Source organism: Eptesicus fuscus, chromosome 12 (genome assembly GCF_027574615.1).
Source record: "Eptesicus fuscus isolate TK198812 chromosome 12, DD_ASM_mEF_20220401, whole genome shotgun sequence".
Taxonomy (NCBI): domain Eukaryota; kingdom Metazoa; phylum Chordata; class Mammalia; order Chiroptera; family Vespertilionidae; genus Eptesicus; species Eptesicus fuscus.
Window position 1 is genome coordinate 37,838,552 of NC_072484.1, and position 71,213 is coordinate 37,909,764.

At 50.6% G+C, this 71,213-nt stretch overlaps 1 protein-coding gene across 1 annotated transcript; it reads right to left on the reverse strand.

Annotated features, from left to right (window-relative positions):
* Positions 1 to 15,683: 15,683 nt before the first annotated feature.
* Positions 15,684 to 38,371, reverse strand: KIAA1755 (KIAA1755 ortholog). The gene is made up of 14 exons (XM_028157948.2): positions 38,291 to 38,371; positions 36,987 to 37,184; positions 34,568 to 35,918; positions 33,661 to 33,849; positions 32,121 to 32,244; positions 29,678 to 29,771; positions 28,510 to 28,596; positions 27,126 to 27,242; positions 25,405 to 25,503; positions 24,093 to 24,241; positions 21,865 to 22,003; positions 21,611 to 21,733; positions 20,914 to 21,129; positions 15,684 to 16,385 (listed from the first exon to the last, which is right to left on the reverse strand). The coding sequence occupies exons 1-14, from the start codon at positions 38,369 to 38,371 to the stop codon at positions 15,684 to 15,686; spliced, it is 3,669 nt and encodes a 1,222-aa protein (XP_028013749.2).
* Between the last annotated feature and the right edge of the window lie 32,842 nt (positions 38,372 to 71,213).

Consider the following 71,213-nt stretch of genomic DNA (forward strand, 5'->3'; position numbering starts at 1 on the left):
ACATTTAATTGGCCTCTTGAAACTTCAAAAAGAAAATTTAGATAAATAGACCCTCCTATGATGTCATTTAGGTGTCAGTCCAATTCTTTGAAGCATTTAAAATAATGGCTGTCCTTATTTTACAAGGGCGAAGGTCATTTGGAATTTGACTTGTCAAGGACAAATATAAACTATAAATGCCTCAGGGCAAACGTTGGATCTAGTTGTTCTTTTACAAACCTGTGAGCTCTTTCTCATGGCTACAAGGTCTCTGTGTCTGTCTGTATGTGTGTCTATATATATGTATGCCATAAATCTACCTCCTGATGGTTTTGTTAAAATCAATTTAAAGGTAAATTCCTGCTTGTAAGAATTGGGTATTCTAAAATTCTCAGCAATTTAGCAACCAACCTAAATGTTTTTTCAAGTTCATGTGCTCTAAGATTAATCGTTAGTAATAAAAGCTAGCTTAAGTTTGTTGGTTCAAGTAAAACAGACATGTCTTTATTTTGTCTGGGTTTACAAAAATAAGTTTATGTGAACAATTGACTTTTATGTTTCTAAAGGTTATAAAATATCCGCGCTAAAGTATGCTATTTGACTTCTTAGCTTTCATTAGACTTTAAGGTTTTAAGGGTTAAAATCTTAATATATGTAGGAATAACTTTGTAGTGCTCCAGAAGGACCTCTGGAACGCCTCAAAAGATTCGAAATTTCATGGGGAGCATTGTAAAATAAGTGATGCAAACTTGTAGGGTATATTGTGTGGATAAACAATGGTTGTAAATTAAATGAAGAGTTGGGGCTACAGGAACCCAAGACAGCCACTTGGATCTTCCCTGCTCGCTGCCTCCCTATTTTTCCGTTTTTGCATTCTTTCATGCATCACAGTGCATTTAAGCTGGACTTAGATGAAGAACCATATGAACCAACATTATTTTTGTTGTTAATTCTCACCTGAGGATATTTTTCCATTGATTTTTAGAGAGAATGGAAGGGAGGGAGAGAGACAGAGAGAAAAACATCAATGTGAGAGACACTTCAATTGGTTGCCTCTTGCACATGCCCTGACAGGGGCCAGGGATGGAGCCTGCAACTGAGGTAAGTGTTCTTGACCAGAATTGAACTTAGGACCCTTCAGTCCGCGAGTGGGCACTCTATCCACCGAGCCATACCAGCTAGGGCTGAACCAACATTATTGAAAGGAGACTTCCAACACTATTGCCAAGGTTTGACAGAGTCACTTCAAGAAAATGCCAAGTTAGAAACCACTTTCTTTCACAGTCAGCTTTCAAGAGACGAAGACATTAAAGATCATTTGACTGTCACCTGTAGATTTTGTTATTAGAAAGGACATCAAATAAAAGACACTCTCATTGGAAAGGACCTAATCAGGCACCTATCCAGGAATGGACATCTACCCCAGTTGACAGGACATCAAAGATCGTTGGAGGACGAGAAGCCACCGACACCAGGGGTAGACAGTTACCCTTAGACATCGACAAGGCTTGTATACCTACTATTTGATATTGAACTCAGAATCTGTTTTGTTTGATTATCTTTAACTGCCTGATAATGATATTAGTCATCATAACAGTTATACTTGTCCTTGGGTCTTTCTACATAGTCCAACTATTTATGACTACTGAACATGTATAATATAACTATTAATACTCTTTCCATCGCTTGTGTAAATATATTAGATGCCAAATTCAGAAAAAAATGAGACAGAAGACAACACAAGTTGGATCATGATAGCTCACAGAATAGAAATGATCCAGAGTTCTGTGTGTGTGTGTGTGTGTGTGTGTGTGTGTGTTTTCTATGAAGGCCATAATACCCAACTTACCTCTCCTTCCTGTTTTGGGAAAAAATTCAACCTGAACTCACATTCCATAGTTATAATATTGTCCCATGCCCAATGGTCAACAAGACAACGTTGATGCCGAGATTTCCTAGCAATTAGCCTTTCTAGTGCTGTGAGACCACACTATCCAATAGAAAGGTTGGTCATTGGATCCTTTGGATTGATTTATGACCAAAGGTGGGAACTGTGGGTGAAAAAAATGTTCTGTGGAAAGTAATTCACAGGGTAATCTGTTCATAAGTTTCTAACGGGGAAGGTCATAGCGGATAGCCATGCTCCATTCCTATAACTTCTTCAGTGAAAGGATTTAAGCAGCTCTGTCCATTGTTCTTATGTTTTTAGGTTAACATGCTTTTGAAATACCAGAAGTAGTTATCAAGCATCTTCTCAGATCACAATGACATAAAATTAGAAATCAACTACAATAAAAACAGTGAAAAAAATCAAACACTTGGAGAAATACCAGAAGTAATAATCCTCAAAGTCGGTATTAACTCTCAAGACAGCACATAATCTTGTTAACTCTCCCATAAGGTAATCCCTGCCTTGCTTCTCCCACCTCCTTCCATTCCCTTCTTAATTTCAAATGCACAAAAGAAGCTGAAAACCTCTTATTCTCCAGTGCATTTGAGATCTTGCTCTCTGACATATGTCATAAATTTGGCTCAAATAAACTTATAAAAAATTAAAATTATACTACAGAGCAATAATAGTCAAAACAGCATGGTATTGGCAAGAGAAAAAAAAAAAGACATACAGACCAATGGAACAGAATTGAGAGACCAGAAATAAATGTATATGGGCAAATAAGTTTTGACAATGGAACCAAAAACACACAACAAAGAAGAGAAAACCTCTTCAATAAATGGTGCTGGGAAAATTGGAGCACCACATACAAAAGAATGAAACTAGACTACAGTTTGTCCTCATGTACAAAAATTAATTCAAAATAGATCAATGACTTAAATATAAGATCTGAAACAATAAATTATATAGAAGAAAATATAGATAATAAGCTAATGGACCTTGGTCTTCGAGAAGATTATATGAATTTGACCCCAAAGGCAAACAAAGTAAAGGCAACAATAAATGAATGAGACTATATCAAGTTAAAAAGCTTCTGTACAGCAAAAGAAACCACCAAAAACAAAAAGACAACAATCGAATAGGAGATGATATCTGCAAACAACAGCTCCGACAAGGGGTTAATATCCAAAATATATAAAGAACTCATACAACTCAAGACCAAACAAAATTTTATCAAATTAAAAAATGGGCGGAAGACTTGAGTAGGCACTTCTCCCAAGAAGACATACAAATGGCTAGCAGACATATGAAAAGATGCTCAGCTTCACTAGCTATTAGGGAAATGCACATCAAAACTACAATGCGAATACCACTTCACACCTGCTAGAATGGCTATTATTAATAAGACAAGTAAATACACGTGTTGGAGAGGTTGTGGAGAAAAAGGAAACCTTTTCACTGCTGGTGGGAATGTAAACTGGTACAACCAATGTGGAAACAGCATGGCAGTTCCTCAAAAAATTTAGAATAGAATTACCATATGACCCAGCAATCCCTCTTCTGGTTACTTACCCCAAAAACTTGAAAACATTTATTCACAAAGATATATGCACCCCTATGTTCACTGCACTACTATTCATGATGGCCAAGACATAGAAACAACCAAAGGGTTTTTCAACAGATGATTGGATAAAGAAGATGTGGTACATACATATTATGGAATACTACTCAACCATAAGAAAAGATGAAATACTACCATTTGTGACCGAATGGATAGGTCTTGAGACTATTAAGTGAAATAAGTCAGTCAGAAAAAGCTAAGAACCATATTATTTCACTCATGTGTGGGATATAAAATAGAATTCATACTCACAGACAACAGTATGGTGGTTACCAGAGGGAAGGGGGTTATGGGTAGTAAAGGGCAAAAGGAGCCAAATATATGGTGATGGAAGGTGATTTGACATTGCATGGTGGACACACAATGCAATATACAGGTCATGTGTTATAGAAATCTACACTTTAAATCTATATAATGTTATGAACCAATGTCACCCCAATAAATTTATTTTAAAAAAAATACTGGCCCATGGTTCTCTCAAAAAATAAAATAAAATAACAGCATTGAGGAAAGAAAGAAAGAAAGAAAGAAAGAAAGAAAGAAAGAAAGAAAGAAAGAAAGAAAGACAAAGCATGTGAGGACCCCATAGTGGGTCTGGGCCCAGGGTCCTTGTTGGTTCAAGGCAGCACCAGCAATGCCCTGGGAGCCCATCCTGCCCAGGCCCCTCCCCTGGACCCAGTCAAGCCCTTTTTGGTCAAACCCAGCCCATGCTCAATCCTAGATGTGTTTTAGAGCTAATCCTGGGCTCCTGCTGCAGTGGAAACATCCACAGTCAGTGTGGTTAAGCCTTTTTCTTACAAACAATGAAAGAAACAAAAGCAAACACCCCACCCATGCAGCTGCCCTGGTGACCCCACATTTGCAGGAAGATTGGCCAAGCAGATGGGGAAATGTTGAGACAAAACCAGCTGGGAATTGCCTCCCCAAGCCAGAGGAAGTGATTATGTGTTGAGAGCTGGAGGGTGGCTTGGGGGTCCTGGTCTGGACCTACATAGCGGAGAATCTCAGAGCAGGTGGTCGAAATTGGGCCCCTGAAAGAGACAGGGGCACACCAGAGTCACACGACCGTGAGCTGACTTCCGAGTGGAAGGACTCATTGAGATCGGGTTGAGGGGGCAGTGAGAGCCAGACCAGCCCCAGTTAGATTAACAACAGCTTCCTGATCCAGCTTTACCCAGACTTCAACCTCCTCCCTTGTCTGATACTCACCATCTCCTCCCTTGTCTGATACTCATCCCAGCATTGGGAGGGGAAACCTGGGCTTAGATAAGGGGAGGGGCTTGCCAGGGGTCTCCCAGTAAAAACCAGGGGCTGAGCTGGGACTGGAACTCTGGGCCCTGCCTCCTTCCACTGTGGCAATCAGGCAAGGGCCTCTTCTGGTTCAGGACCCCTTGTTTACTAGTAAACGGGTCTAATTATTAATAAAACCAGAGGCCCGTTGCACGATATTTGTGCAAGAATAGGCCTTCCTTCACCTGGCTTCACTCCCAGCTGCCAGCCTGCCCGGAGCCAGCAAGTCCGTGGGAGCCGGCAAGTCCTCGCTTCTGTCCGGAGCACCACTCCAGTAGCTCCCTCTGCCCCCATTTCCCTCATAGCAGGCGTCACGCCTCTCCTGGCCAGTCCCGCCTGCATATGCAAATTAACCTCCATCTTTGTTTGGTTAATTTGCATACTCACGCTGATTGGCTGTGGGTGTAGCGGAGTGATGGTTAATTTGCATGTTTCTCTTTTATTAGGTAAGATAGTGCCACCACCCACTTCTGGCACTCCGTGTGCTGAGCATCTCTCACCCAGCTAACAACAAAGGTGCTGGCACCCACATTTTCCGGAGGAGGACATGTGACTGTACAGGGAATAAACGGTTGAGCTGGGATGAGACCCTAAGCCTGGCACTCACACTTGGGTGCACATTTACCGGGAGGGAAGTGGCCCTCCCTGAGGGTGCTGAGGATGCTGGGAATTCCCCGCCCTTGCTCAGATGCATTGGAGCTTTCTGTCCCAGGTCATTGGCAACTAGAACTCCCAGGACCCCCAGCCAGATGTGGCTACGTCAATAGGAGTTCCTTGGGGTGTGGAAGCAGCTGGGCCCCATCTGAGGGAGGTATCGCTCCCCTGGCATCCTGGCAGTTAGAGCCAGGATACATTCTCCCCATTTTAATAGATGGGCAAACTGAGGCCGAGGGAGGAAACCAGGTCACCCCCACTTCTAGAGAACTTGAGGGTGGGGAGCAGAAGCTAAGGCTTGACCCTGGCTGACTCCCTGCCCACGGCTCCTGCTCCAGGGCGAGTGGGATGCGTGGGGATGGAGACACAGGAGTGAGCCAGCAGCTTTCTACTTGCAGACTCCAGCTGCTCAGACAGTCCTCATGACTCACCCCCACATGCTGGTGGCTCTGAGGCTGCTCTGGCTCAACCCCCCTGGCCCAGCCGTGTTCCTCAGAAGTAAGGAGGGCACCAGACCTGTTAATCCGCCTCGCTCACCCCATTCCCAGGGAGACACTGTTCTTCAGCGCAAGGCAGGGTGGTCAGGGTGACCATGTAATTTATTGTCCAAACCAAAACACTTTGGGGAGCTATTAATAATTATTTGGGGATAGTAGGCATTCACTAAGACTGTCCTAGGCAAACAGGGATGTCTGGTCACCCTAGTGATGGGTTGTTGCTTAACCTAAGCTATTAGAAGCACAAATGTCAGACACTGAGGCACCAGCTTCAGGACAGGGCCAAAAGGTTCTCGGGCAGGTATATTTTTGGGAATTCCTCAAGTCATGGGGCAGCCCTCAGGGCATTCAAATCTATGTGTAGAGGTTTGCAACACACACTCTGAAATGACACTAACTGGCTTCACAGCCTGGTTCTACCTCTTAGGGCTGGGTGAGCTCAGGCCTGTTGCCTATCTTCTCTGACCCTCAGTTTTCTCATTCACAAAACTAACCGACCCCTATCGGACAATTGTGAGGATGAAATTAGATAACCCAGAAATCTTCACAACAATGCTGGCACGGAGTAAATGCTCAGTAAACAAGAGGCCGTTGTCATTTTGAGTTAGTTTTATTTGTTATTAATTAATTATGCTATGTACCAGGAGGGGCAGACCTGCAGACCTCACATACAGCCCTGCCCTCTGGTTGTACACAGTCCTATGGGAATAAAGGCCAGGTTAAGGGAATGAGTGCTGGGCATGAAGGACAGACCAAGGGTTTTCTGACTTGGGTGGGGGCATCAAGGCAGGCTTCCTGGAGGAGGTGGCCTCTGGGCAGAGTTGTAGTGTAGTCCAGGCTCTTTGGAAGATTAAGATCATAGCTCCTGTTTCCAAAGAGCTTCTGATGGCCCCTTTGCTCAGTATGCGTACCAGAAAAAGAGAGCTCATTGAACGCTTGGCTTTTTATCTTCATAACCAACTTCCATGCTCTCGCTGAGATGTCAAATATCAAATTCTTTGCCCTACACAGTTCTTTTGGAGTCCTTCAGCTCACAATGCATCTGCCTAATGTTTTTGTCCTGGCTGCAAGGAACATAAGGCCCTAGAGCAGGCGTCCTCAAACTATGGCCCGCGGGCCACAGGCGGGTGTTTTTGCCGTTTTGTTTTTTTACTTAAAAATAAGATATGTGCAGTGTGCATAGGAATTTGTTCATAGTTTTTTTTTTAAACTATAGTCTGGCCCTCCAATGGTCTGAGGGACAGTGAACTGGCCCCCTGTTTAAGAAGTTTGAGGACCCCTGCCCTAGAGCTTGCTGAAGCATGAAAGGAGGAGACAGGGCAAGATGGGGCAGGGTGCTGTGGTGAATGGAACCAGTGGTGAGCAGGGCAGCTTGCCCTGATGTGGGGGGCGGGGTTGCTGCCTCTGGGCCTCTTGAGTCCGGCTCTGGGCCCATCAGCTCTAGTCCTTCCCCACCGAGGACCACTTTTGTGCTTTCTATAGACATGGCTGGACACAGTGAGTTTACACTTGCTCAGTTCAGAAGCTGCCTAGCAAGTCTGATTTTCAAATCCGAGTCCTGGGAAAAGAATCCTATTGATGAGCCTGGGTCACATGTCTATGTCCTCTTCGAACCGGCATATGGTCAACAGACCTGTGACAAAACAGAAGCAGAGAAAACAATGGGTGGGGGCCTTGGACTCTTAGCAAAGGGCCTAGGCGTTCAGGAGGAGGCCACAGCGAGGGCAAGGGCTGAGAGGTGGGGAATCGGAGGCTTTGTGTGGGGAACCTGAGTGGAGAACGTTTATGTCAGCCCTCTTGTGGCTGCTTGAAGGGTGGCTCCCCAAAAGGGCAGTCACAAGGGAATCAGTTGCAGCACCAGAGCTCAAACCCCTTTTCTCTCCCAGCCCATGAGTGTCTGAGGCATAGGAGGGAGTGGGGGTAAGGGAGCAAGGAGAATGAAATCAAGAAATAACTGCCTTCACAGGGGCGATAATGACATTTTAATTTGAAAATTGCAAGGAGACAGGGCTGTGGAGACATATGCAAATTTGTATGCAGATGAGATGTAAATGGGCCTGCCTGCTCTTGCTTGACACACCTGGATGTGGCTCAGTGACAAATCCTAATGGGCACTGCAAGGCTGTGTGATTGATTACCAAAGCCAGCTGGGATGACAACTGCACGCCTCTCCTGGGAGCTGGGAGAGAGGCAAGAGTGTTTCTAGAGCGCCCTCTGATGGGAGACCCTGAGGCATGGCCCTATCTAGTTCAGGAATGGCAAGTTTGGGACACATTGATTACCTCTGTCCCTGCTGGCATCCGTGGCAGACATGATTAATCAATCATAGAATTTTTTCTTACCAAGCCAACCAGGTGCTCTAGGCAGTCCCTACTTATCGATCAACGTTGGCATCCATTCGTTCATTCATCCATCCATTCATCTCATACATTTTGTCGAGTTTTTCCCCTGTGCTAAGGATACATTGAACAGGCAGATTCAATTCCTACTCTCATGAAAATCACAGTTTAGTAGGCAATGTAAGCATTAATAAAATACTACAAAATGGCAATTGAGATAAATACCGTTGAAGCACATGGTTTTTATAAAAGGCTCTACGTGCATGAAGGAGAAGAACATGTTTCTATAAAAGAGAGTTTTGACACATCCCATGTGGCCAGGAAAGGTTGACCCTGTTGCTGATCTCAGAAGGCTAAGGAAGGCTTAACTAGTTGACCAGGGAGGAAGCGGGAGAAGGTTCCCGCCTTGAGACAAGGAAGAGCTTGCACGCAGACATTGTCTGTGCTACACCCAGATTCCCTATGATCACCTTCTGTTTCTTTGTATCCCTTCTCTGGCTTTTAGGAAAAACAACCACAAAACACCTTTATAGGCCACATTACCATAAAATTCACTCATTTAAAGTTCAATATTTTTAATGTATTCAAAGATACATACAACCACCATAGTCACTTTGAAACATTTTCATGACCTGCAAAAGAAATTCTTTACCCTTTAGATAGTCATGCCCTCCCACCCACACCTTAGCTCTGAGCCACTGCTAATCTATTTTCTGTCTCTATAGATTTGCCTGTTCGGGATATTTTATATAAATGGATTCATACACTATGTAATATTTTATGGCTGGCCTCTTTCACTTAGCCTAAAGTTTATATGACTCATCCATGTTGTGTATGTATCAGTACTTTTATTAAAAAATTTTATTATGGTAAAATATGTATAATATAAAATTTGCCATTTTAACCATTCTTAAGTATATAATTCAGTGGCATTAATTATATTTGCAATGTGCAATGATCATATCTATTTCCCAAACTTTTCATCACCCCAAACAGGAACTCTGGTAATTATCATCCTGTATAATAAAGAGCTAATATGCTTATTAGACCGAACAGCAGACGGAAGAGAAGCCAGGGCTGTGAGGGGCCGAGGCAGCCGTGGCTGTGAGGGGCCGAGCCCCTTGCATGAATTTCATGCATTAGGCCTCTAGTTAAATGATAATTCCTCATTCTGCCCTCTTCCCAGGCCCTGGCAACCTCTAACCAATAATGTCTCTATGAATTTGCCTATTCTAGATATTTCATATAACAGAATCATATAATATTGATCCATTTGGTCTTAATTAACTTAGCATAATGTTTTCAAAATGATAATCAGAACTTCATTGATAATCAGAACTTCATCCCTTTTTATGGCTGGGTAATATTCCCTTTTATGTAAACACCACATTTTGCTATCCATTCATCTGCTGATGGACACTTGGGTTATTGCAACTTTTAGCTATCGTGAGTAATGCTGCAATGAGCATTGGCATAGAAGTATCTGCTTGCATCTCTGTTTTCAATTCTTTGGGGTATGCACCCGGGAGTGGAATTGCTGGGTCATTCTCTGTTGACCTTTTAGAGGAGCCGTCACACTTTTTCACAGCAGTTACACCATTTCACATTCCCACCAACATTGCACAAGGGTTCCAATTTCTCTACATCATCACCCACATTTGTTATTTTCCGCTGTTTTGATTACAGCCATCCTAGTGGGGGTGAGGTAGTATCGCACTGCGGTTTAATTTGCATTTCCCTAACGACTAATTGCGGTAAGCATCTTTTCATGTGCTCGCTGGCCATTTGTACATCTTCTTTGGAGAAATGTCTATTCAAGTTCTTTGCACACTTTTTAATTGGACGCTTATCTTTTAGTTGTTGGGTTGCTCATATATCCTAGATGTTAAACCCTTATCATATATATGATTTGCAAACATTTTTCTCCCATTCTGTAGGTTGCCTTTTCTATTTCCGGATAATGTCCTTCGATAGCCAAATGTTTTTCATTGTGATGAAGCCCAACTGATCAATTTTTACTTTTGTTGCTCCTGCTTTGTTGTCACATTATTTTACATTTGCAAAGGTCCCTCCAGTTTCTGTGTGGGGGACAGATGAGCGGGGCCCAGGTGGCTGCAGGAAGACCATGGGGGATACTGTTATAGCCACCCACGGGAGATGAGATGGAGGCGGGGATGAGGGTGGGGAAGGTGACGGGGAGAGAAATGGAAGGTTAGAGAGAGATGGGGGTGGGGGGCCGATTTAGAGGCTCTGAGGCAATTCAGGGAAAACTTGCAGGTTTCCAGCCTGCGCGCTTGGATGGATGGTCAGTGAACAGAGAGGGAGGCAGGACTGGGAGGGCAGGTCAGGAGTTCCACATGCAAGGTGACCAATTTGCCATCATCCTTGGTCTGCCCACCCCCCACCCCCATTTCACAGGTGGGGAAAGTGAGGCCTAAAGAAGCACAGTGGTCCCTCCAGGGTCCCCCATCACACCCTGGACAGAAGGGAGTGGAGCTATAGGAGCCCAGCCACCAGCCAGAGCACTTCCTCTGCGTGGGGTCACAGGCTCTGGCCGCAGAGAGCTGTTTTTCAGCTGCGAGAGGGTGGGGTTTCAGGCCAGATGAGCTTGTCCTGGGCCGGAAGCCAGTTCACAGCCCCCAGAGAACAGAACAGCTCTGTTTCATGAGGGCTGCCTGTACCCTGACCCCGGCCAGCTGTCCTGTCTGGGTCTGATGTGGGCAACTTGAGGGGACAAGGGTGTGGGGTGCCTACCTCAAGATGCTGACAAGATGGAGGCGCCCGGATTTGGCACTAATTAGAACCAGGTCCAGATTCTGAGGTTTCCCCTTCTCCATCCCTTCCCTTGCCATGTGGCCTTGGGCAAGCCTCCTCCCCTCTCCAGGCTCCAGCCTTTTCAAATGTAAAACGGGGACATCCTAGGGCAGTGATGGGCAACCTTTTGAGCTTGGTGTGTCAAACTTCGCCAAAAAAACTGAGCATGACTCGGGTAGTGTGTCACTTTGAGGAAAAAAACTAACTCCAAGACTCTAGTCGCCAATGTTTCATCCCCAGGAGCAGCAAATGTTTCATCCTCGGCATGAGGCCGCGTGTCATCAGAAATGGCTACGCGTGTCAGTGCTGACACGCGTGTCATAGGTTCGCCATCACTGTCCTAGGGTATGACTTTGGTGCACTTCGAAGTTGTAGTACATGTTGGATGAGGAAATGGATGGAAGCAAAAGTACTTTGGAATCTGTCAAGTGCCTACACTTCTATTTGGACCCAGTCCTACTTGTGCTCCATGCCACTGCCCTGGGGACGTCTAAGGCTTTGCTCCTTCACAAGACAGCCACCCCTCTGGAGAAGGAAAAGGTCTGGTGTGGAGATCAGGGATCCAGAGCTCTTACTATCCTGGCCCAGCAGGCTTGACCAACCCATTGGACAGATGGGGAAAACTGAGGGGCAGCCCTCTGCTCAGAGTCACCGGGCTGTTAAGCCTGGATTCAAAGGTAGGGCTCTTTGAATAACATATCCTTATCTATTCAATGTCCCCATTGGACGGGTAGGGAAAACAGAGCCAGAGAGGGGAAGCAACAAGCCTGGGGTCACACAGGCAGTCGGAAATAGGGCAGAAGTGGCACGGGAGGTCCTGAATCCCAGGCCATGCCCCTTCTGCCACCCCTTGCCCACCAACCCCTAGAGCTTAAAAAGGGGCTCCTATCACAGTGGGATATTCATAGTTACTGGCAGAGTTGGGGTTCCTTGTCAGCCCATATTCCTCCCACCAGAGCAGGCTGCAAACTTTCTCAAAAATTCCACAGAGAGACACTGCACCCCCACATCCTCTTTTTACAAATTTTTATTTATTGGTTTGAGAGAGACATCAATTTGTGTTCCACCTATTTATGCATTCATTGGTTGATTCTTGTTGGTGCCCTGACCAGGGATCGAACCTGCAACCTTGGCATACTGGGGTGATGCTCTAACCAACTGAGCTACCTGTCCAGGCTCAGAGTAGCCTATTAGGGGCTGAGGCTTTACTGATGCAGAGCATTGTTGCCACTAGTGGGGCATATCGGGGGAGGTCCCCCCGGGCCCCCATCAGGGGCAGGGTAGGGCAAAGGTCAATAAACCAGGTCCCTTTGGACTTCAAGAAACAACTGGGGATCCAGAAAACTAATTAGGAAATCTATACGAGACAAAGAGTGAAAAACTCTTTGGGAATTTATTGGTGGCCTCTGGAGAAATGTTTTCCTTAATTTGTCAGCAATGGAAGCAGGGACTGGCCGGGCTGATACCTAACGATAATACCATTCCATGAGCACTTACTATGTTCCAGGCACCTCTCTAAGGGCTTTCCACATACTCGTTTAATACCTGCAGCAAGCCTCTGAGGTCTGATTATTCTCGTTTTCCAGTGAGGGAAGCAAGGCACAGAGAGGGAGCATAGCTTGGCCAAGGATTCACAGCTTGTGAGTGGTGGAGCCTGAGCAGGAACCCGGTCCGTCCAACTCCAGAGCCGCGTGACTGACCACTGGACCACACTGCCACGTGTGCTAAGGAGACCGGATATGAGTGCTGCCCAAAGGACCAAGCCCAGCCCAGCCAAGGCCCCTGGGGACAGGGCAGTGGCCAGGCACAGCAGGACTGCTGAGGGGACAAAGCCTGTGGCCACTCAGACCCAGCAGCCAGCCCAGGCTGGTCCATGGGGGAGTCAGAGGCATCAGTTGTACCAAGTCTCAGCTCTGCCACTCGCTGGGTGTCACTGGGCAAGCCGCCCACATCTCTCTGAGTCTCAGTTTCCTCCTTATTAAAATGGGGTGGAATTAGCGTTGGCTTCGTAGGATTGCTGTGAAAAATTCAATAGCCCTGCAAAGCTTTTAAAGGGCTTAGCAGTGAAATAAGTCAGAGAAAGACAAGTATCACATGATCTCACTCATACGTGGAATCTAAGTAACAAAATAAACTGATGAACAGAGCGGATCCAGAGACATGGAAGCATGGAACAGAGTGCGGGATCTCAGAGGGAAGGCGGGGACGGTGGGTGGGTGGGAGGTAGTAAACCAAAGACCTTGTATGTATATATGCATAACCCATGGTCACAGACAATAGGGTGGTGAAGGCCTGGGGTGGGGAGAGGAGAGGGCGGGGGTGGGCTGGGGGGGGGGGCAATGGAGGAAAAAAGGGGACATATGTAATACTTTCAACAATAAAGAATTATTTAAAAAATAAAATAAAATAGCCGAAATCGGTTTGGCTCAGTGGATAGAGCGTCGGCCTTTGGACTGAAAGGTCCCAGGTTCGATTCTAGTCAAGGGCATGTACCTTGGTTGCGGGCACATCCCCAGTAGGGGGTGTGCAAGAGGCAGCTGATCGATGTTTCTCTATCATCGATGTTTCTAACTCTCTATCCCTCTCTTCCTCTCTGTAAAAAATCAATAAAATATATTTAAAAAAATAAAATAAAGGGCTTAGCAGCATGCTAGGCACAAAGAAAATGCAGATAAAGGTTAGCTATTAGTGTTATTACGATTCATTCTTTTTTGTTATTATTATTACATTTCATTTCTGGACCCCCTCTTCCCCAGGGGCTGATGTGAGTAAACAGGCTGTTCTTTTTGGAGACGGGGATGCACAACATGGCTTTGGGGACCCCTCCCTCCCAAGGATTTTTGGATCACCCATTCCCCCCCTCATCACTCGCAGTAGCTATAGTCTCTCCTCTGAAGTCAGTTTCTATCCTTGCACCCCAGGTACCCTGGCTCCCTGCCTGTGGTCCCCACTTGCTGGATGCTGTTGCTATGGCAACAGCATTTTAAGAGCCTTCGGCCCCCCTCTGAGGTGACAGGCCTAGATGGAGATTGGCTGATCAAATGTCTCCTGCATTCTCAGGCCTGTCTGGATGGAAGACAGGAGAGAGGAATGTAAGAATGAGAGCTGGCTTGGGGTGGGGGGCTCACTCAGCCCTCAGCGCCCTGTGTGTGCAGACAGCAGCCCCCCCGCTCTGTGTCGCATTGCAAACACCTGAGCAGGTGGGTACACCGTGAGCTTCTCAGCCACCGATGGCCCCAAGGGTCTGATTTTAATGATCAGGAGGGGGACCCCTGCGGAAGCTGCCTCAGATCAGCCCTGCTACTGGCTCGGAGGCAGACAGGCCCCAAACCACACTTGAGTCTTGGAAGGCCCTGCAGTCACTTTGGGCATTGAGGTTTGCATGGCCCTCTCTGTTGTGACAACTCCTGAGAAACTCCGTTCGTCTTCCTGGGCCTGCTCCAGGGCTGCCTCCCTCTCCTTCCACAGCCTCATCTGTGGGAGGACATGTGCCGCACCCTCTTCCCACAGCCAGGAAAATCCCAGGCTAGGCTGGCAGGGGCCGTGCTGGTAATGCGTCCTGGGGCAGAGACCGGGCCCACGCTCTCAGGGCAGTGACATTCGGGGAAGGCGCTGGCTGGCTTACTCCGGGCGGGTGGAAGGCTTACTGTCTTCTACGCTCAGATCAGAGGTGTAAAGGCCTCTGCCATTGTCCCCCATCCCTCGGCACCATCTGCTGCCGGGGACATGGCTCCTACCCTTGTCCGGTCCCTACCACCAGCAGAACTTGGGACTCTGGGCACCAGAGACTGTGCCTAAAGACAGGTGAAGCCTGGAGCGGGGAGAGATTAATGTCTGGGGAGACGTGGTGGGGAGGGGAGAAGAGAAGACAGAGAACACCAGGGAGTTGAGGGTGCTCTCTGGAGGGCAAGGACCAGGCTGCGGGGATCCTTAAATGTGAGGTCTGTGGCAGTTGGAGTTGCCGAGTGAGATGGAGAGCGGAGATGCAGCAGGCATTGCCCCCTCCCCTTCTCCTTTCCCCTTCCCCTCTCTGGGACACCAACTCATCTCCAGCAGGTGATGGATTCCCTGGCCAAGGCCAATGGCACAATGAGTTGCATGCAGTGATTTGCTTGACAACACCCCCTTTATTCCTTTCCCAGGCTCACCTCCCCCAGTGGTTCCTGGGGTGACTGTCAAACACACATGCACCTGGATCCTTGTCTCGGGGTCTGTTCAGTGGGATCCTAAGACCAGAAGCCACTCCCGAATCTCTCACTCACGGTTCTGTACGAGGGCAGCGATGCCCCCGTGTCCCAAAGGGAAGCTGGGTGCCCCTGAACTCCAGTTGGGCGCGGCCTGCCTATGGCTGAGCCCTCTGGAGGGGTCTGTACTGGGGCGAGGGAGCCACCCCCATGCTCTGCTGCGCCCTGCCCTGACCTCCCAGGGTCCGGACTTCTCAGTTTCCTGGTGCCGGTTCTTGGCCCCTCAGTACAGGCCACGCACACGCCCAGTGCTCAGGAGCCGCGGCCTGATGGGCTGGGTCCCTCCGCAACAGGCCCAGCCTGCACCCCTGGAGCCTGGTACAGTGTGTGTGTGGGGGAATCTGCTCTCAGCTAGAGGGAGGCAGGGGGGCTTGTCTGGGGCGAGTCCTCCAGAGACGTCCGTGAGTCTGTCCCCTCTGAGGAGGAGCTGCCCCCGGTGGGGTGGGGGATCTGCCTCTGCCTGGGGAGCCGCTGCCAGGAGAAGAGGGAGGTGGGAAACCGCTCAGGGGCAGGATCAAGGGGCTCGCGAGGGCCCTTGCCTTCACCAGCCTCTGTGGCCTGGCCAGCGTCCGGGGGCAGCGGGCCTGCCTGGAGATGTCTGTTCTGCCCCCGTCTCTCGGCCCGAGGAGGCCAACGGGGCTTTGGTGACCGATCCAGGCCCAGGCAGTCCTGGAAGGGCGGGTCCCGCTTTCCCGTGGAGGTGCCTTCTCCATTCACACCTTGGCCCTTGGAGGCGGGCCGCTGTAGCTCCAAGTGTGCCGAGTGGGCGCTGGGGCCCAGTGGGCACGGACAGTGGGCCAGTGCCTTCTTCAGGAGGGTCCGGATCTCCCCGTGTCTCAGCCGGGCCTCCTCCCACAGGTCCTGGCCCAGGTCCTCCCGGCTCAGCGAGGCCACCTGCAGCCCCATGGCCGTGAGCTTCTCAGCAGGGAACTCGGACGACAGTCGTTGCAGGTAGCGGTGGAGGCGGCGCTGGCCCCCCGGGCTGGCCTTTGGGTCCTTGCCCAGCCTGAGCTGGGTCATCAGGTCCTGACAGTCCATGTGGAACCAGGCCATCTGGGAGACAAGAGAGGGAGGTGGGGTTCAGGCTGGGAGTGGGGCCACGGGGGGCTCCGTGAGGACAGGATGGGCCTCTCGGAGCAGAGAGAGGACTCGAAGACTATGCATGGCTGGGTTGGCTGGATTGAATTAGTAACACGCCCCCAAATGTTAGGGCCCTCAGGTGGCCGAGATTTCCTTTGCTGACGGTGATGACAATGGTTTCCCTCTCTGCCCCAGGGCACACACACACCTGCCACGGGGAACAGTCCCCAGCACCTGGGAACTTCAGGCACCAGGGGCCAGTGGGGACTTAGGCCTCCCTGGGACTCAGTTTCTCCTTCTGTAAGATGCAAGGTTGTAACTAGGTGATCATAAACACCTTTTTGAGAGCTGAATATTCAGGCTCTTGGATAGCATTAGCCCCTGAGGAGTGGTACTGAGGGAGGAGTCTGCGTTTATTGAGCACGGCCTATCTGCCAGGCCCTTTGTGTCTCCCATCTGATCGCACGCAACCGTATCCACAGCCCATTGGACAGAGGAAGAAACTGAGGCTCAGAGACGTGAAATCCTTTGCCCAGGTCACACTGCAAGTCAGGGAGGAGCTGGGGTTTGAACTCAAGAGAGTATCCACCAAGCATCTCCTTGCACAGGAGAACCTGGCCCAGGCAACGAGACCATCAGCCAACCCAGGCCCAGCGGCCCCCTCACTCCAGCCCCGCGGCCCCATTTTGGGGTTCTGCTGTCCCTTCTTCACTTGCAAAATGTCCGCAGGCTGCAAAGGGGCCAACACATTCCCAGCAGCTCGTGAAAAACATCATCTTTCTCTCCATTAATTTAGAAGCTGACAGCGAGCTGTTAGGCTGTGGGGATTGGAGAACCATTTTCTCCGAGGAAACCATCTTTCCGTGGATTAAGGGAACTTGTCTTTAGATAAATGGCTTCATATTCGCGGAAGCTCACGGAGCTCATGGCTGGGAAAGGGCTCCATAAATCTCCCTTAGCGGCGCAATCGTGTTATTATTATTTAGTGCCAAAGCTGCTGCACGCACGCTCTCCGCCCAGGGCCGGGCCCAGCACTGAGCTGTCCTGTCTGTCTGTCTGTCTGTCTGTCTAGGACTCCATCTTCTAGGCCGAGCTGGACAGAGATGGGTAACACCTCAGAAATCATCTCGCCCCAACCCTTGTGCAGATTAAAATTCAGGGCCAGGGAGGAGAGGGGGCTTGCCCAGATCAAACAGTGAGAGATGGCCATGGTAGGACTTCAGGTCGGCTGGACCTCATGTGCAATTTCTAGTCCTGGGTGGGACAGCACGTTCCCACACACATCCACAGCCCTCCTTCCTCCAGCCACCTGGCCAGCCCCCCGGCCCAGAGTTCACCAAGCCCCCCGCTGGTCCTGCTCTGGGCCCCATGGACCAACCCAGGTTGCCTCCTCGGGAGCTCACCTCACAGGTGGCAGACAAGAGAGGAGCAGGTGATGAAGTAACAGGATAATTTCAGATCACAAAGGGCCAGTGAAGTGATAAGTACAGGGTGATGAGAGAGAATGGGGGAGGGGGTGGCGGTAGGTACGAGCAAGTCAGGAAGGGTCTCTGGGAGGAGAGGACACTGAGCTGAGCACTGAAGAAAGACAAGAAGCCAGCCAGTCCAGGGGAAGAGCACTCCAGCCGAGGGAACAGCAAGTGGGAAGCCTCAGAGCTGGAGCATGTTTGGTTTCTCCAGGGAGGGCCAATGGGCTGAAACTGACGAGCAAGGGAGCAGGTGTGGGGGTTATTCACATTCAGCCTAATTCTCTCGGCAAGGAACCTGGCAAGGCTGGCACTGGAGCCAGATGATCTGGTTTGAATCCCAGCTCTGCCACTTCCTAGCTGTGAGACGCTGGGTGCTTTGACCTCTCTGTGCTTCCTTGTGCACAAAATGGGCATAATAACAGTACCTGCCTCATAGGGTTAGTGTGACCATAAAACTATGTGCAAAAGGACTGAAACCAGGGCACATCATAAGAACCACAGAAGCATTATTGTTACCATCTCATCATCGAAGAGGAGTGAGGCCCAGAGCAGTGAGACTGTCTTTGAAGTCACACAGCCCATCTCTATATAAAAAAGCCTAAGTGACCGAACGACCGAACAACTGGTCGACTGGTCTCTATGACGCGCACTGACCACCAGGGGGCAGACGCTCAACACAGGAGCTGCCCCCTGGTGGTCAGTGCACTCCCATAGTGGGAGTGCCACTCAGCTGACCAACCCATCCAGGTGGCCCACCAGCCCGGAGGCAGCCACTCCCTCCCTCAGTAGTCCTGCAGGTCCAGTCTCCGGACCGGTGCCACTTTCACAATCCCGACAGCGCCGCAGTCCTCCTGGAAGTAGGTCTCAGGCACTGCAGCCGCTTCCTCTCCCTACGCTCCGCAAGGAAGAAAGGATATAAAAGGGGCAGCCAGGTGGCTCCCGACAACTGGTGCGAAGGTCAGTGGGACTGATCCAGATCCTGGGCCTGCAAGGGCGTCCCACTGCCCGCCCGGAGGGCCAATTGTGTCCTGCGCCCCCTCCTCGGGACAGGCACCAGTTGCAGGGCTCATGGCTGGCAAGCCTCTCCTGATCAGGACTGACTGTGGTGAGCCCTTGGCAGGTGCAGTGGGGTGAGGATGAGCGAGAGCGGCAGGCAGGAGTGGCAGGCGGCATTGGACTGCTGGTTTCAGCCCAAACCCCACAGGCCACGCCGAGGGACCCCACCTGTGCACAAATTTGTGCACTGGGCCTCTAGTACAACATAAGCTGCCTCGCTGTCTACAGTCTGCACAGCTGGGAGTAGGAGATTCCTTTGCTGTCACGGCCCACATCTGCCTCCCTTGCCTGCTGCCCCAGGGAGACAGAGAGTGGCCTGTCCTCCCAGAGCCCCTGGCGTGATTGACCGGAGTCCCTCCCACTGCCCTCTGAAACATCCTGTGTTCTCTGTCCCTGTGTGATGGGCAGGCCTGACAGCTGGGAGTCTGGGGTCAGGCTCTTCTCACGCTCTGTCCTCAGCGGTGAGGGGCAGCTGAGGTCACTGGGCCTGGGCCAGAGAGGTGGGTTCTTATTCCAGCTGGGTCACAGCTCTCCCAGGCTAACCCCCGTTGCCCTAGGCCTCAGTTTCCCCATCAGAAAATGAGGGACTTAAGAGAGATTTAGAAGAGGTGAGGGCTCTAAAGTCAAATCCTGCTTGACCATCAGCCCTCTGGGGGTCCCTGAGCCAGCTACTTTCCTCTTTGGGCCTCAGTTTTCTCACCTGTAAAATGGAAAAATGTTGGCACCCCTCCTTCATGAAGATGTGGTGCGAATTCAATCAGGCAAGGTTTGTGAAGCACTTATACTGGCAGGAGGCTCTGGCGTGAGTACGCAGTCAACACGTAGGCTATCCTCATAATAATCACCTAATCATCATCATCATCATCCTGGCTTAGACATGACTAATTGGTTGTCATTCTCCACCTACCTCCCCACCTTTGGAGAACATAGAGCATGTGATAGGGCATGGACACATCTATGTTCAAATTCCAGCTTTTCTTTTCTCCACCTATGTGGCCTTGGGCAAGGCCCTTTCCCTCTTTGGGCCTCAGTGTCCTCATCTGTAAAATGGGCTAATCAACCTTGCCACATTGGGTTGCCAAGAGATGATAGATGCAAAGTAATGGAGTTTCTCTTTCCTCTCACCCCAATACTCTGTGCTTGTCCCCCACCCCCACCTGATCATGGTAGTCCTACCCTCTCCTCCACCCTCCTGGCCAAACTGCAGGCTCCCACCTAGGACAGAGGCCTCTGTTCTGAACATGCCACCCTCAGCCAATTGTCCCTCCCTCCTCCGCAGGCGCCATCTGTGCAGGCAAGGCCTGGGAAAGAGCACTCTAACGGTGCCATGGGCTTGCTGTGTGATCTTGGCTAAGTGACAGCCCTTCTCTGATGCTGTTTCTCCAAATCTGCAACAGAGGGGTGAGATGAGATCAAGGTCACCTACAGAGATCTATGTGTGGAGAGAAAGCCTGTGCTTTTGACTGGATTCTCAGAAATCCCTAGGCTCCTTTCCCTAATCCCAACGTTTAAGAAGCAGGTGAGCCCTAGCTGGTTTGGCTCAGTGGATAGAGCATCGGCCTGCGGACTGAAGGGTCCCAGGTTTGATTCTGGTCAAGGGCACACGCCCGGGGTTGCAGGCTCAATCCCCACTAGGGGGCGTGCAGCCGATCAACGATTCATTGATGTTTCTATCTCTCTCTTCCTCTCCCTTCTTCTCTGAAATCAATTTAAAATACATATTTAAAAGAAAAAAAGAAGAAGCAGGTGATAGCTGAGGGTCTCTGGGAGGTTGCCTGGTGTCGCGGGTTAAACTGGGTCCGGGATCAGCTGGACTGGATTTAGGTGAGTGACCTAACCTCTCAAGCTGTGCTTCCCTTCTGGAAAACGGAGGTGATGGGTTATGGAACGCAGCGTGCACAGAGCCTACTGTGTGCCCGGGCTGCTCCCTGCCTCCCGGCGGGAGGGCGGGCCGAGCAGGTGGGCGGAAGGCTCACCTTCTTGCAGAAGTGGTATAGCTGGAGCAGCGTCTCCAGGTCCGTGCGTTGCCGCTCAGCAGCCATGTAGAAGTGGGTCAGCTTGGCCTGGAAGGCCCGCTGCGTGGAGGCAAAGGCGGCCAGCTCCGGCAGCTCCGCTCCGCCCGCCGCGGGGCCCGCTGAGGCTCCCAGCTGGGCCGCCTGCTTGGACAGCTCCAGGCCTTGCCGGTACTGGGCCTGGAGAGGAGAGGGCCGTCCCTCAGCTCCTGCCTTAGCTGAGGCCTCCCACTGCCCCGCTGCTGAGCGATGAGATTCCCCGTGCCTCAGTTTCCTCATCTACACAATGGGGCCCCCAGCCTTGGCCGAGGCCGTGTACTTCTCCTAGCTGGGACTCTGCTTGGAGTCATCCTCTTCCGGCCCCAGAGTCTTCGGGTCCCCACAGTTTCCCTTTCTGTCTGTTTCCCTGTTTGGCCCCACCTCTAGCCCCCACTGATCTGGGAGTTCCCCGAGGGATTCTGAGATGAGTCAGCTTTGGACTCGGTGGTCCCGGAAGCTCCCTGGAGGAGATAGCATCTAAGCTGAACCCGTTATGACCCACGCCGGTCTCTTCACTGTCTCCGGAAGTCTTCGTGCACTTGCCCACCTCCACTCCTTGGCCCTGGCGTGCCGCCCCCTCCTGCCCTCTCTCCAGTCCTGCCCCTCAGTTTCAGGGACTCACTGCAGCCTGAAGGAAGAAGTCCTCAAATTCGAGGTGGGCTTTCTGCACTGACTCCAGGCTTCCGTCCTTGGGGGTCAGCGCTTGCAGGCACCGGCTTCCTTCCTGCTCCATCCAGTTGCTGACCTGGGACAGGGGAGGGAGGTTTGGACATGAGGGGCTCATGTCCTTACACCAGAGCGAGTGCCTGGCTGGGGCAGGGCCTGGAGCAGAAGCCCCCGCATGTCCCGGGCAGCCCCCCCCCCCCCCGCTTTCACCTGGTGGATGGCAGCTTCCAGACGGCCCATGCGGACGCGGAGCTCGAGCCTCCCCAGGAGGTGATTAGATGTGGTGACCAGGACATGCAGCTGTTCGTCCACGAGGCTATAGAGGGCAGTGGCTTCAGCCAGATGGCTCCTGGGAGGCAATGGAGGTGAGAGAAGGCCCAAGATGTACCCTCCACCCCAACACTCCTGCCCAGTATAGGCCTGCCTCACCCCCCAACTCCCAGCGAGTCTGTGGCCCAGACCTGGGTATTTTAGCTGCTGATTTGCTGTGTGACCCTGGGTAGGTCCCTACACCTCTCTGGGCCTCAGCTTCATCTACATGGACTGGGAGGACCATCAAGCACAGCAGGACACCAAATGACACTTTCTTACCTAGGAGGGTATGAACCAAACTGAACAGATCTGGGTTCAAATCCCAGCCCTGGTACCTTCTAGTCATGGGACCTAGTGCAAATGTCTCAACCTTTCTGTGCCTCTGTTTTTTCATCTCTCAGAGGTGGAGATAACAGAATCCACTCCACAGACTGCTTACAAGGATTAAATGATCTAACTCCTTGACTCTCAACCCTGGCTACATATTAGAACCTGCCCTGGGCGCTTAAAAAATCTCGATGCCCAGGCCCATCCCAGGCCAACAGGGTCAGGTCTGACCGCAGCCTGGACACCAGTGCTTCCTAAACCTCCTCAGGAGCCAGGCCTGAGGACCAGCCCTCCTGCATCCAAAACACTTAACACAGGGCTGGGCTTCCAGTGTTTGCTGGCACTTGTTGTTTCTATTGCAGCGATAGTGAGTAGCTGTAACCCCCCCTCACCAGCCTCCATTTTACAGATGGGAAAACTGAGGTCCAGAGAGAGGAACTGACTCTCAAGTATGACAGTCTGAATTGGAACCCAGTCCATGGCGTTTTCCGAACATTATTTTAAAAAATGGTCAAAGCCAGGAATACACAAATGGATTGTGGACGGGACCCAGGCGTGGTAACAATTGGGTAAAGGGAGGCTTTTCCGACACCCCTCAAATCCCACCTACTTTCCTCTGCTCGTGGGTGGTGGGGGTGGGGGGGAAAGGGGGTGTCTTACTTCAGAAGGAAAAGGAAAAAGGGGAGATGGAATGGAAGGAATGCCTGCTTGCCTCGCTCTGGGCCTCCCCATCTGACTGATACTCCTCACGGTCCCTTGCCCTTTCAGGTGAGGGTCCAGGCTGCGTGAACCTGATGGAAAATGCCAGCTTGCCTGGCGGAGGGAGGGAGAGAGGGAGGGCGGTAGGCGGAAGCTGCAGGGACCCAGCAGCAGAACAAACACACACAGCGGCTCACACGGGACCACAGCGCCCCCTGGTGGACCTGCCGGTGGCCAACGGCCTGGAGGGGGCCTCTGGTTGACAATAGGGGCCTGGCGCTCGGCCAGTGAGATGGGATATTCTAGGAATCACAGCCCCACCAGGCCACGTGAGGGGCAGGGGGATGGCTCCATACCTGGTACCAGGGCCCTGCTGCCCAGTGCTCATATCAGCATGACTTTGCCTGTGGGCACAGCTCAGGGTGGTGTGTTCAAATTTCTGGGCCAAGTTGCCTGGGCTCAAGTCCTGGCCCCACCACATCCCAGCTCTGTGACCCTGGGCAAGTCACTTAGCCTCTCTGAGCCTCAGGCCCCTCCACTGTAAAATGAGAATACTACTAGGTTCACCACATGGGTGGGGATTAAACGAGTTACTATTTGTAAAGCCTTTAACACAATATTGTGCTCATACTAAGTGCTATTTAGGTGCTGGTTAAATAAATGAATTGTCCTTGAGTTTATGCAAACTTTGTGTTCTAACAGAGACAAAGAAATTTCCAACTACTGACTGGTTTAAGTACTGATTTGCCCCTAAACCACCCCTAAATTTAAGAAAATGGGTACTTTCTAGGAATGGTTTTTGCTGTGGCTCTGAGACCTCACACACAGTGAAGTTCTCCTGTCCAGGCTCAGCTCGATGTCCGGGTGAGAGAAAGTGCCTGGTGCATGAGTGTGACCGGAAACAGGCAGGGCTGTCCTCCAAAGCCCACCCCCGTCTGAAGATGACTGGGGCTGAAGGAGGGCAGCAGAGAAGGGACAGGATACGGGCCTGCGCACATCCCTGTCCTGGGCACCTGCGGGGCCCACCCTATGTGTCCCCAGCTCCAAACTCCCATCCAGGAAACAGGTGGGATGGGAGAGGAAAAGATGGGCGTCCGTACCTGACATCTGGGTTGAAGTCCAGCCTGCTGGCCTCCTGCTGCAGCCTGGCCAGGGTGGCTCCGCCTTCCCGCTGGAGGCCCAGCAGAACTGGGTCCCTCAGCACGGCCTCCATCAGCTCCTTGGACTTGTTCAGACACCTGGAGGCCTCCTGCCAGTGTAGGGAGGTGGCCTGAGACCCAATCCCCACTCCCCCTCTACCACCTTCCAGGGCTCCCCACACCTTGACCATGCCCAACGCCCCCAGTCTGGCATACAAAGTCCTACAGAAAGTCTAGCCTTGATCTCTAAAACATCTCCTCAGGCCACTCTTCTCATCGCCATGGCAACCTCACTGGTCCACGTGCCATCATCTCTTGTTGGCACACCCATCCCAGCCTCCTCACTGGTCTTGCTGCTACACTCTGGCTCCCCCTGCAGTCTATTTTCTACATGGCAGTTGGAAGGATCTCAGTGCAAATTTAAACATCCTTCTGCTTAAAATTCTCCAGTGGCTTCCCTGCCTGCTTAGAAGGAAATCCCAATCCAACTCCTCCTTGATAGAGCCTCTATCCAGAAGATCTTCTAGTTTTCTCCTCCCCCCCCCAAAAAAAATCATTCCGTTCACACTGGCCTCCATGCTATTCCTGAACATACCAAGCATAATCCCACCTCAGGGCCTTTGCACATGCTTGCCCTCCACCTGGAGCCCAATCGACCTCCTATTCCCATGCAGGCTCCTTCTCATCCTTCAGGTCTGAATTTAAACACCATCTCTTCAGGGAGGCCCTCCCTCCTTCCCCATTAGTTTCAATCTTATTTTCATAGCATTTGGCATAATTTGTAACTACATGCCCATTTCTTTGTTCACTTTTTAACAACTACCTCTACCGCTGTACCATGCACCGCATGAGGGCAGGGACAAATCAGCTTGCCCAGGCTGGGTCTCTGGGTGCACATAGTGAGTACCCAGTAAATATTAGTCAAATGAATGATTGAAAAACAGGGATGAGCCCAGCCAGCATGGCTCAGTGATTGAGCATCGACCTATGATCCAGGAGGTCATGGTTCAATTCCTGGTCAGGGCACATGCCCGAGTTGTGGGCTCAGTCCCCAGTAGGGGACATGCAGGAGGTAGCTAATCATGATTAATGATTCTCTCTCATCACTGATGTTTATCTTTCTCTCCCTTTCTCTCTGAAATCAATAAAAAATTAAAAAAAAAAAAAGTAAAACAGGGATGATCATGCCCAGCCTGGCTGTTCCCTTCATTGAGTCCTTGGTCTGAGGAATGTGAGGTGTGGTGAGAGTTTCCCACCCATGCCCCTGGCTCACCTGTGCCCCTCCACGGGGGTCACCCTTCTCAAACTCCCTGATGGATGCCTGGAGCAGGGAGGAGGCCTGGCGGAGGTCAGCAAGGAAAGGGTCTGACTTCTGCAGGACAGAAAGCCAGAGTGGGGGTGTCAGCCTGGGCCAGGGAGGAGGGCACCTCCCCCACCCAGGAAGACACAGCAGGGGCCTGAGGTGGTGGTTCTCAAACCCTAGCTGCGTCAGAATCACTGGAGGGCTGGTCAGCGTCCATGCGGCCGGGCCCCACTCCTGTGTTTCTGACCTAGTTCCTCGGGGTGGGGTCTGAGAACGTGAATTTGCAACGAGTTCCCCGGTGATGCTGACACTGCTGCTCCAGGGACCACACTTTGAGAACCACCGATGCTGGGAATGGGAGAGGGAGAAGAAAGACAGGCCTGCGCTATCCCAGGCCAGTGGGGATACCTGGGGGGAGGGGAAGGCAGAGGGAGAGGGCGGGCAGGGGAAGGGGGACATCCTCTGCTGGGTCCCACTTCGGCCCAGCTCCACCACGTACTCGCTGTGAGGCCTTGGGAACGTTACTTAACCTCTCTGTGCTTCCGCTTCTTCCTCTGTAAAATGGGATCACAGTAATTCCTGCCTCGCAGGCTAGTGTGAGGATCCAACAGTGTTCGCCTTCCTCATTACCAGTTTTATATTCTGGGTCTACAGGTAAGATTTCATTTAAAGGGAAGGTTTTAAAACAAAAATGTAGTCTGAAAGCCACTCGATTGATTGGAGAAGGGACCTGGGGCCCCGGGGACAGTAGGAAAGGAGATTGCTCAGTACCCTGTGCACCACGGGAACTCTGAACGTACTGCCCATTGTTAAACAGACATGATTTTTAAAAGAAGAGGACCGCGTTGTAAACTGTTAGTACAGACCAGTGGCTCTCAGCGGGGAGTAATTCTGCCCCCTAGGGGACATGGGCAATGTCTGGAAACATTTTGGTTGTCGTGGGCAAAGGCCAGGGATGGTGCTAATCATGCTACAATGCACAAGACAGCTCTCCACAAAGAAATGATCCGGCCCAAAATGTGGACAGTGCTGAGATCGAGCAGCCCTGGTCTAGAGAACGCCCCGGCCGACACTGCCGGGCAGGGTTCCAATGTGGCTCAGGCTGGTAATCTTCCGCGTACTGTTGTGTGAGCTCCCCCGCGACCCCCCGCGCCTTTCCTGGGTATTAATTTGGACCAGAGGAATTGAGATCCCTAGGGGAAGGAGCCCCTCGCTGGCAGTTTCCTTATTTCCTCCCTCTTACAAGAGGGAACGCGTCTGCCTTCCCCATCACACCCTGAGCTCCTGAGCTGTGTGGTTCCACAGAGCAGATGTCTGTATTTATTTTCAGTTAATGCAGGCAGCTCTTAGCATGTGCCAGACATTTTTCTAAACTCTTTACCTCCATTGACGCAATTACTGCTCACAACAACCCCCGACTATGATTACCTGCCCCCCTTTTATAGATGAGGAAGTGGGCTCAGAGAAGGTATGTAACTTACCCAAGGTCACACAGCAGAACTGGGATTGGAACCCAGGCAGTCGGGCCCCAGAGCCTGAGCTCTCAATCACTCCACTCTGCACCTTCATTTTAAACTTTTGTTGAATGACTAGTTTGAACCTGACAGTGTGGATGGATCCAAGGGGCAGGAGGGTGAAGGGATGAAGGGAAGGGGTGAGGGTACGGGACGGAAGGCTGTGATGGTAGACACCTGGAAGAATTGCACCCACTCGCTGTGGCAGTAGGGGAAGGAGCCTTCCAAGGCTGTGGGCATCTGGCTGGGGTCCACGTGGTGGCTGAGGGCCTTTAAGGAGGTCAGCACCTCCACCTGCGGACAAAAGAAGCGAGTCAGGAGGACCGGGGACTCAGTGTGGGGACAGACATTTGAGAAGGTCCTGTCCAGACCCCAGCCCCAGCCCCATTCCACCTCCCACAGGTGAGTCTGCCCCTGGCTTTAAGAGTTGCTTTCTGGGCAATGGATTTTCTCTGGGAATTCTGAAAAATCTAAATTCAGAACCAGACCCCGGGTGAGGAATAGCAAATAAACAGCACTTGCCATGCCCTCTCCTGGCTTGTGCCCAAGGCAGACATCATTAATCAGTCACAGCACTCGCTCCCTCTGAGCTCAGCTCTTTGCCCAGCCCAGCCCTCCAGGCAATCACACAAATTGACTGAAGCTGGCCCTAATTTCTTTGTAATCCTGTACCATTCTCTGGTGACCCACCAAGGTGCTGTCTCCTCCTGGAGGCTGTTGGGGAAGGTCACCAAGCAGCAGCCCCTAAGACATGGAGAAGGGACCAGGGGACAGCTTCTCCCAGGCAGTGAAGTTGGAGCTTTATGCTGGGAACAGCTCCAGACACCTCAGCGTGGGGCTGGGCAGGTGTGTGGTTTGGGGGCCCACTAGTTATTCCTGGTCCTCGAAGTGTGGTCCGCAGACCAGCAGCAGCAGCATCCCCTGGGAGCACGTTACAGATGCAGAGAATCCCAGGCCCCAAGCAGAACGACTTCATTGGAAATTGCACTTTGACCAAGTCCGCCAGTGACTCGTAAGCACATTAGCTTGGAAAGCATTTCTCTGGCTTACAATGTGCCCGTCACAAACCGGGAGCGAGGGGCCCTTTAACGCCATCTCCTGAAGCAGGACAGCGCACGGGGGCCCACACTGACTGGGGTGCCCGGCACCAGAGAAAGGGAGCTGCCGCGCTCTTTCCTGCAAAGTCCCAGATCCACTCCGCATGGAGGCTGAGATGCTCAGAGAAACTAGGGAGAGAAATACAGCGACATTGTAAGCTAGAGAACATTGTGTGGCCTTGGGCCTCAGTTTCCCCATGAGCAAAGAAGGTGGGGAGGGTTTGGCTAGACTACGCTTTGCAAAAAGGTAACCTGCCATGTGCAGCTCTCAATCACGCGGTGGTGCCCACCAGGCATTGCTGGGATTGCCAGGGGCAGGGCCGGAGAGCTGTAGCTCGTGGGCCTTGTATTTGTTGACCTTATTTCAGGGCCTCTCCTCGCTCAGGACGCCTGCAGTTCTTCAGTCCAGCTCAGTGCAAGCCCAACACCTCCTCTCTGCTCGGCTGACGCTGCCTGCTCCTCACCTGGACGTCAGGTAATGTCTCCAGCGGAAGAGCAGTCTCCTTCTCCCCCAGGAAGAGGATGACATGGATGGAGGCTGGGTCCAGAGCCTGTACGGAAGAAGCATTTCGGAGCTGCTCTGCCCAGGCCTTCACTGAGCCCCTGAGCTTCCCGTCTAAGACACAAGTGAACAGGCCACAGGGCCAGGGTAGGGAAGAGGGGGTTGTGCAAGGCTGGGACCCTTGTAGGGTATGTGTGGAGGGTGTCATTGGACATCAAGAGGTCCAAGCTGGGCTGCAAACTTTCTAGATGACGCATCCCCTCTGGGCCTCTGTTTCCCCATCTATACAGTGAGGAGGAGGAGATCATACCCTGAGGTAAGCTTAAGCCAAAATTCCATTTACTCTGTTGCCCATACCAGCTCCGGAGGAATCTCTTCCCTCCCCTATTCTCAGTTCATGAGGTTCAGGTGACCTAAGTCTAAGCCAATCGGTGTGTCGCATTTTCCTGACACCTGAGCCAATCAGGGTTAAGGAGACACAAAGAAACTTTTGCTGGGACTTCTGGGAAAAGAATCTCTCACTCTTTCCTATGGGACTTGAATGCAAGACCAGGTAAAGGTAGAACTTCTGGGAGCCAGATTGCCACTAAGAGAGGGGCCTGGCAAAGAAGGGCACCCTCCCAGGAGAACAGGGCCAGAAATGGAGAGAGAATATTTGAGTGACAATGTTGCAGTCCCCGATTCAGGCCATACTTGACATTGGATCTAACTTCTGGACCAGTGGTCGGCAAACTCATTAGTCAACAGAGCCAAATATCAACAGTACAACGACTGAAATTTCTTTTGAGAGCCAAATTTTTTAAACTTAAACTTCTTCTAACGCCACTTCTTCAAAAGAGACTCGCCCAGGCCGTGGTATTTTGTGGAAGAGCCCCACTCAAAGGGCCAAAGAGCCGCATGTGGTTCGCGAGCCGCGGTTTGCCGACCACGGTCCTGGACTGTGGAGTCACGTGAACCAATGAAGAACCTTCCTCGTTAAGCCTGTTTGGGCTGGGGTTTCTGCTAGCTGCCACGAGGAGTCCCTGTCTGGGAGCCTGGACCCAGCTCTGAGCTCCCAGACTCCGTGCATACCAGAAGGCCCCTGGTGCTCCCAAGACTTTCCAGGTTGATGCTGTCCACCTCTCCCTCACCTGGGTGGCTTTCAAGGCGTTGACCAGGTCAGGGTGTAGAGGCTGCTTCCTGGCATCAATCACCACCGCCAGCCCCTTGGTTTTATCTTCTGGCCTGTGGGTGGTAAACGGAACTGGCAGTCTTGCTGGATAAACCAGGCCCTCTAGGGGGAAGGACCTAGTGGAATGAGGGAAACTGGCTGCTAGAAGCTTTAATTAATTGGTAGAGTCTTCATCCTTCAGGACCAAGATCCAATGCCCCTTCCTCCAGGAAGACCTCCTGGATTTTTCTCCAGAGCCCATTGCTCTCTCTTCAATGCTCCCACAGTACCTCACACAACCCTCTCTTACATCCTAAGAATCATAAACTATAAGCACTATCCCAGTTACAGTGGGTAAGTCACCCAGCACTCACCTACCCCTTTTGTGTGGGCAGAACTCTCATTTTGTTCAAGAATCCAAGTTCCACCATATGACTATGCCCTCTCCCCTTCCTCCCCCCCCCCCCCACAGGGGCAAGTTTCTGATTAGTTGGGGCCAACAGTAGGGATCTAATTCCTCTGGCCAATGATAGGTTTCGATAAGGGTCATGTGACATTTTGGCCAATGAAACATGAGAAGTTTGCTGGGGGACTTCAGGGAAAGAAGTCTCTCCTTTAAGAAGTTTTTACAAAGAGCTATAAGGCAGAGACACAGAATGATAAATTTCCTTACCAGATAATACAGTTTAAATTGGAATTTGTTACTTGCAGCCAAAACACCCTAACTGGTTCCCACTGCACTTTTCAGCAATCACCTTGGATTTCCCCAACGGGCCAATTGTGGGAACTTGTTAAAATACTGATCCCCCAGCCCCAGCCACACGCAGTCCACCCAGACATCTGGGTGTAAGGGGTGGAGCCAGGCAATCTGTGGGCTTCTGCCTGACCATCAGGCAGGTTGAGAAAATAAACCCACTGCCTTCAAGCCTTACAAGCCAGTTCACAGACAGAACCAGGGGTGGCCAGCGTGGGGCAGAGCTGTGGCCCTGCCTTGGTACATGGTCACCTGGGCACGCTGTTCCATTAAGCTGGGAGCCCATTACCCATCTGCAAATGGGGATACTAGTTTCGGCCTCATGGGAGAGCAGTTTGTTTCCACACCTGCCTCAGCCACCAGCCTAGAGGCCCCTAGGGCACAGGACTCAATGTGAGGAGTGTCTGGGTCCCTAGAATGCCCCAGTATGAAGCCAGGCACAGAGCCGATGCCCAGCAACACTGATTCAAAGCAGGCGAGAAAAGCAAGCCCAGCACACAGGAGCCCCGAGGACACCGCCTTCCACAGTTTACATTGCAGCTCACCCCCACTTCTTGTGCCCACACTTGGTCCCTCCCTTTTTTTCAGGTGAGCCTCAGAGAGGGGAGGTTACTGCCCCCAGATCACACAGCAAGTTAGTGGGATTCCAGGGTTTTGTGTACCATACTGGCCACTTCTCAGCACTGAAAGGGGGTCCCATCTCCCTGTGAGGTCAGAAAAGTCACTCCACCTTGGACAAAAGGAAGAAAAATCTCAGTGGCCAGCTGGTGGAGGTGGTGCCTTCCATGGGATGGAGTGCATGGAGAAGGTCCCATCAGTCCCTCCGCCTCCTGCCCCTAGCAGCAGAACCTCTAGGTTGGGTTGGGGTCAATAGCCATAGCCCTGAGCAAACATCACTTTTGAGACCATCTGACTGGAGCTGGGACTCGAGGAAAGGATGGTACCTCTTCCCTAGCCAGTCCAACATGAAGTCCAAATGGTGGGGTGGGAGGTTAGAAATCAGCCTGGGTCACTCATCACTCACTCACTCACTCACTCACTCACTCACTCACTCACTCATTCATTTATTCACTCATTCACTCAGTCGCCCTCCATTTGTTCAACAAATATTTACAGTTTGGATGTCAGCTCTCAATTATCACCTCCTCAGGGAAGCCTTCCCTGATGTTCCAACTGGAATTAGTCCACTCACCCCTCTCACTCTACAACCGTGGTCCTCAAGAGGTGGTCCACAGTCCAGCAGCATCAAGATCATCAGAAAACTTGTTGGACATGCAAATTCTCAGGCCCCACCCCAGACTTACTGAATCAGAAACTCTGGAGGTGGGTCTCCGTGCTGTTTTCGCAGCTCTTCAGGGGGCTCTGAGGCAAGCTCGAGTTTGAACACCACTGACCTACAACAGCCCTCTGTTTCCTTCACCACACTGACACTCCTGAGAATTGCTGGCCCATGGTTCGTTTTTTTGGCACATCATCTGCCTCCCTGACCAGCCTGGGATCCCGCTGGCGGGGACTAAGTGTGTCCTGCTTTGTCTCCACCATCTGGGGACTGGCTCTGGGAACAGACGACTGGCTGGAAGGATATGATGTCTGTCCACTGGGTGCCTTGTCCTAGGCTCTGGGCTGAGAGGTTGGAAGGATGGAGTGGCCAACCAGCCCAGCCTCTTACCTGGGGACAGTGCACAGGTAGGAGAGCAGCTTGGCGACCTCGGAGGCTGTGCACCATGGTGCCTCCCAGGCCCCCTGGGTGGTGGACAGCAGAAGCAGGGGCCGCCCAGCCCTGTCCCGACCACCTGGAGGAGAGAGGACACACATGTGCAGTGAGAACTTTGGTGCAACCCTCTCGACTGGGACCTCTCGGTGGCCTCCAGGCCTTTGCCCACACTGGTCCCTCCTACCCCCACCACCACCCCGACCCATTAATTCTATTATTCATCCTTCAAAACCCAGCTCAAAAGCCGCTTCCTCAGAAAAGTCATCCCTGAATTCCTCCTCCATGCAGAGGTAGCCTCGCCTCCTCTGGACTCCCTCTGTCCTGGGCTCCCTGGAGGTAAAGCTCATGGAATCTGTCCCCCCACAGTCTCCTGTATGGCCCCATCGTCACAAGTTTTTTTACATTGAGTTGTAGTAACCTGTTGAATTTTCTCCACCACTAGAATATAGACTTTTTGAGAGCAGAGAGCACATCAGACTTGCTTCCTGCTGAATCCTCAGTGCTAAGCTCAGGGCCTGACACACAGCAGGTGTTCAGCAAATATTAATTGCAAAGGTGAATAAGTATTAAACAGAAATGATAATGCCCTCTGTGCTGGATGCTGTTAACGCCCCACCCAGACCCCCTCATCAAGCCAGGGCACTCATCCCCCCACGGCCACACGTATTGGCTGTAAATGGCTCACAGATGCCCTCTTCTCTGAAGACTTGCCCTCGGCTGAACTGGATCATGGGCTCACCCTGCCTCCCATCCCAGGATCAGCCTGGCTTGATGACTAACAGATGCAGGCACAAATGGCCAGTTGCCTGCACCTTAAGATGGACCCAGCTCTGTGGGATCAGGCCACATCTTTGCTTAGCTCCTTCCCCACCCTGACCTGCTTCCCGCACTCCCCTTCTGAGAGTAACCTTCAATAGGATCACTGTCTCTGGCTCAGTTTCTAGGGAACCTGACCTAAGACAAACACCTTCCCTGCCTTGTTGAAAGTAGAATGTATGTACATGAGTAGATGAATGGGTGGGAGGATGGATGGATGGATGGATGGATGGATGGATGGATGAATGGATGGATGGATAGGTGGGTGGATGGATGTTTGGATGGATAGATGGGTGAGTGGGTGAGTGGGTGGTTAGGTGGGTGGATGGATGAATATTGGGACGGATACCTAGAAAGTGCTTTTATGCAGGGTGGGGCAAAGGTAGGTTTACAGTTGTGAGTACACGAAACACAGAGTCTATTTTTGTATTATTATTTATTAATTATTGTATTATTTTCCATATGAACAACTGTAAATCTACTTTTGCCCCACCCTGTATAATCCAACATCTTCATTAGAAAGATGAGAAAACTGAGTCCCAGGGAGGCTCGGTCCAGAACACAGGTCTCCGGAGCTTTCCATGTCTTCCCCCACACCCACCAACATCTGAGGATGCCCAGGGACCCACCCCCACCCCAAATACCCTCCCCCTCCACCTGCCCCTATAATCCCGAGGACCTGGCAGGCACGCTATCCGGGAGTGGATGATCTCCATACTCAGAGCCCCGATCCTGGGCTCAGGCCCTGGTGGCTCCTCATCCAGAGTGGGGCCTTGTTCTGTAGCAGCTTCTGGGAAATCAGCCTTTCCTCCAGCCAGTGGGCCTGAGTCAGCAGCTGGGCCAGATGTTTTGGTCTGAGTTGTTCCAGCTGGGGAAAAGCAACGACAAAGGAAAGGGTGTTAAGCAGAAGATGGATTTTTCCGGGGGGTGGGGAGGAGAGGAACGTCCTTCTGACTAATAATGATAGCTTACAACTATTGCTCTCCTACTGTGTGCCAGGCATCGTGCAAAGCTCCTTCCTTCTGATGTCTCTTTGACCCTCAAAACCAGTCTGTAATGCCCGGCTGGCGTGGCTCAGTGGTTGAGCGTCAACCTGTGAGCCAGGAGGTCATGGTTTAATTCCTGGTCAGGGCATATGCCCTGGTTGTGGCTTGATCCTCAGTGTGGGGCTTGCAGGAGGCAGCCAATTAATGACTCTCATCATTGATGTTCTATCTTTCTCTCCCTCTCCTTTCCTCTCTGAAACCAGTAAAAATATATTCAAACAAACAAACTGAACAAACCAACTCTGTGAGGCAGGTAAGATCCCCATTGCTCAGAGAGGGAGAACTGAACTTGGAGAAATTAAGTCCTTGACCAAGGTCACCCAACCTGGCGTGTGGACTCAAGCCATCAAAACACAGTCATAACACCTTGCTCAATTCCAGAACCAAAGCCTTCAAGCCTCTTGACATGCCACGCGGTGCTCTGAACTGCTGAGACTGAGCAGCCAGGTGGGTCTCTGTCTCTAACAGCCTGCACCACCTCGTCACTTGATCCAGTCAGAGAACAGTTCCCCTGTCCAGCTATGCAAGCGGGCACCTTACCTTTCTCCAAGCACTTGGCTCGGTTGGGTTTGGGAGAGTAGAGTGAACACAAGACCTTCCAGGGCCCGTCATGCTGGAGCGAGGCTCTCTCGGGGGGCACGGGAGCTTGCCTCTGCCCCTTCAAGAATGAGAATTTGAGGCCGAGAGATGGGGATCCGGGAGAGGAGGTGTTTCGACCAGGGCCAGTCATGGGCTTGGGAAATCTCCCACTTCCCTGTTTGGTCCTCTCTCCCATCTTGGTTTCAAGGGCGGGCGCAGCAGGAGGGGAAGCTGGGCACAGCTGGGGACAGGATGCTTGTTTTTGCCCAGGCCTGAGCTGGACCACATCCTCTGGGTTTCCCAGAGGCCCCTGCATCTTGGAGGCAGCTGACTCTTCCGAGACATCTGTCCTGAGGCCAGAGGCACAGTGCAGTGGGTTCTCAGGGACGTTGAGGTAGGGCTCCTGGGGTTGGCGTGCTAAGTTGTGGGAGGGGGCTTTATGGTCGACCTTTCTCCTCAAGCTCAAAATGTAGGGATCTTCCTCCAAGCTTGCTGGCTTTGCACAAGCACACTTTCCCAGGGGAGGTCCCCCACTGGCCCCTGAGAGAGGCAGCCTCCCTTGGGGCAAAGGGATTTCTTTAGTTCCAGACAGCTCCTCCAGTGCCCCAATAGGACACCCATGGGATGTGTCCGCCTCCCTACTCACAGGCTCTCCTCTGCTCTCTTGGGAAAAGTCCAGGAGAGCCACATACTCTCCCTCTAAGTTCTGGCTGGCCACATCGTCCATCCTGAAGGCCACCTCCCCAGGCCTGGCTTGCTCCACCTTGATAAGTCCGGGGTACTTAATCTCATATGTCTTGTCCTTACCCTTGGCCAAGCTCTGGCCAAGAAGCACCTGGCTGCCTGGAGACCTGGCCTGGTGCAGCTCTTGGGAGCCACTCAAATCCAGTGCCTCCAATTGAAGGGAACCCCAGGCCGGGGAGAGAACAGTCACTGCTTGGGGTTTGTCATCCACAAACTCTGGGCTGGTTATCTTGGTCCAGGGCACAGGAACAATCCCCTCTTCTGAAGCGACCAGGCAGTTGTGCAGGGGACTTCCCTCAAAGTCATTGTTGAAGGCCTCCAGCCACTCCTGGGTGAACAGTGTCGGGTAGGATGACGCGGGAACAGGCTTCGTGTCCACTGTGCGGAGGTCTAACGAGAGGCACTTGATCATGATGCAGACAGACTGCTCCTCCTGAGGCTCAACTTGAAGGTAGAAGTCGCCCTGGCGCAGTAAGAGGGGGTTGAGGGGGGCCAGGTGGACCACAACCTTGTCCTGCAGGCACAGCGGCCAGCCCTGATGCAGGAAGAGGCAGTGTGTATAGGGGGCCTGCAGAGAGAAGGGGATGATGTCAGAGAACCTGACCCTGAAAACCCCACCAGTGGATCCGCTCCCTTTCCTCTCCAAGAAGGAATCTTGAACAGGTCGGGGGCTAAGGTGAGGCAAGACAGGTGCCTAGGATGTAGCATCTAAGGAAGCCCCACTGTCAGGGTCCTACAAGTTGCACAGCCCTGAGAGTGAGTGCCTCTGGCATGTTCTTCCTTTGGTGACTCTTGCCTCATCCTGGTCCCGGCCCTGACCTTAAAAATACTTGCTAACCTACAGGTCCAGGAGAGAAAAGCTTGAGTTCTAGGCACTAGTTAGCAAATCCCTTACCCATGAGGATTGTCCTACTGACTCCTGCTCCCTTCTCCTCCCCATCTATCAAGTCTGAGCTCTCCCTGATAATCTTATATAATCTGGCTGCTGTGATTGGTCCAGGGATGGACATGGGACCCAAGCCTGGCCAATCAGGATCCTTCCTTGCAATTTTTCTATCTGCAGTTGATGGGAAAGAATTAATTTTCCCCTCTAGGAGATGATTTGAACCTAGATCGGTCCTGGGCTCCAGCCTTATGGGAACACTTAGCCTCTAAGAATGATGCTGGCAAGCAAAAAGAAGCAGAGACGGAGACAAAAGGTCCTTAAGGAAATTGATCAGTGGATAAATTTGGGGCAGAGGCCAGATCACCCTGTCCCTGTCTGAGTAAGGATCCATCATTTGCAGTCAATGAGTCCCGCCTGAAACGTTTTTCTCTCCATTTTTCCTCAGGAGCCACCTCCCTGAGATTTGGGTTTGAAGGGATCTGGGACGAAAGGCCTCCAGGGCTCCGGGGAAGGTCTGGAACATTCTCTGCTATTTCTATTGAAGCTGTTCCACTTCAGCCAAAGCAGCCTGGTGATGCCCACAATCCCAACCCGAAGGCAGGCTCCCGGGGGCCGGGGAACCCACACGGCCCTTTATCCACGCCTTCCTCCCTGCTAGTGAAAGTGCAAACACGATGGGCTCCTGAATGTCAGAGAGTAAAGGGCCAGTGGCCCTCCTGCTCCATTTGGAGGGCATCCCTTCGGACTTACACAGGCTGCTTCTCGGACTTGCTCACACAGGCGCTTGGCTGGGATCAGGAAATCCAGGAGGAAGCTCAGCCCATCCCCCCGGAAGTCAGCGTCCAGGAGGTGGAACACCTGCCCCAGGACAGTGGGCGCTGTGGCCTCAAAAGGAGGGTAGAGGCCTGCCAGGGCGTTCTGGATGGCTGCGTCCAGGGTTGGGGGGTCCTGGGGGGGACAGGAGAAGAGGATCAAAGTGAAAGTAGCAGTAATTACAAGGGTAGAAGCCACTTCCCACGACCTTCCAGGCCCCATATGACTGAGGCCCCGGTAACTCTCTGACCTCCTCTCCCGCTCCTTCCCCTCACTCACCTCCTCCAGCCACATTGGCTTCCTTCCTGTTCCTCCAGCACCCTGGCGACAGTCCCACCTCAGAGCCTCTGTACCAGCTGTTCCCTCTGCCTAGAATACCCTTCTTCAAGACATCCTCATTGCCTCACTTCCTGCAGGTCTTTGCTCAAACGTCATTCTCTGGTCCAAGGTGCAATGGAGGAATGAAGGCAGGCATCCAGGTCAGGGTCAGAGGGAAAGGGGAGGTCAGCATCTGCCAATCCCGCCCCCCCCCCGGGATGACCTGCAGACCTGCATTTTGAAGCTGAGCTACCACTGAAGCCGAGCTTAGATCAGACAACCCCAGGCAGTGTGCAAGTGCCTGAGTGATGATAAGTGGCTGGTTTTTACCATAGAGTTTTGGGGTGGTTTGTTACACATCAATAACTAATTGATACCAGTCTATATAATTAATATATGAGTCCCAGATTCGTATATCCAGCTGCTTTCTGGACACCTCCCCTAGAGGTCTATCAGACACAGACCATCAACATATTAAACTCAACCCAGTATCTTCTTTAACCTACTCCTCCCCCTCCACCCCTCACCTGGTCTCTATGTCAGCAATGAGCCCACCATCCAATCAGCTGCCAGGTCAAGAAGTCTGCTTATCATGCTGCCCCCTCCTCCTGCCTCCCCTGCCCACAAACAGCCCTCAGCCATGTCCTGTACAGTCTTCTTGCCTCCAACAGCTCACCAACACACTCGCTGGGCTCTGCGCTGTTCCCCGACCCCGCCCTGATCCAGGTCCCCATCACCTGTTCCATCGAATCACCTCCTCATTGGCTTCCAACCTCTAGTCAGCCTCACTTGCAGCCATTCTGCCAGGACTCCAGAGTCACCTTTCTCAAATGCAAGCCTGACCTCCTCAGCCTCCCGCTCAGAACGTTAAAGGTTCCCAGTGCCTGCAGAAACCATCACCCTCCAGGCATCCGGATCCTCACGGTCTCGGCACGGTGCAGCTCTCTGGTCTCCCCTCCAGCCTCACTGCCCCGCTCCTGCTTCTGCCACAATGACACATGCATTGTCTCGCTCACCTCCAGGCCTTCGCACACGCTGTTCCTCCCCCAAGGATGCCTTCCACTTCCATCCCCTCTTCATCTGGCTAACTCCTTCTCATCCTTCAAGATTCAAGTCCACCGTCAGCTCCTCCAGGAGATTTTCTCTGACCTCTCCCCCTTCCCCCACCCCACTGTACCCCCTGGGTCAGGTGTCTCCTTTTCTGGGCTTCTATGGTGCCCCTGTCATAGCAATTCCCACACTGATTGCTGACTCTCTCAATGGACTCCAGGCTCCCTGAGAACAGGAATGGTACGCAGAATAATGGTCCCCTAAGATGCCCATATCCTAGTCTCTGAAACCTGTGAACATGTTACCTTACAGGGTAAAGAGGAATGAATGTTGCAGATGAAATAAAGGTTGAGGATCAGCTGATCTAAAATAAGGAGATTATCTGGGATTATCCAGGTGAGCTCAGTCCAATCGCAAGGGTCCTCAAAAGTGCAAGAAGGCACAGAAGAGGCAGGCGCCAGAGGGAAATGTGCCTGGAAGAAGGGTCAGAGAGATGCGACGCTGCTGGCTTTGACAATGGAGAAAGAGCCAAGGAATGTGGACGGCTCTCAGGGCTGGAAAACACAAGCAGGTTCTCCCAAGAGGCCCTGGAAAAGAATGCAGCCTGCCAAGGCCTGGTGTGAGCCCAGGGAGACCCCGTTGGACTTCTGCTCTATAGAACTGCAGGACAATGGACTCGAGCTGCTTTAAGTGACTACATTTGACATCATTTGCTTCAGCAGCAACAGAAACTGACACAGCAGGCACTGGCTCCTGTTCCTCTAGGGTCTTCAGTCCCTGGCACAAAATAGGTGCTCAGTAAATGTGGAAAACTGAACAAAAGATTCCCCTTCTCAACCACAGTTTTTCCATCTGTAACACAGGCAAGTTGGACAAGGCCAGAGGTTTCCATCCAGATACAATAACAGAATCCATGGATATGATTTTCAACCTTTAAGAAGCATAATGGAGGCCATTCTGGGCGCCCCAGCTCCGAGTCCATCTATCAAGGAGGAATGTAAAGGAAGAGGAGAATAAATAAGAATCTTCATGTATATAGCAGGGGTCCCTGGAGACAGGGAAATAACACTGGGCCTTTAGAGGAGGAGGAAGATGGCATTTCTCGAGCCCAGCAAGATGCCAGGAGGCTGTAAAACAGGGAACACTAGCCCAGGGCATTTAGACAAATGTCAGTGTCACCACTGGGTCTTCAGTACCCACACAGTGCTGGGCACAAGACAGCCCCATCATTGTTTGTAGAATGAATGAGTGGATGCCTACAGCCCCCGCTCTGCGGGAAAGAGGGACATGGCACCGTCCTGGTAGTGAGCTCAGGTACTTGATGTCGAAAGTACACGTGTCCAGGAGGGGTTATTTTCACACTGAGGGGGAAGAGGGTCTTTAATGTGGCAGACTGGTTGGCTCATCTGGCCCGGTTACCTCTTCCAATGCCCCCCGAGCAAGGCTAAGCTCCAGCCGTTATTTACCCCAAGCCCATGCAATCCTAATGATAGTGCTGGGAATGGGAATAGGGAGTTAGGGGACCAGGTCTAACATCCATGAGCAGAGGCACACTAAGTCGATCAAGCAGCACCCCTTCCCCGCCACATGCCCTCCCTTCACCACCCAGCTTTCCCTGGGGCATTGGTCCCCCGGGTTCCGCTTCACTGTGCCGCCTGGGGCAGGTGCCTTCCTTCTCTGCGCCTCTTTCCTCATGTGCACATGGAGTTGGCCTAAGTTTGTTTCATTTTGTTTTTGGAAATTTAGTCATTCACTGTCACCTTCATGAATGTTAGCATATGCTAACCATTTCTACTATTAGCACTTACTGTTTTTTTCAAACCCACTTGATTTTTAAAGACTTGCATAATTGCATTTTGAATGGAGACTCTATGTCACCATACTGGTTATGAGAATGCAGCCAGATTGCCCACGTTCAAGTTCTGGCTCTGCCACTTACAGATCATGTAAGTTTTTTTTTTTTTTTTAACTTTTCTCTGCCTCAATTTCCTCATTGGTAAAACTAGAGATTGCAATCCTACCTGCCTAAAGGAGTTGAAGGAGATTCGGTGATAAAATAAACATATTCTCTGCATGGGACGGCCACTTAGTAAGTGCTCATTAAGCAACAGCCATCACTGCTATTTTTGTGCTCATATCATAGTTACTATTTTATCACCACCATAAATGGAAAAATCTGTATCAGCTGGCATAAATACAATGAAACTCTAAAAATAAACCAGCAATGCATTGGGTGGTTTTTATATTATTTTATTTATATGAATATGTTTATATTTATTATTATAGTAGCTACTAGAGGCCCAGTGCATGAAATTCGTGCATAGGAGGGGTGGGTGGTGTCCCTCAGCCTGGCCTGCACCCTCTTGTAATCTGGGACCCTTCGGGGGACGTCCAACGGCAGTCGGACATCCCTCTCGCAATCTGGGACCGCTCGCTCCTAACCACTTGCCTGCCTGTCTGATCGCCCCTATCTCCCTCTGCCTTGGCCCCCACCGTGGCAGCTTCGTCCGGAAGGATGTCTGAAATGACGTCCGGAAGGTCGCTTGGCTGTCCAGTCTAATTAGCATATTATGCTTTTATTATTATAGATAGTATATATCTTATATAAATATATTTATATAAATATTATAACACCTAAATAATAAATAACTCTTATATGAAATTATTTTACTGCTCTATTTCTATAAACTATTAAAACAAATTTAAATCCTCACCTGAGGATATGTTTTTGTTGTTGTTGTTTTATTGATTTTAGAGAGGAAGGGAGAGGGAGAGAGAAAGAGAGAGGAACATTGATGTGCGAGAGAAACATTGATCGGTTCTTCCTGCACACAACCCAAATGACAATCAAACCCACAACCTGGGCATGTGCCCTGACCTGGAATGGGACAACGCTCCAACCAACTGAGCCACCCTTGCCAGGGCTAAAAAATGTTTTTTAAAAGAAAAAAACATAGTGAAAGCAAATACTGCCATTAAATGCTAGAGACAGCTGGTCACTTCCTAAAGGCTCAATAGTTTTCTGTCTTCCAAAAAAGATTGTCCTGCATTAGGAAGGTGGTAAAAGACATCTTATCACGAGAGGAAGGCAGGGTTCTCTCTGGGTCCTCAGGAGATCAGAGAATTCAGAAGGGACCGGCTCTCAACACACGGTTCCATGCCATTTAGTTCCCGTCTGTGTCCCAGCTGTGGTCTGCATCCCAACCCCTGGGAGCAATGAGCTAAACCATCTCTTCCTTAATGTGCCTCAGTTTCCCCATCTGTAAATAGGGATTCTAGTTCTTGACCTGTCTCGCTCAGAGGTTGATCTGGAGATACAAGATAACAGATAGAGGGGATCTTGGGAAAAGTAAAAGGTGTTGCCGCTGCTGCTACTGCTATTAGTTACTTATTTTTACTCATCCTGTCAGACAACGCTCAAGTCCTGGCCTCTGTGCAAAGACATCTTCCCCCTCCTGGTCCCTTCCACTTACCGTCACCCTAAGAATAACAACAGTGTCCACACGTCCACCATGCCCCAGGGCCTCTACTCATACTCACTTGCTTAGCCACACGGAGATCTTAGGGGCTAAGCAGGAACATCCCATTTTTCAGATAAAGAAACTGAGGCTGATTTTGCCCAAGTTCCCACAGAGAAGACAGAGCCAGAATCCAACCCAAGTCCGGATCAACCAAGCTTGCCCTCCTCTCCGGTCCCTATGCCGGTCTGTCTTGGGGCCACCAGCAGCCACCAGCCTCAGGGGTGGCCTTCCCAACGGCCCGCCCTGCGCTGTTCCGCGTGGCCCTGAAAACGCTGTTTGCCTCTCACAGACCGAGGCTCGCAGCCTGGGACGCCCTTGGCTTTCACAAGTTGGCTCAGCTGCCTGCACACACGGTAACCATTTCAGGGGCAGCCAGTAACGAGGAAGAATGTTCCAAGTTAACAGGACTCCGAGCTCTTGGCCAGAGCATTACCTGCCACAGCCTGAACCCCAGGGGCTCATAAGCTGTCCGTGCACCGGGGGGAGCACGCCGTGAAGGGGACCAGGCGGCTGCAGGAAGGAAAGCTGGCGACTCTCCATCCACAGTCAACCTGGCAGCCCGGCCTGGGACCACAGGAACCCAAACACTGCCGGCCAGACGTGGGCCCCTCAACATGATTTCCATGAAACTTAATCGACCCGTTTCCATCCCTTCTCCGTGAGCGCAGCCCGGCTGGGCCTTTAACTGTTCCTCGGCAGGGGCCCAGGCAGGAGACAGCATGACGCTGGAAAGGAGGAAGGGAGACGGGCCAGCGCGGTGTGCAGCCTCCGCCCCGCCCCTGCAGCCCAGGCCAGAGAAGGAGCCCCCAAGGGGACAGGCCGAGCCAGCCCACAGCGCTGGCGCCTAACCATGCTCACGGGCCTTCTGGACTGACACGGGGACCTCGTATGGAGCCGATGGACCCCCCGCAGTTCCATCTGGGCATGGGGAGAGAGAAGAGGAAGGTTTTTGTATACTTCTGTCTCAATGTCTTTGTAACGAGCCTCTATTATTATTGTAATCCTGAGTACTATCTGTGTATAGTAAAATAAACACACATGCAGTGCACAGGGCGGCTACATACTCCTGTGACTACTGCCCACATCAATATATAGGACTTCCGCGGGAAAGAGATCAACCGAGGGACTTGTATGCATGCATATACGCACAACCAATGGACACAAGACACTGGGGGGTGGGGGGATAAGGGCATGTGCCGGGGGTAGGGGAGGCTGGGGGAAGGTCAATGGGGAAAAAAAAAGGAGATATATGTACTACTATTTGTAATACTTCAAACAATAAAATAAAATTTAAAAAATATATATATACAGGACTTCCACCACCCCAAAAAGAGGCCCCCTTCCAGGCCTCCCCCACCCCAGGAGTAGCTACGCTTTCGACTATTGGACTGTTTTAAAAGAGAAATCCCCACACAGTCTGCTCTCCACTGTGGAAAACCGTGTGTGAGCCAAGAGACCATCAAAGAGTGTTAACTGTGGTTCCCCCCGAGGGCTGTGAAGGGGAGAGGCACCATTTTCATTCTCTTCGTAGTTTCGCTGGATTTTCCAAACATTCTGTAACCAGCCTGTAGGACTTTTATAATCGTTGGGGGAAAATACGAGTGAGTGCGATGGTGTGTGTTTTTAAGGCTGCTTCTCTTTTGAAATGGTCTCACCAGATGTTGTTAGTTGGGCCTTCTGAGATGCGGCTGAACTTTTCTTAAATGTCCAGGTTTATCATTTGCTCCAACAGGCAAAATTTTAGTACCTCTTAGCGTCAGCACCTCCTCGCTTGGGAAGGGAGAGGACTGAGAGAAGCCGAGGTGGGCAGTGTCTTAAGGCTGCCCTCAACGCCTGCTCTGCACCAGGGCTGAAATGCCTAGGGAAGGTGGGATTACACCCTTGACTCACTGGGTGACCTGGGTATTAGTTTCCCGATGTGTAAAATGTAGGCATTGGTGTCCTGGCTGGTATGGCTCCGTTAGTTGGGCGTTGTCCCATGCACTGAAAGGTTGCCGGTTTGATTCTGGGTCAGGGTACATGTCTGGGTTTCAGGCTTGATTCCTGGTAGGGAGCATGCAGGAGGCAGCGGATTGATATTTTGCTCTCACATAGATGTTTCTCTCTCCCTCTCTCCCTTCTTCTCACTCTAAAAATCAATAAAAAAAACTGATGAAAAAAATTTTAATGGGGGCATTGGGTTTATCTATCCCCAAAGGCCCTTCCAGCAGGACCATTCTAGAATCCAGATATAATTAGGCCCAGGGAGAGCCTAAACCAGCAGCCACAAATGCAAGTGCCTACAGGGGCCTGACAGGTGACATGGAAGCCAGAGTGAGCCAAATGTGAGAAAACAGCCCTTCTAGCACGTTGGTGAATGGCCCCTGGCAGTCATCCTCGGTGTCTGGGGCCTGAAGCAAACGCCTCATCTCATTGGCTTTAGCCGAGGGTTGCCTTAGCCTATGATCTATTGATATTTTAGCAAAACCTCCCCATTTTTTAAAGGTTGGCCCAAACAAACACATCCGTGAGCCAGATACAGCCCAGTAGGTGTCAGGCTGTGACCACTAGCCTCAACTACCTGGGACAATCCTCTGAATCTCCAGGCTGGAGATCCTAAAGCCAGCATCCTGTTGCTCTGGCTGCCAGAAAGTTCTTGCTCGCTTCCAACTAAAACTTCTCCTGCCCGAAATCCTTATTTTTGTGTGGGCGGAGGTATGAGTGAGAATTGGCTCCTCGTTTTAAAAAATACAACTTTCAGAAACTGGAAAAAACATTCCAGTTGCAGTAAACCGAGAAGCAAGTGGGTGTCAGAATACTCATGTTCAAGTCCAGCCCTGTCATGTACCATCGGTGTACCCTTGAGCAGGTCACTTCACCATTCTGAGCCTTAGTTTTGTGTTTGCTCATTCCTTTATCTCCTACCCCTTTGCCCCTGCCCTAGGGTTCACCATCTCTCACCCAAAGTACATGGCCATCTATATATATAAAAGTCTAATATGCTAAGTGTCCAACCGAGTGGTCGACTGCTCAGCCAGTCACTATGACATGCACTGACCACCAGGGGGCAGATGCTCTGACTGGTAAGTTAGCTTGCTGCTGGGATCCGGCTGATCGGGACTGGGTGAGACGGGGCCGGACCCACCTTGGAGCCCACCTGCAGTCCCTCCCTGGCCAGCCAACCTACCATGGGGACTGGGCAAGATGACCCCGGTCAGCTACAATCGCCGGCCAGGCAGAGGGACCCCACCCGTGCACGAATTCATGCACCGGGCCTCTATTTAGCATATAAATATTAAGGAAATGGAATCAATAACAGTAACTTTTCACAACAGAAAGTATCACTACGCCCAGAGGAGTTCTCTGACGAATTCCACCAAACATTTAAGGAAGAAATGATGCCAATGCTCTATAATCTCTCCCAGTAAATAGAAGAGGAGGTAACATTTCATAACTATAAAAAACTACAGACCAATCTATCTCATTAACATAGATGCAAAAGTCCTAATCAACATGCAGGCAAAACAAATCCAACTATGGATAAAAAGAATTACACACCATGGCCAGGTGTGACTTATCCTAGGTATACAAGGCCGGCTCAACATTAGAAAACCAATTATTATCACCCATCACATCAGCAGGCTAAAAGAGCAGTATCGTATGATCATCTATAATAATAAAATCGTAATATGCAAATTGACCAAATGACCGACAGCAGAATGACCGTCCAGATGACCACGCTATGACACGCACTGGTGCCAGGCAGCCAAGGCGGGTGCGATGCGATTGGTTGGGAGGCCCTGCCATTGCCCCATGATTGCCCTGCAGAGGGAGACCCAGGCTACCCTCTGTGTGGCAATTGATCGAGGAGCCCCAACTGGGTGGGCAGGGCCCCCCTCTGTGGGGCAATCAATCTGGGGACCCCACGATCAATTGCCCCACAGAGGAAGGCCCAGGCCATCAGCTAGTGACACTGTGGCAGGTGTGTGGGGCTGGCCAGCGATTGTCCCACAGAGGGAGGCCCAGGCCAGCCAAGTGATCACACCCTATGCCTGTAGCCTGCAGAGGGAGGCGACCGGTGGCAGGGGAGCGGGAGGGCAGCACCACACAGATGGCAAGCAGTGGCAGTGGTGGGGGCGGGGCCAGCTGCCAGCAGCTGGGGGAAGGAAAGCCCCGATAGGCCCTGACCGCTGGCCAGGCCTAGGGACCCTACCGGAGGGGTCCTGGATTGCGAGAGGGCGCAGGCCAGGCTGAGGGACACCCCCCCACCCCATGCATGAATTTTGTGCACCAGGCCTCTAGTAACAATTAATACTAAAGTTTCTTCTTACTGAGCAAGCCTTCAATGTCAAGCCTCATCTTCCAAACAAGCCTATTGATTGGGTATTTTTATTCCCATTTTATAGGCTAAGGAACTGAGCCCAAGGCTCTACTGCCAGTTAACGGTAGAGCTGGGGTACGAACCTGTGCAGATAACTGCCACCTCTTCTGCCTCTTCCCTAGGCTCCCTGACACCACACCAGGCTCCCATTGGCCACCACAGTGGCCTTTGTAGCCCTCTACTGCTCAGCAACCTTGAGTGGCTCCCCACTGCTTAGCAACTCAGCCTGACACTGGTGGCCCATCAGTCTACACCCAGCATTCCTTTCCTACTCTTCTAACACACTTTACACTCCAGCCAGGGCTTCCCAACCACCCACATGCTGCGATCGTGAGTTTTTCTTGCTATTCATCTGTCCCCATTTATTGTTTACTTAATATTGTTTATTATTTACTTCACACTCACCTTTTGGTCAGTTAATTTTCAACTTAAATACATTTATTTGTATCCATTATTGCATGTGTATGTTAATTTAGATTATTTCCTAACACTCATCAAGATGAAAAGCTGTAAAATAAAAAATATCCATCTAAGTGCCATCTAAAGTCTCTCCTTCAAGATAGTATGCTAAGTGAAATAAGTCAGACAGAGAAAGACAAATACCACATGACTCCACTTAAGAACAAACAAAATAGCTCTTCACTAAAGAACAAAATAAATGAACAGACAAAATAGGAACAGATTCATAGATGCGGAGAACAAACCGATGGCTGCCAGATGGGAAGGGGGTTGGGAGGCTAGGTGAAAAAGGCGAAGGGATTGAAAAGTACAGATTGATAGCTATAAAATAGCCATGGGATATAAAGTACAGCATTGGGGATATAATCAATAATATTGTAATAACTATATATGGTATTAGGTGGGGACTGGAAATATGAGGGGGAACACTTTGTAAAATATATGATTGTCTAACCACTATGCTGTACACCTGAAACGAATACAAAATGATACTGAACATAAACTGTAGTTGAAAAATAAAATTAAAACAAAGAGCATGAAAAAAATAAATAAATAAAGTCGTCCCTCCAAGGACCAGGGTGCCTCACTTTGGGAAGCACGGCGTCCCTCGCTGGCCCGGGCGAGCTCCCTCCCACACTGCCGAGCCCTGTTCCACCTCCATCTCTTCTCACGACACAGGTGCTTCCAGGCAAAGGGATGGACTCCCACTGCCCATCATGCAGCCTGGGATTCTCAGTGAGTGGGCCTGCCCGGGGCTGACACATCTCTCTCCCTGGGCCTGGCAGGCACACAACAGGTGCTCTGGAGGGATGAAGTGAATTGACTCAAGCAGTTTTTCTCAAAGTGTGCGATAGGATCACAGGGGGCCCACACGACGATTTGGGGAGGACATGAGCGCAACATGAAATCACAATAAAGAGGTTACTCCAGTTCTCTTCTGGTCCTCTGGACGACACCAAAGAGAATGCCCCAGGTCCCCAGGTCAGTGCCAGCACAGCTCACACATCTCTCAGCACTCAGTCATTGCTCCTTTTAACAACAGGAAAGTGGTCCTGGGGCTTGGAGCCGTCCACAGTCAACCTCACCCAGCCAGAATTTTCTAACGTGGATTTGCCTTCGTCGTATTTCCCCCCCCCCGTTACTTTCTATTTATGACAAGGGATACTGATTTTTCATGGTCATGACATAAAATTTCCTTTTAAAATATATTTTTAAGTTTCAAAGGTAAATTTACATAAATAAAAATATTGAGCAAATGGTAAGCAGTAGATTTTATTATTTGCTATATCCAGTCAGTGGATATGCAAAAACGGTCTGATGATACTAAAATTACAGAAATTTTGGACTGAATCAACCCTAAGCCCCTTTGTCCTAAGATGCTCTGACACTGGGCTGTCTCAGAACATTAGATAGCCGTTAATCAAATCATCCCACAAAAATCACAACTGTGATCAGTGCCACGAAGGAGAGATATGCAGTGAGAGTCAGGGAAATCAGGACAGGCTTTCCTGAGGAGGTGACATTTGGATGGAGATGTACAGCATGAATGGGAGTCATTAAGGGTAGAAGTTCCCCCCAGCAGAACAGCATGTACAAAGGCACTGTGGCTGGAGGGAACATGAAACATAAGAGGCTCTGCACCAAGGCCAGAGTGTCTGGAGTACAGAGGTGAGGCCAGAGAGGTGGGCAGGTGACAACCTTTAACCCTTAAAGACAGCAGTGGGAGGGAAATCTGTCCATCATTCCCATTCAGAAAAAAAGTTGCTCATTCTTTGAGAGGACCACCCAGTGCCTGACCCTTGATCTTAGGATCTGAGGTTCAGCAAGGAGTTTCTGGATTCTAAAAATAGTAACTAAGTTAGTCCAAAACCAGGTAAGGTTTGGCAACATCACTTGGTGCCAGTGGCTCTGGGGTGGCCGTGACAGCTGAGTTTGGGTTCAGAATTCATGCTGTCCCACTTCTGACTTCTTGGCGGGGTGACCCTGGGCAGCCACCTAAGCTCGCCGATTCCCAGGTCTCCACCTGTGTGGAGCGGCAATACCAGCAGGTTTACTCTTAGGGTTGGTGTGAGTTACTGGAGCTCCTGCATGTACATTGCCCAGTGCAGGGCCTTGCCTGTGGCGAGAGGTGAATAACATTAGCTTATGATTATTGTCAAACAGCTCCAACGGCAATGTGCGCACACCCTGCCCTGCTGGTGTATGGGTTGAGGAGCCTGCTTTTGCAATATGTCTATGGCGTGTACGCAGGTGTGTGCCCCTATTTTAGCAGTATGAGAGAGCAGGAGGACAAGGCTTGTACGTATGAGAGGGCACATGTGTTCAGCTGTGTGGGTCAGCAGGAGCATGTTTTGGTGTGTGTGTGTGTGTGTGTGTGTGTGTGTGTGTGTGTACACATCTCTATACAGAAATCTTCGGTGGGTGGATGTGCACACAGTGAAAACCTACACACACTCAACGCGGTAGTTCACAGTCAAGGGGTTAAAGCCCGGTCCTGTCTTCACAGCCCTTTTCCAAATCCCACCACCTCTTCGATCTGTGTGAATCTGCCCCGGGCTCCTGGGCCTGTCTGGAGCTGGGCTAGGATTCTCTGAAAACAGACTTTTCTTTCATTCTCTGCTCAAACACACACACACACACACACACACACACGCACGCGGGCATGCACACGCCTGTCCCAACCTTGAGGTGGCAGCCCAGGAAGTCACAGTATGTGGGCACTGCCCTCTCCCCCCTCCCCTACACCTACCTCCCACCCAGACCCCAGGGGAGCACCTCAATCAGGGCAATGTGCGTAGCTGACTTTCCTGCCCTGAGTCTGAAATAGCAAAACCACCCCAAGTTTTGGTGGCAACTTCCTCCTAATTCGCTCCTCTCCCTTAACTCTCCTTGCCCTGCCCTGCCTGACTGTGCTCCGAGAGCCTTTAACCCCCATCCCCACCCAAAACTGTGTGGGGACAGTGGGCATATCTGACGCTCAGCCGCACGTCTGAAATGCAACACCATCCCAAGTTGGGTCCAAGGCCCAAGAGCCGGGATTACAGCTCTGACTTGGGCCATGGTTTGGGGCAATATCAAAGTTTACAAGTCATCCCGTCTTACTCCTCCACTTTTCACATGGAGAGCCAGAGGCCCAGAATGCAGAGGGAGGCATCGCCCAGGGATGGGTCTCTGCAATCCCCCTCCCCTGCCCCCCACTATCCCTGCTGGTGGGGGGCAGTTTAAGCAGAGCCCTGGTGGGGTTCTAAGGGTCGTCTGAGCATAAAAGGTTGGGGTCTGCGAGGACCCCGCCAAAAGAAGACAGAGGGAGGTGGTCCAGACTTTGGCAGGCGTTACCATGGTGACAAGCGGGGCCGACTTCTCTCCTGGGCGCCAGGTCCGTCCGAAGTCCGCGGGTCCGTCTGTCCGGTGCAGCCCGGTCCCCAGCCTAGCACTGGAGCGGGCTGGCCCGGAGCGCCGATCCCAGCCTCATCTCGGAGGGGAGGCTGGAGAGGCAGGGAGAGGAGGTGCCTGAGAGATGGGTGAAACCGAGACCGGAGACGGTGAGAGACGCAGCGGTGCGGCCCCGCCACCAGCGAGGGACGGCCGCAGGGGCGGGGCGGGGCGGGGCGGGGGCTGCCGGAGGTCCCCGCCCAGGTCAGAGCGCGGCTCCCCGCGTGGGTCCCGGTGGCGCGACGGCGGCCTTTTGTGCCGGCGCCTCGTCCCCCGCCCTGCCCGCCGCGCTCGTGATGAGAACCAGGCGCCCCCGCTCCCGGCTCCAGGCCGCGCCGGCTGCCAAGGGGAGCTCAGCCGACCCTGCAGCCGCGTCCCACCCGCCCCTCCTCTTCCCACCGCGCCCCCACCCCCGCCTCGCAGGCCGCCCGCTCGACTGCCTACATTCACGGACCGGCAGAGCGAGGCCGAGCTACCGACTTCGGAATCAGACCTGGTTCCCAGCCCTCTCGCGGCCGTCCACTTTTCAGTTCGGGGATTCAGACAAGTCAGGAACTGTCTTGAGCCTCAGTTTCTTCATCTGTAAAATGGGTCTGATTGACAGGTGATGATAACGATGACCCCTGCCTCTTAGATTTGGTGGTGAGGAGTAAGCATCGTGTGTCTCCCAGATAATGACTGCCTTTGTGACCTTGGCCAGGCCATTGCTCCTCAGCTTTGAGGGAGACTAGGATCCGTCAAACATTGCGCCAAGCACTGAGCCAGAACAAATCAGAGTCCCTGCCCTCAGGTAATGTGTAACCTAGTGGGGAAGATAGGCAAGAAGCAGATAAACAGGAGAAAGAAAGAAAAAAAACAACAACAACTTAAGGTGGTAACTGCTAAGGAAACAGACAAATGATGGCATTGGGAACTGTAAGGGGATCACATTAGAGCTGGTGGTCTCAGAAGGGACAGAGAGTCCTAGATCCGAAAGAAGGGAAGGAATTAGGTGGAGAGTGGAGGAAGGGTGTGTGGGGAGAAGCAGACTTCTAGGCAGAAGGAACAGCATGTGCAACGGCCCCGAGGGATTATTAAGCTTAAAGAAATGGGGCGAAAGCAGAGAACGGAAAATGGACGAGGGCAGTATTCAAAGCTCACCTCTCACTCCGCGGAGGTTACTCAGTCTTTTAGCGCAGAGAGCCTGAGCTGGGAGCCAGCCCCTCTGGCCGTGTAACTTTTAGCAAGTCCCTTCGTATTCCTGGACCTCCATTTGCTGGCTGTTAATGTGGGACTAATAATCCCCAATAGTTCCACTATGACAGGCAGCCCAGAAGATCCCTCACTAGCACTTACTAGGTAATCACATAAGCCCTCTCCAGCCTGCAGGAGCCAGTCTGGGTGGTTTTGGTATCACTACTCCAGACATGAGCTGGGAGGAAACAGACTTGCTGATTGATGGCAGGTGCAGAATTCCACTGAGAGTTGGGGGGTGGCGGGGGGGGGGGGAGGGAAGGGCGGGGAGTTGGAGGTTGGAGGTTCTAGAGTCCCAGCTTTGCACTGGCACAGAACTGACACGACAGCTAGTATTCTGGGTGTTCAGGAAACAGAGAGTAACTGAGATAGTTAGGTAGATCAACAATGGGTTAGCTGGGTATCAGGTGCTCACAGCATCAGTGAGAAGGCGGGGAGCTGTCCTCTGGAAAGCACGGGAGCAGGCAAGATGCTCCAGGGCTCTCACCGGCAGAAATGAATGTTAAACCCTTGATGACTGATGGCATCACATCCAGACAGACACACACACCAAAGTAGAGCTTCCTACGTGTCAAGTACTTCTCTAAATGTGTAACCGTTGTGAGACAAACCCTACTATTGTCCTCATTTTAAAGATGAAGAAACGGAGGCACACAGACGTTATGCAGCTTGCCCCATGTCAGACAGCTGGTAAACTGTGGAGTCTGGAACTGGACAAGGCCATCCATTTCCAGAAATGGTGTTATTAATTAACCCCCTTCCTGTACTACCTGAATGACTCTCAAGCCTCGTGTCACTCCTTGCTAGACTCAGAGACAAGAAAGATTCTAATCATGTGCCCAAGATCCCCTAACACTGAACATATCAGGACTAGCCAGTCACCTAAAAGGAAATAGACTGCGTTAGAAGGGTGCGAACGGAGGGTCTGAAATGGCGTATAAATACATGGTCATTGCAGTCCACCCCTTGGGCCTCTCAACATGCTTTGCACCTTTCTTCCCATGCCTGTTCTTCCAAAAATGCTCTCTACTGACACAATACAACTCCACATGCACCCCAAAATGTACACACACACACACACACACACACACACACACACACACATGCATACACCCTCATACTGTGTGTGACCTCAAGGAGGTTCACCTTTTGGAACCTCAGATTCATCCTTTGTAAGACAGAGAGAATACTATTTACTTCCTCACGGGACTATGGTGCGGATTAAATAAGTTAATGAATGTAAGACGCTTTGCACTGCATCTGGTACCCAGCAGAATTAATGCGACAACACATAAAACAGTGCTATGTTAGGGGCCAATGGTTGTGAAGTCAGCCTCCAAATACCCAGGCTTACATGTTGGATTGGACTGGATTCATCACGCAGGGACTTTCCAGAGGGTTTTCCAAGGATTGCTCAAGTACTGATTTCCTCTCTCTTTGGTAAATGAGTAACTGAGTCGTGCTCCAGTTGCTACACTGGATTTGGAGAAATAACAAAGCCCATCACTGGTCTTACACATGGCGAGTGGAGAAACAGGGAAGCCATGTGGCGACGGGCTCTGCTACCGACGTGCTGTGAAGTTTGGCATAGATCCCTCCCCTTGTGGGGCCACAGTTTCTTGAGCATAAAATGGATATTATAACCCTCCCCTCGTGAGACTTGTGAAAATCCAATGAAATAATTCATTAAAAGGGCATATCATACATCCCTGGAAAATGGTTCTGATATTGATTCTGATGTTCTATTATTCTGATTCTAGAGGCCTGGTGCACAAAATCCGTGCAAGGGTAGGGTCCCTAGGCCTGGCTTGCGATCAGGGCCAATCAGGTTCTTCGCCTCCCTACCTCCCTGCCTCCTCCTTCCCTCACTCCCTCAGTGTCCCACCGCCACTGCTGGTCACCTGCCATGTTCTGCGCCGCTCCCTGGTGGTCAGCGCATGTCATAGTAAGCGTGCGAACTCCCGTTCTCCCAGTTGAACTCCCGAGGGGACACTTTGCACATTAGCCTTTTATATACATAGATTCCCAGGGCCAAGTGCCAGGACATCTCACCAGGGGACAGTCTCGCTTGGGGAAAGAGAGCTGCCTAATTGAAACAGAAGGTCATGGAATTCAGAATTCATTCATTCAATGAATATTTATTTGTTTCTACTATAAGGATAGCAAATATGTGGACACTCACTCCTCTCCTACTCATGGTAGACATCATTCATCAGTCATGGGATTTGCTGCTGAACCTAGTAGCAGCCTCAGAATCCTCCTCCACACAGAACCCAGGCAGCTCTGTCTGATTGGCCAGAATAGAGTCAATACCTACCCCTGGACTGCATGGAGAGGGGAGAATTTCTTCAAAGAAACCAGAAAGAGGAAGATGGAAACACAGGTTAAGTCAACACAAGCTTTTTTCATTGCCTACCTCATAAACCCTGGAAAGAAAAGACATGGTTCTCTCCCTTAATGGCCTTCTCTTCTTGCAGGGGAAAATTGAATGTTTAAATGAGCTTTCTGATACAAGATCTGAGGATGGGAGTGGAGGAGACCTGCAGACACAGGTACCTCAGCAGACACTGCCCCACCCTCTCCTAGGATGCCCAAAATCTGGTGGCAGGGACACAGATGGAGACAATCCACGAGAACAAAACCTCTCGGAGCCCCTGCAACTTAAAACTCGCCTTGTTCAACTGTCCTAAGCTACAGCAGGGAGAACCACCCAGAGAGGAATGCCACACCGTGCCACACTGCCCAGCCAGGACAACTACCTGTCACACAGGGTCTGCTCCTAAAACTGCTTCATGGCAAGCATGTCTAACTCGCGGCTGGCGCATGCAGCCCTCCTTCCTCAAGTCCCTGCTTGCCCCCTAACTGCCTGGAGGGTCATGGAGGTTTGCCTGAGTTCTCTGCCCTTCCATCTTCTCAGCTGTACAGTGGAATCACTGCCCTCTGCTGTGTCTCCCTCCCCTGCTGGCTAGGAGGCAGTAGCCATGAGCATTTGTCATGTCCTGCAAGGGACAGGAGTCGTGCAGATGCATTGATTGATCGCCCACTCCATGCCAAGGACAGCGTGCTGGGTGCTGGGGAACACGACAGACCGCCCCTGCCCTCATATAGCTCCCAGTGCAGTAGGGGATCAGATCCTTTCAATGAACGCGTCACGCACACCGTGGAGAGGTGGTTAAAGGCGGGGAGCTTATATCAAAGGAACCCAGTAGATCCTAAGGGTCTAGGAAGGCTGCTCTGAAGGCTTACGCTGAGATCTGAAGAGAGGAAGAATGAACTAGTTAAAGAAGTCGGGGAAGAACATTACAGTCAGACGGAACAGACATGCAAAAGCTCTGCAGTAGGAGAGCAGGTTGGAGGCACAAAAGAGGCAGAGTGAGAGGGACAAGGACCTGAGAAGAGGTGGGAGAGGTGGGCAAGGCCCTGCAGATCACAGAAAGCTTGAATTTTCTCCTTAGAGCCAGGAAAAGCCATGGAGGGAATTAAGGAGGCAGTAATGTGATCACTAGAGGAATCAAAAGATTCCTCTAGCTGCTGGGCGGAGGAGACAGGGGAAGGGGGGCAGGAGCTGCAAGAGGGGAGCAAGGGAGCTGCCATGGAGGGCTGGAGAAGAGTCTAGCTCTAAGGCCGGTGGAAACCAAGGCCAAGGCCCCAGGGGAACTTGGGCTTGGAGGCCCCAAGACCTGGGATGCTGAGAGCTGTCCTACTTCCCCCAGCCCATCCCTTAGCCCCAGCCCCTCTGGGCCCTGCATCTCTAGGGTTTCTCTCACCCCATCCCCCAGTCCAGCCCTTTCTTGTTATTGTGGGACAGACTCCATCAATGACTCATCCAGGACTTGGGTTTCTTGTTCCAGCCGTCCTCCCCACAACCCCCTACTTCCTTCTACTTGGAGCTCCTCAGGCCCGCAGTTCTGGCCCCTCACCATGTTGGGTGACAGCCAAGAGCCCTGCCAGCTTGGGCGGCAGGTCTAAGAAGGAAGGAGCTGGCACTCTGCCAGCCTCAGGCACCACCCACGTTTTTGTGCCCATGTGATTTTGTTCATCTTCTTCCCCCTGCCAGGAGGTCCCCTTTCTGCAAGTCCTGTTCATCCTCCCGGGACCACCACCTCGGGGGAAGCCGTGCCCAGGGCACCTGGTCTTTTCATTCATCCCTCAGCAGCTCACCTTTTGGTGAGGGAGACAGGGAAGTGCAGTGATGGAGCTGTGGGCACAAATATGGTTGGAACCTGAGGAGGAAGCCAGTAACAGACCCAGAGGTGGGGCAGAGGAGGTTCCCCAGAGGAAGGGACGTTTGCACCTGGGTTGTGAAGGAGGAATAAGAGTTCCCTGAGGGGAGAAAGGTGGGAAGGCGTTCCAGGCCAAGGAAACTGTGTGATTGCAAGTCATTTCTGTAATGTGTGAAAGGGACCTGGTGCATTGTTGAATGAATGAATGAATGTTTGGAGAGAACATTGAGAAATTTGGTATGGCAAATCAGAGTTTTCAAACTGGTGGATGTATGGGCCACACCAGGCAAACAGAGGGTTTTAAAAAACACATAAATTAGCTGGCAACCTCTAACAATAGAATTCACATAACTTCTGGAGCTGGGCAGCCTCTCCTGTCATCCAGGCCCATGGTATCCAGCTCAGCAGAGTCCACACCTGGTTCAGTTCTTGGGCGCTGTGGGCATCTGACATTTCACCCCCGGTCTAGATGATAGGTTCAAGGTTCTGGACAGGGCGAGGCGCTCAGTAAATGTTTGCTAACCAGGTGGGTGAATGGTGTCGTGACACTAAAGCGTGTCCACAAACTTCTTTTTTTAAAAAAATATATTTTATTGATTTTTTTACAGAGAGGAAGAGAGAGGGATAGAGAGTTAGAAACATCGATGAGAGAGAAACATCGATCAGCTGCCTCTTGCACACCCCCCACTGGGGATGCGCCCGCAACCAAGGTACATGCCCTTGACCGGAATCGAACCTGGGACCCTTCAGTCCGCAGGCCGACGCTCTATCCACTGAGCCAAACCGGTTTCGGCAGTGTGTCCACAAACTTCTTAATATGCCTCCCTTCCTGAGGTGGGGCCCCTTCAGTGTGGGCTGGCCTTAGAGACTCACCTTTAAAGAACCAAATGTGGAGGAAGTGACAGTGTGTGACTTTTGAGACTAGGTCATAAACCACATGTGGCTTCTGTCTTGCTGTCCCTTGGGTCCCTCTCTGTGGGGGCCGCCGGCCGCCATGTTGTTAGGACACTCAAAGAGTTCTATGGAAACACTCATGTGGCAGGGAACCGAGGCCTCCTGCCAAGAGCTAGCCCCAACTTGCAGCCATGAGAGCAGCGACCTTGGAAACGGGCCCTCCAGCCCAGTCAAGCCTTTGGGTGGCTGCACCCCAGCTGACAACGTGACTGCAAACTCAGGAGAGACCCTGAGCCAGAACCACCAGCTAAGCTGCTTCCAAAACCTGATCCAGAGGAAGTGTGTGAAGCAATGTTTATGGTTGTTTCAGACATTGAGATGGAGGCAGTTTGTTATATGTCAATAGGTAACTAATACGGATGGATGGATGGATGAATAAATGGGTGGAGGGATGAAAGAAAGGATAAATGGATGGACGGACAGACGGCTGAATGGATATAAGGTGTGTTAGGGAGGGAGGGAGATTCCATTGTGGAAGCAAGTGGGGATTAGATCCCACCTGAGTTTGTCATCCTGACAAGCTGAAAGTTTGTAACCTGGGAGTGCCATGTTCATCTCTAAGTTTTAGGCAGGTCCTTCATGCAGCAAGGTAGGGGAGGATGGAGTTGATGAACCTTAAGGCTGAGAGGTAAGCAAGAGTCTGGATCAGTCATCCTGGGAGACAGGGTTCCCGGCACCTCCAAATCCAGCTTCCTCAAGCAGCAGTCCCACCCAGTCCTCTGCACCCCATAGCCCTGGCTCCGTCATTCCCCAGCCACGACTGGCCCTCGGAATTGTGGAGGTCAAGACTTCGGCATTTCTCAGAGGCCAAGTCATCCTCTTCTCTCAGAGTCTTCTTTGTGTAGAGGAAGCAGTTTCTCCCCAGCTGGTGAGGAGAGGGAGGGGCTCAGAGTAGGGTCCGTAGCATTCAGAGACTGGGGGGCTGGGGGGGTATGAGGATCTGTGACTCCATGTGAAGACCCCATTTGCCCCTCGGCATGATGGGGAACACAAACACCAACCACCACTTGGATAGATCAGCCCTGATCCAGTCTGTTGGGGTTGTTGGAAATGACCCACCATGTGTTCTGGGGAAATATATGTGAGAAGTTTTAATTCAAATCACTGAAATGCCATTTCTCATCTCTCTAACTGCAAAGGTTCAAAAGCCTGGCACCACATGGTGAGGCTTTGAGCAAACAGGCACCCTCCAACATCTTCAGTGAAATCTCAATTGGCAGCAAGACTTATAGAAGGGAATTTGGTAATACCTAATAGAATGACATATGCTGTACCCTCTCCCCCAGGATTCTTACTTCTATGATTTAACCTAAAGATATAATTCCACAAATATGAAAAACATATGCGTAAAGTTATTCATGGAGGCATTGCTTGTAATAACAAAATGTTAGAATGCCCAAATGACCATCCATAGGTAACTGGATGAATGAACTATGGTACCACACAAGGGAAAGTTATGAGCCATATAGGCAGGGAGGAAGATCTTCATGAACCCAGATGGAATGATGTACAGCATATGTTGTTAAGCAAAAACACAAAACAGAAGCAAAGTGTAAAGCATTGTATAGAGTATGCTACCTTTCATGTAAGAAAAACATTTTAAACATTTATTTATTTACACATATACTTATTTAATTATGCAAAAGAATCCCAGGAAGTATAAATAGCAAACTTATTGAAAATAGTTACTCATATCTACAGCCATACCACCCTGAACACGCCCGATCTCATCTGATCTCGGGAGCTAAGCAGGGTTGGGCCTGGTTAGTACTTGGATGGGAATATAGTTACTCATAAGGAGTTGGTGGGAATGCAATGGAGAAGAAAGAGATGGGAGTGAGGTTTCCCTGAATATATTTTTATACTCTTTAACAGTGTAAATGTTTTACATTTTCAAAAATAAAATAATAAAAAGATGAAAATCGAAAACCTAAATTTGAAAACAAAGAGAAAAAATGAACTTAACTGTATGTCAAATTAATACATACTGGAGACAGCATGAACTCATGCTTTGCTTACAATAGATACAGCTGTAGATAGAGAGGCAGACTGATAGATACATATGGAAATATTTATAGACACGTGTGTAGACAGAAGCTAGTATATACACATATATTTCCTTGTTCCATCAGCTGAGAAGGCTCGGAGGCAGTGACACCCCAGTAACAACAAGCACACCTACCACCCAAGCCTTGGTTTCTAATACCATTCTCCAGTGAAAGGACCCAGAGCTTTTTGGAGACATGGCTGATTCTAGGGCTGGAGTAGGAAGTATCCAGGACGAGCCTGGAGCACCTCATAGAGCCAGAAAGTAAGGAAGTGCTCAAAACAAACAGCAAAGCCCACGATGATGGAAAGGGAACACAGGGACCAACCCAGAGCGCTTCTAATAACCAAATATGGAACCAGCTGAGCGAGAAAATCGAGCATCGTGCTGATATAAATAAATAAGAGGGGGAGAAGAGACAAACCTCCCATGCAGAAGAATTCCAAATAATTTATGTGGGTGCTTCGCCCTCCAGGAGAGGGAGCAGAACTCCCCAGTCCGAGAGTCTGATCACGCATAGTGACTTCCTCCCTAAGAGCCATGCGGAAAGGGGGAAAGAGTAACCCGACGGCGGAGAAACCCGGCAAGCACCACGTCTGCCAGGTACCAGGGTCAACATCAACAGTGGTAGGTCCCGTGGATGGTACCTGCCCTGGGTACGCTGTGCAAGAATGGGGCAATGGAGGTACAGGCTGCCTTAGACACCTCCATTCTGCCCCCACCCGCCTTGCAGAGATGCCCAGAGAGGGCCACAGTGTTCTCCAAGCCTGTCCCGGCAGAGTCAGGATGCAAACTCATTGTCCTGACCAGGAATCTGCCCCGAAGTCCCGGAGTGCTGGGAATGGCAGGCATCGAACAGGCCCCTCTGTGGCATCATCAGTGCCTCCCCCGTGGGGACACCACCTCACAGAGATGGTAAGGGGCTCAGAGGGCTGGTGGAATCCCCCCGCATTACCTTGCGGTGGCAGAGCTGCAAAAAAATAGGAAGCCGGGCTCCCCAAGCCATACCTCCCCCTCAAGGCTCACATCTTAACCCCATTTACCCCCATTTCTGGGATTCTCAGCACTGAAATGTCTCCTAACTCATGGGGACAGCACCTTCCCCCCATGGCCCTACGTGGAGGGCTCCGGGGCCACCCAAGAGCACCCCGGGTCTCTTCCTGGGGTGAAAAGGCCTGGGCAGTGTGAAAAAGTCAGGCAGATGGTGTTGTGGCGGCAGCAACAGGGTGGGGGCCAAGGTCATCCCGCGGCCTCTCCCGCCAGCTGCCCAGAACTTAGCTCCTGATGAAAGGGCTAAATTGTCCTAGGCAGCTGTGCTTGCTTTTCTTCCCCTTTCAGTCTGCAGTCCTGATGGAGGAGGGGCCCTCGTCCTCTCGCCTGTGCCCCCGGCCCCACCAGGGAGTCCTCCAGGACTGTCCTCCAGGAACCAACTGCCATGTTTCCCTCCTGGTTTGTCAAAGCAGAACCTCAGGTCTGCAGAGTGAGACGGGGCCTCAGAGGCCATGGTGTCCAGCGGTTGCCACATCAGCATGCCCCGGGGGTGTGTGTGGCATGCAGACATGTCCCTCTTCTCCAGGATCAGAACCCCCAGGGCTAGGGGGTTAAAAAATACAGAAATTGTATTTTTAATAAACACAGCTGCTTGGTGAGATGCCTGGTTACACAGACGGAGAAAAACTGGGATCCAGAGAGGAGCATGGACTTGCTCAGGGTCAGAAAGCGAGCTTCATAGCTAGACCCAAGCCAACTCATTCATTCATTCATTCATTCATTCATCCATCCATCCATCCATCCATTCATCAAATCACTCACTCGGCACTGACTATACTGGGCTCTATGCTAAGGACGGGCCACAGAGAGAGTTTGCACTCAGGATGCTCACAATAAGCCAGCAAGAAGGCAGCTGAGCAGGAAGGGAAGGGGTGTCCCTTGAGTTTGGAAAGAAGTTCTTTCACTCCTTCGAACAACAAATATTTTTATGGAGTTCCTACTGTGTGCCAGGCATTGTTCTTGGCACTGGAAACAGTGAGCTGAGCGAAGTTCCTGCTGTCATCAGCGGGATTAGTCGGCTAGTGCTGTCATAACAAAATACCACAGCCTGGGCGGCTTAAACAGCAGAAATTTATTTTCTCACCGCTCTGGAGGCTGGACGCCTGCAGTCAGGGTGTCAGCGGGCTGCTTCCTCCCGGGCTGTGAGGGGAGGGTCTGTTCCCCGGCGCCTCTGCCTGGCTTGTGAATGGCCATCTTCTTGTGCGCACAGCCTCCTCCCTGGGCACGTGTGTGTGCAAATCTCCCTTTATAAGGACACCAGTGGTACTGGATCGGGCCCACCGTCATGACCTCATTTTAACTTGAACACCTCTGGAAAGACCTTGTCTCCAAATAAGGTCACGTTCTGAGGTGCTGAGGGCTAGGACTTCAGCATATGAGTTTGGGGGGAGCACAATTCAAATCCTAACGTCCACCTTACAGTCTAGTGAGGGCGACAGATGATAAGCAAATACGTATGAGATACCTCAGGAGGTGAGGGGTGTGATGGAGAGAGAAACAGCGGGACAAGGGGAACGGGTTGCTCTTATCTATGGGGTGGAAGGTTCCAGAGTGGGGAGGGTGGCCTGAGGGCAGGAAGTGGAGTCTTGGGACCAGAGAGACAAATGGGGCTTTTCGGAGGTTTGGCTAGAGGGGAGAGGGAGGGTATGTGTGTGTGAGGGGGTGGGGGTGGATCATAGCTGGAAGGAGGCCTGGGATCAAAGAGAAGTTTCATCTGACTTTATGATAGAGAATTCTGTGAGCTGAGAGGACTCCAAAAGTTCAGAAAAGAGGAGGGACCGGACTGTTCCGGAAGCGGGGAGGAAGGGAGAAGGGAAGAGGCAGGTGTACATGCATGAGTGTCAGGGAAAAGTGGGAAGCAGTGAAGAAGCGACCTGCTGGGAGTGGAGGTGCAGGGGGTGTAAGAGCATGAGGAGGGGGAGGTTGAGGGCTTGGCTGAGAGACTCAGGAAGCTTGAGTGTGGGGCTCCCCGGACCTCTCAGTCCCAGACCTCCCTCCGGATCCCCCAGCAGCCCCTGCAGCCTCTGTCCTTGCCATTTCCTCCCCATCTCCCCCAGGACCCTCCTATGAGGTCCGTGGGACACTCCCTCCCATCTGCTGTCCACTCTGGTCAATGGACGCTGTGTTCTCTCTTGCTCCCCCTCCCCGTGCCCCCCTATCCCAGGGACCACATGACCATGGCCACGGCAATCTCCATCTGGCCAAAAGGAAGTTCTGCCTCCGCATATCTGCCAATATTTGAAAATTTTAAGGAGCTGTTTTGTCTTCACATCCATGGGACCGTGCCCCACCTTTTGAAAACCCTGCCAGTGACTGACTCCCCATCGCTCAGTAAACAGAATCCCAACGCGTCCGCCTGGCCTCCAGGACCCTGCACGGCTTGGCTTCTGTAGCGCTTAAAACGTCTTTCCTTTTGGAAAGGTTTTAGGCTTGCGTAAGGATTGCAAAGATGGTATGAAGATTTCCCCTCAGCTGGGTTCCCCTGATGTTCACATCATTTATAACCATAGTGCTTTGATCAAAATGAAGGAATTAACGTTGGTCCAATGACGTGCTGCTTTCATAGTAAACAAAAACGATTATGGATTTCTTTCGTTTTTATTGTGGCATAGTCTACAGATGCAAGGTATGAATGTACAGTGTGAAGAATAGTGATAAATGCCTGGCACCCACCAGTCTCTTTAAAAAATAGAACACGACCGTTACCTTGGCACTATCTGTGTGCCCCTCCCTGATCAAATCCTCCATTTCAATGATTGCACCCACAGATTTTTTTTGTTGTTGTTAATCCTCACCCAAGGACATTTTTTTCCATTGATTTTTAGAGAGAGTGGAAGGGAGAGGGGGAGAGAGAGAGAAAGAAACATTGATGTGAGAGAGACACATTGATTGGTTGCCTCCCCCGCCCACCCCAACTGAGGCTGGGGATGGAACCTACAACCCAGGTGTGTGCCCTTAACTGAGAATCAGACCCACGACCCTTTGGTGTCTGGGCCGATGCCCTAACCACTGAGCAACCTGGACAGGGCTGCATCCACAGATTTTTAACTTATGGAGGTAACTGAGTGAAGACTAGGAGAGGCTATGCCATTAAAAAAAGAGAATTTATGCCTGGCCAGTGTGGCTCAGTGGTTGAGGATCGACCTATGAACCAGGAGGTCAAGGTTTGATTGCCAGTTGGACTCAATCCCCAGTAGGGAGCATGCAAGAAGCAGCCAATTGATGATTCTCTCTCACTGATGTTTCTATTTCTCTCTCCCCTCCCCCTTCCTCTCTGAAATCAATTAAAAAATTTTTTATTACTTACATTTCCCAACAGAAGGGGGTGCACCACACAACTCAGGGCCACATGGGAAAGACATGAGGGTGATCAGGAGACCAGGGTAGAGGGAAGCACTTGGGTATGGCATTTATTGGGGTTTCCATGGAAAAGGCAAGGCAAGACAGGGCAAACAGCTTAGGATAGGCTGGTTTGAATAATTCCAGTGGGCTTTGGACTATAGGGGTGGTCTCCCATTGTCCAGTAGCTGGCCCTGAGCGGGAGAAATGTTGGCTTGGCGTGTGAGTTAGATAAACTGGGTCCTCATGGTTTGCTTATAAAAGGCATGCTCTTGGCAGAGCCCTCTGCTATCTCTAAGAATTGGCTACCCCTGGGTGGGCCATCTCTCTTTGGCCAGCAAGCGTTTTAAGATGTTAAAACACTGTAGACACAGAAAATTCAAAAAAGTAAAACATGGTTACTATACCCTCCCTCCACATTCCTGCCCCCTGCCCAGGGTAACCCATCCCCTTGCTTTTCTGTATAGTTTTACCCCTTACATATAAATCCCTAAGAAATTTGTCTTTTGCTTCATCTGTTTTCGAACTTTGTATGAATAGAGTCAGACTGAACATGTTCCTCTGTGACTTGGCTTTCTCCCTGGACAGGCTGCTATGAGATGCATCCATGTGGACACAGCAGCGGCAGCAGCTCATTTTCTGTCACTGCTATGCAGCATTTCGTTGTCTGCCTATTACAATGTATGTGGTACAACTGCAGATTGCCATGTACCTATTTTCTATTTGTTGTTGTTAATCCTCACCTGAGGATATTTTTTCACGGATTTTTCAGAGAGAGTGGAAGGGCGGGAGGGGGAGAGAGAGGCACAGAGAGAGAAACATCGATGTGAGAGAGACGCATCGATTGATTGCCTCCCACATGGTCCTAACCAGGGCCGAGCCGACACTCTAACCACTGGGCCACAGGGGCTAGGGCCCATTATCTATTTTCTGTTATTAATGGACTAAAGGCCCAGTGCATGAATTTGTGCCTGGGTGAGGTCCCTCAGCCTGGCCAATGATAGGGGCAGATGGGGAGGGGGTCAGTTGTTTGCGGGGAGGGACCATGGGAGGTTGGCCAGAGGGGGGGGGAGGGAATGCAGGAGGTTGGCGGCCAGGCCCCGCGCTCCACCCCCCATCAGGGCCCTGGGAGGTTGGCTGTGGGAGTGCACCGACCACCAGGGGGCAGTTCCTGCATTGAGTGTCTACCCCCTGGTGGTCAGTGCACTTCATAGCAACCAGCCGACCAGTTGTTCATTAGGCTTTTATATATATAGACTAGAGGCCTGGTGCACAAAATTTGTGCATGAGGGGGGTATCCCTCAGTCCAGCCTGTACCCTCTCCAATCTGGGACCCCTTGAGGGATCGGGCCTAAATGGGTGGCTGGACATCCCTCTCACAATCCAGGACTGCTGGCTCCCAACTGCCTTCCCCTGCAGGCCTGGTCTCCCCCATCTGCCCTCCTCTGCTGGTCCAGTCACCCCTAACTGCCCTCTCTGCTGGCCTGATCATCTTACAACTGCCCTGCCCTGCAGGCCTGGTCCCTCCTAGCTGCCCTCCCCTGCAGGTCTGGTCCCCCCAACTGCCCTCTCCTGAAGACCTGGGTCCCCCCCAACTGTCCTCCACTGCAGGCCTGGTCCCTCCCAACTGCCCTCCACTGCAGGCCATCTTGTGGTGGCCATCTTGTGTCCACATGGGGGCAGCCATCATTGACCACATTGGGGGTGGCCATCTTGTGTCTTGGTGTGACAGTCAATTTGCATATTACTCTTTTATTAGATAGGATATCTGAGTTCTCTCCAGGTGTTTTGCTATTGCGAACAATGTTTCTATGAGTAGTCCTGCATATGTAGCTGGCATACAGATGTGCTTCTTTGGGGTAAGCCTAGGAGTGAAAGTGCCTATGCACATGTGTGTACGTCACAGCGCACAGCATCCTTGGCATCACTGAAGGTAAAGGAAACCTGCTTTTGAAGTTCAGATGCTCACTAGCCCACTCCAGGCCCTCATTATCCTTTGATGCTGCCCAGATTTCAAATCGTTGCCAGTCCAGGGATTGTGCAATGCTATCCGATTGTGTCTCAATCTGTATTTCTTTGACTAATAATGAAATGGAATGTCTGTTCTCATGTTTATGAATCATTTCTGCTTCTTCTTTTATGAGGTTTCTGTTCATGTTTTTGCATATTTTCTATTGTGCCCTTTATTAGTCTCTTCTCATTGACTCAAAGGCAGTTTTATATGTTATGTACTCTGTGGTTCCATTTATATGACATTCTGAAAAAGGCAAATTTATAAGAAAAGAAAACATCAGAGGCTGCCGGGGGCTGAGGAGTAGTGGTGGTTGACTACAAAGGGGTACAAGGGGACTTCGTGGGGGTGAAGGACTGTTCTATATGTTGATTAAGGTGGTGATTACAAGACTATGGGTTTGTCAAAACTCAGACATAAACACGAGGAAGGGTGACTTTGTATGCAAATTACACTTCAATGAAAAATGCAAATAATAAAAGGTGCTATATATAATACCTTTGTGAATTAAAATAAACCAATGATGGGAAAGCTAACGAAAAATAGGTTGTAGGAACATTTAATGATCTGGAAAAACAACCACAATATTGTCAAATGAATGAATGTCTATGCTATGCAGCTATAGGTTCCCACCTATCTGTGCATATACAAATGCACACGCTGCTAAAAGACAACCTGCCAGATAAACAGCAGTCGTGGTGTCCATGTGTCTCTCTGAGTGGAGGAGTTGCAGCTGATTTTATTTTCTTTTGCTCCTGTGTTTGCTAATTTTCCCACACTTTGTCCTGGCTCGTTGGAACCGCTGGAGTCCAGGCCTGGCTCAGGGTGGCTGGAAGGAGGCAGCCACACCACAGCTGGGAAAACAGCAGCCCACAGATGAACCCTGAGTCTCGTCCTGTCCATGTTTGTTTTCCTCCCTGAGCAGACAAGGCAGGAGACTGGGAGAAGGGGCAGACATTCAGACTCAGGAGCCCCCTTCTGGGGCCGCCAGGCAGCCTGGCCATTTCAGAGCCAGTGGCCCCACTTGCTCACCCCTCCCCACTGCCTGGGCTCTTGTAGTTGACTAAAAAGTCAAAGAGGGTGGGCTTTGGTGCCAACAGATTGACTCCCAATCAATCACTTACCAGCTGTGTGTATCTAGGCCAGTTACTCAGCCTCTCTGTGCCTCCGTGTCCTCCTCTGTGACATGGGGATAAAGACAACGCCTACCTCATCAGGATGTTGTATGTGTGTACCTGCATGTGCCCATGTGCTAAGAGCTTAGAAAGGGGCCTGGCAAACATTGGAGTGCTCAGTAAATGTGTAGAACTGTTGTGAAAATCCAGATGATAGATGTATGTGTACTGGTCCCATCTCAGGGCACATGGCAGTGACAGGGTCACAGTTCTGACATCCCATGTGGTTACTTTAGGTCACTGGGTTTGTGTGGCCATCATGTAGGCCTCCCCTGAGCTTGTCAGGTTTAGTATGTGGCCCCTTTTTGGTCATAAATCAAGCTAAAGGATGCACGGATGACCAACCTTTTGGTTGGATAATGACATCTCATGGTACTAAGAAGGTTCATTTCTAGGAAGTCTCATACTCAGTGTTTGTCTTGCTGAATGATGAACCATTGGGGATGGGCCGAGACCAAAACCTTAAATGAAAGTCAAGGTAGATTTTTTTCTCAAAAGTGAAAGGCAGGTAAATGGGAGGCAGTCAGGTCCCATGGGCCTTTGTTAAGAAAAATACTCTGGCCCTGGCCGGTGTGGCTCAGTTGGTTGGGCATCATCCCTTGCACCAGGTTACAGGCTTGATTCCCAGTGAGGAGCATGCGGGAGGCAGCTGATTGATCGATGTTGTACTCTTACATCGATGTTTCTCTCTCTCCCTCTCCCTTCCTCTCTCTCTACAAATCAATAAACTATTCTTTAAAAAAGAAAGGAAGGAAGGAAGGAAAGGAAGGAAGGAAGGAAGGAAGGAAGGAAGGAAGGAAGGAAGGAAGGAAGGAAAAGAAAAATACTTTGGATTATTTCTAACCTATGAGCTATTATGATCCAAGTGTTGCTGTCTGTCTCACTTCTCTGTAATTTGCATCTAATATAACACTTACTTATAGTTTGAGGGCACACCATACACAGCTTCACTTTTCATAATCTGACCATGAGATGGGTTTCTATTCACTATGGCCCATCTACTTCCCATTGGAAGCACTCACGTGTTGTTATTAATCTGATTCCAAGTATTTGTGCAATTGGAAGCTGTAACCTTAAGGTTTAATAGGGGCCAAGACTGTAAGAACACAATGCTGTAAATTATAATTACTATCTAAAAATTCCAGAGGCCAGGAGAACAGTAAGAGTTTCATAAGTAAAATTCCTGTGCCTCAACAGTAGATATAGAAGGCCATGTTTTTATAGCCACTTCAGCTTCTATCTGAATTGATATAGTTCATAGTCCTTGTTGGGTTAGGAGGAGGCACATTCCCATAATTGGGTTTTAGCGTTTATACATACAATTCCTTTTTCAATATTCCTCTTCCGCTAACTTTCTGCAACTTCCCTTGTTCTTAGTTTGTCTCTTTTTAGTCATTCAGAAATAAGCAACTTCTTAGGACAAACTACTTCCTTTTAGCTTCTCTTAAAAAATATACACATCCCTTTCCTTCCTTTTGCAACAGCATTTCTTCTACATTTCAAAAGAGAAACCATAAAAAGAGTGTTGTTGATAATATAAAAGTTATCGTATGTTCTTTCAGCAGTTATTAACAGTTGGGCTATATACACAAGGTTTGAAAAAAGCCTAAAGAACAAGTATAACTTTTATTATTATTATTAATAGTAGCAGACAGGTAAAGACAATCAAACTAATAAAGTTCAACATCAATTTGTAAGAAATCGGGCCTTGTCAATGTCTTAGGGAAGCTGTCTTTCTGATGGTGGTGGTTTCTCATCTCGAGAAGTCTGTGATCTCCGCTCTAGGTGGAGTCAAGTGTCAGAAACGGGGGCAGATGTCCACTCGAGGTTAGTCACCTGAGAAGGTCCCTTCCAACAATGCAGGAGAGAGTCTTTAATGGGTGCCTTTTCCAATGGCAGCCCCATGATGCCAAAAATGGTTTTAAGATAACCTCCATGAGAGGAACCAACTGAATGTTTGTTACAGGGTATTCCAATGCAACTTCAGGCCTTTTCAAGTCACCAATATCCTTTATGCACTAGCTGGAATTAAGCCCATTATACAATTATAGGGGCTTGTAATTCCATGTACAAGCCCCTATAATTCTCCTACTCTTCCAGTAAAGAAACTCAATGGGAAAAGATAGAGATTTGTGCAGAATCTCAGCTATAAATAAAATAGTCATCCCCAAACATCCTGTGGTTTCAAATGCACATAACGTATTACTTATTCCTGTGGACTGCCAATATTTTTCAGTGATAAATTTATGTAGTGCCTTTTCCAGCATTTCTGAACTACTACTACTTCTACTAATAATCTATATATATAAAGAGCCAGGGTTTGTAACATCCAAAATGATCGAAGGGATGACTGAACACCAGGCTGCGCATGCAGCAGGCTCAGGTGGGTGGGGACTGGTGAGTGGGCTGAACTGCTGACCTCTCGGAGAGAGAGAGAGGCGGCAAGGCCCAAGAGAGAAGCAGGGGCTGATCCGCAGCTGCCATGAAGCTGTGGATCAGCCCTTGCCTCTCTCTCTCTCCGGGCCTCGCCAGCAGCTGTGCCTCTCTCTCTCTGAGAGGTCAGCAGTTCAGCCTGTTTGCCAGCAGCCTGGGGTGGCTGCTGATACGCCCCGCCTCTCTGATCAGGCCCGGAGATAGGCCCAGAGACGCTGACTGGCATAGAAACCAACCAATCAGAACCAAATCTGGGTGAACTGATTTGTCTTGTTGAATGATGAACCATTGGGGATGGGCCGAGACCAAAACCTTAAATGAAAGTCAAGGTAGATTTTTTCTCAAAAGTGAAAGGCAGGTAAATGGGAGGAAGTCAGGTCCCACGGGCCTTTGTTAAGAAAAATACTCTGGCCCTGGCCGGTGTATTAATGTACCAGTAGGTACATTAATTAGAATAGGTCAGAATAGCTAGGATCACATGTTCTAACAGTTAAATTACCTTTTTGAGCCCATTACCTTTTTGGCTGCCTAGGAGATGAAGCTTTTGACGCTGACTGGCATAGAATCCAACCAATCAGAACCTAATCTGGGTGAATTGTGAAGGCAGAGCCTAAGGTGGGGGCTGAGGAGGGGTTTTAAGGGCAACAGCTGTTTGGTGTAAGGTGTAAGAAATTGGTTCAATTTTTTAATGACTGGTTTGGCAATATAGTGCATATGGCTGGCTATCAGTCCAGATATAGGGATTATGTATTTTTGTCTGCCAAGAGCATCTCCTTCTGTTGAAAAAGACTCCCCCCACCCCCGATTTAAGCAATCCTATCCTATATAATCTATCTATACTAATAAAAGGGTAATATGCTAACTAGACTGGGTCGACTGGCCATCTTCCAGACATCTGACTTCCTCTGGACAAAGCCATGGTGGTGGGGGCTGAGGCAGAGGCAGTTAGGGGTGATCAGGCTGGCAGGGGAGGGCAGTTTGGGGCAAGATCAGGCCAGCAGGGGAGGGCAGTTGGGGGAGAGATCAGGCCAGTAGGGGAGGGCCATTGGGGGTGAGATCAGGCCAGCAGGGGAGGGCAGTTGGGAGTAAGATCAGGCCAGCAGGGGAGGGCAGTTAGGGGCAATAAGGCAGGCAGAGACAATTAGGGGTGATCAGGCCAGCAGGGGAAGGCAGATAGGAGCGATCAGGCAGGCAGGCAGGCAGAGCAGTTAGGGGTGATCAGGCAGGCAGGCATGTGAGTGGTTAGGAGCCAGCAGTCCCAGATTGCAAGAGGGATGTCCAACTGCTGGTTTAGGCCCAATCCCTCAAGGGGTCTCCGATTGGAGAGGGTGCAGGCTGGGCTGAGGGGACCCCCTCACCATGCACAAATTTCATGCACTGGGCCACTAGTAATAATAATAAAAGACAGAAATACTTCTTTGCTTTTGTAACCAGAACCCAAGTTCAACTGCCTGGCACCACAAAAGCCAAACTCATGAGACAGAGGTTGGTGAAAAAGGGAAGAGGTTTATTCAAGTGCCAATTACCTGAGAAGATGTGGAACTCTTGTCACAAAGCCCATCTCCCCACCTCAGTGCAGGCAGAGGTTTTTATGAGGAGGGAGAGGGAAAGATGAACCAAGAAATCAAGGGGAGGGATTTGAAAAGTTCTCTATGTGCAGGCCAGGCCAGCACAGTCCACTCTAATAAGGATCTCGAAACTGGTCAAGTGATGGTTTGGTGTGTGTCATCCTGGTCTTCGTCATTATGGGTCTATGTCATGCTGGTTCTATGGCAGCAAATCTCCCACAACTGGGACGACTGAAGGTTGGAATCTGCGTCTTCTGAAGTTAGTTCCTAGGATTCTCATATAAACATGCTGTTTATGTACAAGTTATACTAGTATATTAGTCAGTCAGCATTTATAGAAACAATGTCAAGAGAACGGTGGGGTGGGTTACAATGCCCCACAGTCACATTAAGAATAGATGAAGTAGCCCCAGTATCTACAAGGGCCACAGTTCTTTCTGTTTTTTATGCTAATTTTAATTTCTCCTAAATTGTTAGTAAGGAGAGGGGGAAATGCTCTCTTATAGTCCTCAGAGCAATCATATGCTTGTTCCTGTTTCTTTTCTCTTACTAAATCCCACTTCAGTTTCCTATAATCCTTCTTAAGATGACCTGGTTTTTTATAATAAAAAACAACACTCCTCTACAGCGTTTCCAATAAATACCCTAGTTAGTAATTCTGTTTCTTTTGCTCCCAGAAACCAGTAGGTACATTAATTAGAATAGGTCAGAATAGCTAGGATCACATGTTCTAACAGTTAAATTACCTTTTTGAGCCCATCAGTGTCCTGGAGAAAACTGGGGAGATCTTTAGGCAGAGTCCTTAATTCTGTTCTAGTCCAAAGAATGCATCCAATTGCTGGTTCCCCTCCGCCTGAGACCAGATTTTCTCCACAGGGAGTGTCTAGAATTCCTGGATTATCTTTGTCTGAATTCCTCTTCTCACTTTTCCTTAGGTCAGGAGGGAGTGGTAGTGGAAGAGATACAGAGGAGATAGAAGGAGAGAAGGAAG

Bases quoted from the DNA above. Each gene is read 5' to 3' on its own strand.
- KIAA1755 (XM_028157948.2), bottom strand. From the start codon at position 38,371: ATGCATGTGTCATTGTGGCAGAAGCAGGAGCGGGGCAGTGAGGCTGGA. The intron at 35,919-36,986 runs GTAAGTCCGAAG...TTCTCTCTGCAG, and splicing joins AAGTCCGAGAAGCAGCCTGT to GCCCCCTATACACACTGCCT. The intron at 21,734-21,864 runs GTGAAAGCGGGG...CCCCTGTCCCAG, and splicing joins TGGAAGCTGCCATCCACCAG to GTCAGCAACTGGATGGAGCA.